General features: G+C 42.3%; 1 protein-coding gene across 1 annotated transcript; it reads left to right on the top strand.

The window, feature by feature from the left end:
• The first annotated feature begins 40496 nt into the window (after positions 1-40496).
• On the top strand, positions 40497-68725 carry ccnd1 (cyclin D1). The gene is made up of 5 exons (XM_063061700.1): positions 40497-40894; positions 42270-42485; positions 44440-44599; positions 52008-52156; positions 65125-68725. Exons 1-5 carry the CDS (start codon positions 40697-40699, stop codon positions 65278-65280), a joined length of 879 nt encoding a protein of 292 aa, XP_062917770.1. The 5' UTR covers positions 40497-40696; the 3' UTR covers positions 65281-68725.
• Positions 68726-72089: the final 3364 nt, after the last annotated feature.

The raw sequence follows: 72089 nt of genomic DNA, 5'->3' as shown, positions 1-72089 counted from the left end.
AGCAAGTCAAGAAGCATCTACAGAGGGGAATAAACAGTTGGCATTTCAGCCTGAGCTCAAGTTTTCCAGCATCTGCTGAATCCCTTGTGCTGATTTTATTTTTTTTCTTTTGAGATAGAGCATGATAAAAGGCCTTTCCACCCAGGGAGCCTGTGTCGCGCCGCCCATTTCTACTCATGTGAACAATTAACCTATTAACCGTACACCTTCACAATGTGGGAGGAAACTGCAGCGCCCAGAGGAATCCCATGGGGAGAACCTGCGAACTGCTTACAGACTGCTTGAACCCAAGTCACGGGTGCTGTAATAGTTATGCCAACTACTCTGCTACCAGGCTGCCCTTGTGACAGGACTGGTAAGCTGTGGGTTGTGAGGCGGTATTCGTTTGTCTGTTGCATGCTGTTCTGCTGCTTAGCAGTCCTGAGTTGTATCCACGACAACTAGTCACAACACCCTACCATCCAGACCACTGGTCTTAACTTCCCCAACTATCTATTCTACCTTCCGAGTATCAACCTTACTCGTGTTTACAACCATGCCAATGTCACAGCTAAGAAAGCTCATAAAAGCCTTTAATTCCTCAGGAGGGTAAAGAAATCTGGTATGCCTCCGCCAATTTCTTATGGATGCATTCTGTGTAAGTGCATAATGACTAGATGTGGTAGCTGCTCTGTCCGAGACCGTAAGAAACTATGGAGAGTTGTGAAAATCGTTCAGCACATCACAAGAACTAGCGTCCTCTCTATAGACTCTGTCTGTACTTCTTACTGCCTCAGTAAAGCCATCAGCATAATCAAATACCCCAACCACCCCTGGCATTCTCTCTTCTCCCCTCTCCTGTCAGGCAGAAGATGCAATCACCTGCAAGCACATACCACCAGGCTCGAGGACAGCTTCTATTGCTGTTATCAGACTCTTGACAGACCTCTTGTACAAAAAGATGGACTCTTGACCTCACAGTCTACCTCGTTATGAGCTTGCATTTTATTGTTCGCCTGCACTGCACTTTCTCTGTAATCTGCATTGTTACTGTTTTACCTCAATGGGCTGATTTGATCTATATGAATAGTAAGCAAGACAAGCTTTTCACTGCTTCTTGATACATGTGACAATAATCATTGGGGTTACCAAATCTATTTCCCAAAGGTACCCAAGACTACCAGAATCATTCACAATTCATGCTACTTCCCAAGTTAACCTCCCCCTAAATTAACATGACTTCCACTGACTTCCTGAGCATCCAGCTTATCCAACATCCAACCCTAGTACCAATTCTGTATTCAAAGTCCAAAGTTTATCATCAAATTACATACAGTATGAATCAGAATCAGGCTTTATATTTCTGGCATATGTCGTGAAAAATTTGTTGTTTATTGGTACCAATATGTAAAAGAACTATAAAGGCTCAATAAACTGATTAGAAAAGTAAGTTCTTGTTCTAGGAGTCAAACTAGATACACTGGAGGCTGTGGTAGAACAAAGGACCCTATGGAAAATCCTGGCAATCCTGGACAATGTTTCTCACCCTCTGCATGCCACCTTAGGTGAATAGAGGAGCACTTTTAGTAATAGGCTAAGACAACAGCACTGCTGCACGGAGCGTTATATGAGGTCATTCTTACCCTCGACTATCAGGCTTTATAATGTCAACTTATAGCCGGGGAAGTGATGACCCCCTCCTGTTCGTGCTAACTTATTTTTTATTCTTTCCACTGCTCTTCTAATATTTATATCTGTGCACTTGTAATACTATAGTGATACTATTGTAATACTTTGGAATCAATAAAGTATCTGCCTATCTATCTATAAATTACAATTGTATATACAGTATATAGTACTGTATATATACATAAAATTACTGCAGTATTGTTCAAGTCTTAGGCATCCTAGCTATATACTGCATATGTACCTAAGACTTTAGTAAAGTACTGTATATAAATTAAATAATTTGTGGGTAAAGAGAGCAAAAAATACTGAGGTACGGCCAGATTTGGGAACAGCTTCTTTCCAACTGTGATAAGACTGCTGAATGGTTCCTGACCCAGATCTGGGCCGTACCCCGCCCCCCCCCCCCGCAAATATCCGGACCTGACTCTTCGCTTTTTTGCACTACCTTACTTCTCCTTTTCTATTTTCTATTTATGATTTATAATTTAAATTTTTAATATTTACTATTGATTTGTACTCCAAGGAGTGCAAAGCACAGAATCAAATATCGCTGTGATGATTATATGCTCTAGTATCAATTGTTTGGCGACAATAAAATAAAGTAAAAATAAAGTAAAGGTAGTGTTCATAGTCCATTCAGAAATATGAAGGTGGAGGGGGAAAACCTGCACCTAAAACGTTGAGTGTGTGTGTCTTCAGCCTCCTGTACCTCCACCCCGATATTAGATATGAGAAAAGGGCACGTCTTGGATGATGGAGGGTCCTTAATGATTGATGCCGCCTTGTTGAGCAATCACTTTTTGAAGATACTGTCGATTCTGGAGACATTCCTATTCCCAATCTTACACCAGAAACTCTCCCCCTCAACCAACCCTGAATTTCACTCCCCTGTGAGATCTCCGAACCTGGAACAGATTTCCACCCAGAATTATCTCATTTCTTTCTTCCCCTCAACAATTTGAGATCAATGAGAGTGCAGGACTTCCAGTGTTTAAAGCCTATTCAGGCACATCTGACCTCCATACATGAGTACAGCCATCGTAGGCCACCCTATAGGTGTCCAACAAATGCGTCTTTAAAGAGACTAATTAATTTCAAAGTAATACTTTGGAAACTAAGGTACCAAAATCTGATCGATTCAATTGAATGGCTACAGCAGGCCTCATAATCCAAAATTTACGGTGATCTATGATTAGGATAAACAGATGGGATTTAGCACAGAAGCCAAATATAGTGACTAATCTTCTGGAATGTGAATATAAAATAGACTTCAAACAACATCAGGTAACTCTATGTTTATTATCAACCAGACAGGCTGTTGTTAAGAACTGATATCTTCCTCTTGGGCACCAACAGTGTCTGGGTCACACCAAGATTTAATCCACCCAGCATTCCACATTGTGAAAAATCCATGTGGAAAAATCTATCCTAAATTCTCTTCTTCAAAAATTAGCAAAGTTCTACCAAGTGCAATGCTTTTCTTCACTTTCATTCCACCGAGATACAGCACAGAGCGTCATAGGAAGTCATTCCTGCCTGTAGCCATCAAACTTTACAACCCCTCCCTTGGAAGGTCAGACACCCTGAGCCAATAGGCCGGTCCTGGACTTATTTCCTGGCATAATTTATATATTACTATTTAATTATTTATGGTTTTATTACTATTTAATTATTTATGGTGTAACTGTAACGAAAACCAATTTCCCCCGGGATCAATAAGGTATGACTATGACTATTTACCGCTTATTGATGGAAGTTCTAAAGCCTTTGATTTGTGAATGTTGTGTTTGTTACTTGGCTGGGAGAACACATTTACCCAGGGAGTATATCTGCATCATTACCTGTCCACAACACAATACACAACCAAGTACTGATAGCATGCGCGTTATTGCTCAATGTTTTATGAAATGCTTAATCCATGATCCAGGGCAGTTCATCGTCTATTTTGGCTTTTTTATTTGGTTTGAGATGCCCTTTCAGTTCAGTGCTTTGCCTTCACTTGCAGTTATTCTGGTAGAAAAAGAGAAAAAGAACTATTGAAGCCAAGCTCCCTCAGCATTCTGTGACCACTTGTGGATAATTTTATAATTCTTCTTAGCTCTTGAATTTTTATTTTTGACTGACAATAGACAACCCCCAGAATTAACTAAAACATTTTATTTCTAATTTTCCTTGCCCCTGTACAATACATCAGCCTTTCAAATTTGTCTTCTCCATCTAATATTATAAACCCTGGGGTGGCGGTAGAGCCAGAGACTTGAGGGACTCAGGAGACATTCAGGTAAGTACGTGAATGTGAGGAAAATGGAAAGATGTGGACATTGTGTAGGCAGAAGGAATTAGTGTAGTTGGCCATTTGATTGCTAATTTAATTGGTCTGGCACAACCTTGTAGGCCGAAGGGTCTGTTCCTGTGCTGTACTGTTCTATGTTCTATGTTCTAATACACACAAAAGGACCAAAGCATGACACACTAACAATACTTTCCACCATTTCATCAAGGTCCCGTCTTCTGCTGTGGCTGTCAATAGCAGACACTGTCAAGCCAAAGCAATGAAGGAACCCCAATGAAATAAAAAAGTTTGCCAGGTCACAATACATCACTGAAATCCTCCTCAGGTGTAGCTTTGGATTGAAGATGACTTCCAACCCAGGTTTGTGGATTCTGAGGAGGCTCATGGGGCCACTGTTGGTACTGCAGACTCTTTCACAGATAGGGTAGGAGGGAGCTGATGGAGTGGGTCCAGGGTAGTTTGTGAAGTGGAGTTTAGATATACAGTGGAAAGCATTCTGACTGGTTGCATCACGAACCCCCAGCATCCTTGTTATGCTCTCTTCTCACCGCTGCCATCGGGCAGGAGACACAGGAGCCCTAGGTCTTATGCCACTAGGCTCAGGAACAGTTATTACCCGTTACAATCAGGATCCGGAACCCACCTCAACTCTGAATACAACCGATGAATTCACATTCAAGGGCTCTTCAACTCAAGTTCTCAATAGTATTTATTTACCTGTTTATTATTTTTATTATTCTCCTTTTTTTTTTCTCAGCTCAAGCTGGTAAAACCTGAGGTACGGGCATAGCCAAGCACGCTCATTTGTCAATTGCTAGGAACTTTCAGACTATTCTAGTGGCCTTCTTAAGATTTACATAGATATTGCTGTGTAGCCCTAATTCTTTAATGCTATTGTGTAGTGCCTTTGGGATGATACCAGTTGTAGATATTACTATCAGGATAATGTATATCCTGTTCATGTTCCAAGGTCTTTCAAATTCCTCTTTTAATTCAGCATATTTCTGAAGTTTTTTTCACTTATTGATTTAGAATGGTCTTTAGAATGGCTATATCTTTTAAATAAGTTGTTCTTGCTTGGTTATCCTGTATTATTATATCTGGATGCTTATTATGGATTATCCTATCTGTAATAACTGATCAATCATAGCATAATTCGAGCTATTCTGATTCTAAAACTGGATCAGGCTTGTATTTATAGTAAGGCGTGATTTCATTTTTGAGTTTGTATTTTAAAGCAATTTTTTGATGAATGCTACCACTTTTTTATGCTTGTGTAAGTAATCAGATTGAGTTAAATTGCTACAGAATCCTGTAATATGTTGGATTGTTTCTGGTTTTATTGTTATTATTATTTGTTTTTTTTGTATTTGCCCAGTTTATCTTCTTTTATACATTGATTGTTAGTCTTTGTTGGCATATAGTTTTACATTGATTCTATTGTATTTCTTTGTTCTACTGCAAGAAAGTTGGTCTCAGGGTAGTATTTGGTGACATTTTCGTACTTTACTTTGAACTTTGAACTCGAACTGGGCGTGGGAACCCCAATGCACAGAAAAGCAAGAGGCAGCAGAGAGTGGTGGGTTCAGCCACTTCCATTAGATGTACAGCTCTCCTCACCACTGAAGAGATGATCGCTCAGGTGGTGTGGTGCAATTGACAGCTGCAACTGCACAAATATAAACCATGCAAGGTTCTCCAAGTCTCTTGCTCTTCCAACAAGGAAGCCCAGATTGAAACACTGAAGGAATAGCCACCAGGAAGCAGCCTGATTTCCTCACTGAGCAGAGAGAAGTCACTGAGAGATTACTGCTCTTGTTGGGCTCAGGACGCCTCACACAGGAGGCATCGGTTCAGGACCAAGCCCTTCTCAAAGACAGAGATGTTTTACGGCAGCAGATATTTCTCATACAGGAGGTGTGCATTGACTAATCCCTTCCCCCTTGACCCAACCCATTCCCCACTTTATCATTAGCCAAGTCCTGCCTAGACTGCACAGAAAACTTAGTCAGAGGAGAAGAGTCCAGACATCTGCGATGTAAAGACTGTCAGCAGGTTCAGTTCCAGCTCCGGATGTGGAGACAATGGACTGAAGGGCACAGCCTCAAAATGCAAGGATGTCCTTTTCAAATAGATTTGAGGAGGAATTTCTTTAGCCAGAGGAATTCATCGCTACAGCCAGCTGTGCAAGGCCAAGTCATGGGATATATTTAAAGCTAAGAATGATAGGTTCTTGATTGGTAAGAGTGTCAAAGGTTACAAGGCGAAGGTAGGAGAATGGGTTGAGAGGGAAAATAAATCAGCCATGATGAAATGATGGAGCAGAGTCGATGGGCCAAATAGCATAATTCTGCTCCTATGTCTTATAGCCTTATGGATTTATGGATGCAGCCTGAATGCTAACAGATACCTATATGACAGAAACTGGTGCATACACTACTGCTACTGAAATGGCCACAGGCACCACCATGAAAATGTGGTGGATATTCTTCACCAGCAAGCTATGTTGATCACCTCTGGGGCACTGGGTCTGACACAGCTCAGATTTCTTCCTGTACTGGCCTGTTAGAATACAACTATAAGTAAAGGGCCTTTTGGACCTTTGCAAACATGGCAGATCTTTGAACAAGCTAACTACTCATCCTTTTCCCAAAGGCATTGGCAGTATTCCAGCCGCCTTTTGAAATTCCCTTTCGGATCTATTTCTATGACCCTTCCAGGCAGCCCTATCCTGAAAGCAAATCACTACGTTAAGAAAAGATATTTCTATCCCCCAGTTGCTTTTATTCCAAGCCTTCAATTCTCTTGGTATGTCACCAAAGACTCTTGCAAATTTCTACAAATATTCATGCCGAGCTTTCTAACATGGTCGTATCGCTGTTTGGTATGGAGGGACCACTGGACAGGAGTGGACTTAGCTGCAGAGGGATATCAACTCAGCCGGCTCCATCGTGGGCACTAGCCTCCCCATCATTGAGGACATCTTCGAAACGCAATGCCTCAAAAAGGCAGCATTCATCATTAAGGATCCCCATCGCCCAGGACATGCCCTCTTCTCAGTTCTACCTTCAGGGAGGAGGCAAAGGAGCCTGAAGACAAACACTCAATGTTTTTTTTAGGAGCAGCTTCTTCCCTTCTGCAGTCAGATTTCTGGACAGGCAATGAACCAATCAATGAATAGGACCTCACTATGTTTTGGCTCTAATTTTGCACTACTTATTGAATTTCATTTCATTCTGTATGCTGTATACAGTGAATTCTGGTTAATTGGGGCAGCCATTTATTTGGGGCAACTCTTAAAGAACAAAAACTAAAATGAGAAAATAGCTGGTATTCCCTTCGTTTATTTGGGACACTGTGCTGCTGAATTGGGGCAGGAGACTGTTGCCGAACAGCTTTTAACTAATGACAGTCACAGGCACTTGGTGGCAGTTAGACACTACATCATGCTTAGAGCGAACTAGTTTTGAAATAGCGTCAGTTGCATGTGGTTGTGTTCAAAAGCAATGAATTTTGTTGCTGTTAGTTGGCGAGAAATAAGCAGTAAGACAATTCAGAACTGTTTTGCTCACCGTGGTTTCATGCATTCAGGCTTGGAGATGCCAGAAACAGCTGGGAGTGAAAATGAAACTATTTCACAACTTCAACAATTTAATCATATTAAATGTTACAATGAAAATGAAGATTTGGAGGATGCAATCATCTAAAGTATTGAATGAAGGCAGTCTATTATCTGCACTAGGAGACTGCACTGATTTTGTTCATTTACAGTCAGACAAAAGAACCTGGCAGATAAATTCCTCCATTGACAACTATTGGGAACTAACACACAGTTCTATACCACTGTAGTGGTAGTGGTATTGGTAGTGTTCTAATTTGTTCTGTATTTCATTTAAATGCATAAATAATTACTCAGTAAGCGGTAGTTTGTCTTTTTTATAGCTTCTGCTAATAAGGGCAGCCAATTAATTGGGCCAAAATATACTGGTCCCGATGTGCCCCTATTAACCAGAATCCACTGTATATAAAATGAAATTAAAATTGTTTTTCTTATTGTAATTTTAGTTTTTTTGTTGTCTATTGCACTGTACCGCTGCTGCAAAACAACAAATTTCACAACATATGTCGGTGATATTAAACTTGATTCAATTCTGAACTGGAGAGTTTAATGCATTATTCAATTGGACATATAGTTACAAATTCCTATCTGCACCTTGGCTGGGTGAAGTAACAACCCATATTTTTTAACAGAAATGGCCCCACGAATTTGATGTTTAACTACATTCAGATGTAAAACAGTGATGTATTCAAATGAAAACAAACGGGAAAGTGTGCAGTCCTTTGCATAATGTGTACTTACTTCTAGCACAAATGATGCCTGTGTCCCTTATGGAGAGAGGTGAGAGGTCACACAAGTGAACGGATTTGCCAATACTGCAGCTTCCTTTTTTGCCCCACATTCTGAAACCTGAAACTCTTAATAGGAAAAAGATTAAGGATGGAAATGGCCAATGCAGTCCACTCTGACTGAAACCTGTTTTTTTGGACCTCGGCTTCAGACGTCGTTGTCTCCATCCTGCCTCAGTCCCAGCCCTGCATCCATTCGCTCTCTCACTAATCAGGAAATTCACTATTTCCTTCTTTAAAGTTTTCACAGATCTTGCATTCATTCCACACACTGGTCCTCGGGTTATTCAATAAATGCGCAATGGTAAATGTGAAAGAGTTGAACTTAAGCCCTCCTCATAGTTTCCAGGTTACAATTATAGGTCCTGCTTATTAGCTCTTGCACCAAAGCAACAAGCATCTCAGTTTCCTCCAGATTAATCACTGTCGCATTAATCACAAACATTAGATTTACCCTTTGTTCGCTCCATCTTCAGATATTATTTCCTCAGCGTTTCCTCACACTCCCTGCTCTCTCCGTGAACTCCTTGTTGGAATGCTAGTCGCAGATGTTCACCCAGCTTTAGTGAAATGTCCAATAATCTTGACAGAGAGGTTACTCAATTGTTTGATACAACAGAGAGAAGTCTGAAGCAGACATCTACATGTATACAGCATTAATGCAGAGTTTTTAGCGTAGTGAAGTAGCCCACGGTGTTTAACTTGAAAGTTATCAAGTAAGGCTGCCCACCAAGCCCACCAGAATCTGATTTATTATCTCTGACTTAAGTTATGTGAAATTTGTTGTTTCGCAGCATTAAGATGTAAAAAATAACTATGAGCTACAAAAGCAAATAAATAATGCCAAGCATAGGCTAGTATTGATGGGGTTACGGATTGTTCAGAAATCCGATGGCGGAGCGGAAGAAACTGTTTCTAAAATGTTAAATGTTGGTCTTCAGACAGGCGACTGGGGCAACACTTCACCTGTGAATCTGCTGGGGTCATCTATTGTGTCTGGTGCTCCAGATGTGGCCTCCTCTACACTGGTGAGACCCAATGTAAATTGGAGGACCTCCGCACCATTCAGCACAAGCGGGACTTCCTGGTGGCCAAATGTTTTAATTCCCAATCCCGTTCCGATGTGTGCCACGATGAGGCCACCCTCAGAGTAGAGAAGCAACACCTCATCTTCCATCCGGATAGCCTCCAAACTGATGGCATGACGATTGATTGATCTGGTGAACAAATTATGTCCCCCTCCTCCAGCCCCCGCTCTGATCACCTGCTTACTACTTCTCCCAGTCCCCTCCTCCTTTCCTTTCTCCTATTGCCCACTTTCCTCGCCTATCAGATTCTTTCTTCTCCTGCCCTTGACCTTTCCCGCCCACCTGGCTTCACCTATCACCTTCCAGCTAGCTTCTTGCCCCTCCACCTACTTTTTTCTTCTGGCATCTTCTCCTTCCTTCTCAGTCCTGAAGAAGGGTCTTGGCCAAAAACGTTGACTCTTTGCTCTCTTCCATAAATGCTGCCTGATCTGCTGAGTTCCTCCAGCGTTCTGTGTGTGCTGCATAGGCTAGTATTGGTGGCTTTATGGACCATTCAGAAAGCTGATGGCGAAGGGGAAGAAGCTGTTTCTATAATGTTGAGTGAGGATCTTCAGGCCACTGTACCTCCTCCCTGATGATAGTAACGAGAAGAAGATAAGCCCCAGATGGCGAGGGTCCTCAGTGATGGATGCCACCTTCATAAGGCACCGTCTTTTAAAGATGTCCTTGATGGTGCCTGCGATAGAGCTAATTGAGTCTACAACCTTCTGCAGCCTCCATACCATGCAACCCGTCTCAATGCTCTCCGCTGGACAGGAATTCAAAGGAGACAAGAACTTCAAAGTTCAAAGTGATTTTATTATCAATGCACATATATGTCACCATATACAACCCTGAGATTCATTTTCTTGTGGGCATACTCAATAAATCAATAACTGAATACTAACCATAACAGAATCAATGAAAGACCACACCAGCTCGAGCTTTCAACCAGTGTGCAAAAGACAACAAACTGAAATAAGAAAAGAAAGAAAGGTTAATAATAAATAAGCAATAAATATCAAGAACATGAAATGAAGTGTGCCTGACAGTGAATCCATAGGTTGTGGGAATAGTTCAATGATGGGGCAAGTGAAATTGAGTGAAGTTATCCCCTTTAGTTCAAGAGCCTGATGACTGAGGGGTAATAACTGCTTCTGAACCTGGTGGTGTGAGTCCTGATGTTCCTGTACCTTCTTTCTAATGGCAGCAACACAAAGACAGCATGACCTGGGTGGTGGGGGTCCCTGATGACGGACGTTGCTTTCCTGCAACAATGCTTTGTAGATATGTGCTCAATAGCGGGGAGGGCTTTATCAGTGATAGACTGGGCCATATCCACTACCTTTTGTAGGGTTTTCCGTTCAAAGGCATTGGTGTTTCCATATCAGGCTGTAATGCAGCCTGTCAATATACTCTCATCCACACATCTATAGAAGTTTGTCAAAGTTTTAGATGTCGTGCCAAGTCTTTGCAAACTCCTGAGAAAGTAGAGGAATTTATAGCAGTCAACTGATAATTTATCAGCCGATTAATTACTTTTGGGGTGATCTTACCATTTTTTCATAAGAAATTCTGCTGCAATGTTGTGCCTAGCAATGTTTCACAATGTCAATAAGCTGACTATCTGTTTCAATAATATAAAGTGAGGGATAAATTTTGATCAGGACACCAAAGATATTTTTGTTGTTATTCCTTCAAACCCTCAAACCAAGAACCTATAACATCAATCTCAACTGTTTTAGCTGCAGCTTCTAGGCTCTAACTCTGCCATGGAGAGTCCCAAGACTGCCTACAAAAGGGGGAGGGTTAGCGACAACAAACTGTAAAAACCCAGAGCTGCAGAATCTCCAAAGACCTCATCCCCGGGAGAGGAAGGATCTCCATCTAGAAGACGTATGAAGTTGTGCAGTGAAAGCAGAAGCAGGGAGAAGCCACAAGGCTGTTTAACCTTTTATCATCCAGCACCACCACCACTGGAACACGGTATGTAAAGACCATGTATGTAAATGGAAAGACAGTGCAAGTGGCAGCTGAAATGAAGAAGGCCTACTCAGCATCAGCAAGACAAGATAGACACTGTCTGGGCAGAGTTGGCTGAAGACAAAGGAACTACTGCTTTATTCAGGGCATGACGAAGATGATGCCCTGCACTCATGTTATCAAAAGTATTACGCAAGGCATTAGCAGCATGGGAAGTCCATGGTCGCTGCATCATCTCGGCATCCTTCAGAACAAAGAAGAAAAAAATTAAGACAAACTTCATACAGTGTTATGTCAGGGATGAAGATACCAAGGACACTCTCTACAACAGACTCCAGAACATCCTAGAAGCGTATCCTGAGAGAAATATTAACAGTCTCATGGGTGACTTTAACGCAAAAATAGAACTGGATAACACTGGCTACAAAGTTATGATGGGAATATATGGACTGGGTATGATGAGCGAGAATACAGTGCGTTTTGCTGACGTGTGCAAATTAAATAACATGGTTGTCGGAGGCAATATCTTTCCCCATATGAATTCAGAAGAACACCTGAATGTCACTTGACCACAGGGCAGAGAAGCAAATAGACCACATCTGTATGTCCCAGAATTTCAGGAGATCACTTCAAGTTGTCAGAGTGAGAGGAGGAGCAGATGCCGCATCTCACCACCAGCTCTTGGTTGCGGAGCCGAAACTCCAACTGAAGGATTGGATGTAATCAGCATCAACGAGCAGAAGTTAAGAGACATGCGGACACACAAAACATTCAAACTGGTTCCCAGCAACAAGTTCCAAGTGCGTCTAGAACTGCACAAGGAAGCGGGTCTACACAACGACTGGCAGAAAGCTAAGGAGACACTAGTCTCAACACGTCAAGAGGTACCAGGTGCCAGAACAAACCATCAGGAAGGATGGATCTCAGCTGAAACGTTACACAAGATCGAGCTGAGGAGGCAGAGGAAAGCAGTCATGAATAGCTGCAGAGCTAGAGAAGGAAAGACAAAAGCACATGAAGAGCATGTAGAGGCTCAGAGGGCAGTGAAGAAGAGTGTTAAAGCATCAAGAGCAGTTATATAGATGGCCTGACAGAAGATGCAATGATGAGGCAATATGAGGAAGCTGTATGACACCACCAAGAAATTGGCCAGCAAGTACAGTATGCCTGAGAGACCAGTCAAGGACAAGAATGGAAAGGACAATAGTGGAAACAGAGCAGCGGCTGATCAGGTGGGCTGAACAATTTGAAGATCTGCTGAACAGACCCATACCTCTAAACACACCTGACATCTCTCCAGCCAATACTGACCTGCCTATGAACTTCGACAAGCCCATCAGAGAGGAGATCAGGAAAGCAATAAAGCTGCTAATGAACGGTAAAGCAGTTGGTCCAGTAGACCTTCCTGGAGAAGCTCACAAGGCAGACTTGGACACTACAGTAGAGGTTCTGTATCCCCTCTTTCTGGGAAGAACAGCAAGCATCAGCAAACTGGAAAGAGGGCTACCTTGTCAAGATTCCAAAGAGTGGAAACGTTAGCGACAACTGCTCCAACTGTAAGGTATCACACCCTTGTCAGTTCCAGGAAGTCTTCTACAGGATAATACTAGAGAGTATGAAGGACGTCTCAGACACTAAACAAAGATATGAGCAATCAGGCTTCCAGAAGAAAAGATCATGTATTGACGAAATAGCCACATATCGTGTGATGGAGATTGCTTGCTAAACGCTGTCCTTAAACATGCGCATTTACACACACACACACACACACACACACACACACACACACACACACCCTTGTCATCCTTCTGTCATGGCATTGAGTGTGTGCACTTGAATGTCTTCCCGTTCCACATGGTAGGCTTATTCAGAAGGTCAGAAGGCATGGGATCCAGGGGAGTTTGGCCAGGTGGATTCAGAATTGTTGCCTGCAGAAGGCAGAGGGTTGTAGTGGAGGGTGGAGGGAGTACATTTGGATTGGAGGGTTGTGACCAGCGGTGTCCCACATGGATCGGTTCTGGGACCTCTACTTTTCGTGATTTTTATTAACGACCTGGATGTGGGGGTAGAAGGGTGGGTTGGCAAGTTTGCAGACGACACAAAGGTTGGTGGTGTTGTGGATAGTGTAGAGGGTTGTCGAAGATTGCAGAGAGACATTGACAGGATGCAGAAGTGGGCTGAGAAGTGGCAGATGGAGTTCAACCTGGAGAAGTGTGAGGTGGTACACGTTGGAAGGACAAACTCCAAGGCAGAGTACAAAGTAAATGGCAGGATACTTGGTAGTGTGGAGAAGCAGAGAGATCTGGGGGTGCATGTCCACAGATCCCTGAAAGTTGCCTCACAGGTAGATAGGGTACCTAAGAAAGCTTATGGGGTGTTAGCTTTCATAAGTCGAGGGATAGAGTTTAAGAGTCACGACGTAATGATGCAGCTCTATAAAACTCTGGTTAGGCCACACGTGGAGTACTGTGTCCAGTTCTGGTCACCTCACTATAGGAGGGATGTGGAAGCATTGGAAAGGGTACAGAGGAGATTTACCAGGATGCTGCCTGGTTTAGAGAGTATGCATTATGATCAGAGATTAAGGGAGCTAGGGCTTTACTCTTTGGAGAGAAGGAGGATGAGAGGAGACATGATAGAGGTATACAAGATATTAAGGAATAGATAGAGTGGATAGCCAGCCCCTCTTCCCCAGGGTACCACTGCTCAATAAAAGGGGACAGGGCTTTAAGGTAAGGGGTGGAAAGTTCAAGGGGGATATTAGAGGATGGGTTTTTACTCAGAGAGTGGTTGGTGTGTGGAATACACTGCCTGAGTCAGGGGTGGAGGCAGGTACACTCGTGAAATTTGAGAGACTACTAGACAGGTATATGGAGGAATTTAAGGTGTGGGGGTTATATGGGAGGCAGGGTTTGAGGGTCAGCACAACAGTGTGGGCCAAAGGGCCTGTACTGTGCTGTACTATTCTATGTTCTTCTATGTTCTATGTTCCCCCAGTATATTCTCATAATAGGTTGGCTTTATGAAGCTTCCCACCATGCACAGTGGAATATTCCATTTCTTTAGTAGTGGAGATGTGTACGTGTGCATATGATGTTTGTAGACTGTATTTAAGGTCGATGCTTCTGTTTATTTTGTAATATGATTGCAACTACCTTGTGGGGTGTATCATTTTCTAGTTTGTGTAAATCTAAGTTAGCTTTGTTAGTAATTAAAGATGGTATGACCTAGTGCCAATTTAAAGGAGCACTTCACTTTCAGTAGTAACAGAGAGATCGGGAAACCTAGAGTTCACACTGAACAAAATATGGAGCTGTTATCGAGTTTTCTGGTAGATATATTTTTTGTAAATATTGGCCGTTTTCTTTTCACTAGTTTTGCTAAGTTTTGTAAGTTTGATTTTTGATACACTTAAAAAAACAGCTTAGCACTTCAGTTGCAAGTGACTCCAGCCATTTTTTTCTTTGGTCATAATTTGAGATCTAACACTCCACATCATAGTTGAGCAATCACTTGAGTTGACTTCACCCCTGAAGACAAAGAGACTCTGTGTGTGGAGAATCCTGCTGCACACGCACTACAGTATCAAGCAAAGCGGTCAGACTGAACAAGAAATCATACAAGGGACTATCTTGCAGAGTCTTGGATAACTCCCCAGTGGCTTTCGGGTGAAGACAGGACTCAGTCAAGGGTGTCTGATGACCCTTTTCCTATTCCTTCTGGTCATTGTCTGGATCATGAAGATATCTACAGTGCAGAAAAGGGATGGGATCCAGTGGACCCCAACAACTATCTGGGCAGCCTGGACTTTGCAGATAATATAGCTCACTTGTCCCATACACACAAGAAGATTCGGGAAGAAACAACAGACCTGGCCGCTACATCAGTGCAACTTGGCCTTAACATCCACAAAGAGAAAACTAAAGTCCGTAAGATCAACTCAAACTGCATCGACTCTGTCACCCTTGAGAGGTATCCACTTGAGGTGGTAGAAGCCTTCTCCTAGCTGGGTAGTGTCATTGACAGACACGGCGGCACTGATGTAGATGCCAAGGTAAGGACTGGCAAAGCTAGGGCAGTCTTCATCTAGCTCAAGAACATCTGAACCTCCAAGGAGCTGCCACTGAACACTAAGATCAGGCTGTTCAACTCCATTGTGACGTCAGTTCTTCTGCATGGCAGAGATATGGAGAACAGTAAAGACTTATCATCAAGAAAGTGTAGGCCTTTATTAATAGCTGTCTGAGAAAAATCGTCTGGATCAGCAACACTGTTCAATGGCAGAGAACACACCAGCTCCCAATGGAATTAAGGAAAAGAAGATGGGGATGGCCAGGACATGCACTGTGTAAGCCCAAGTACCAACATTACCGGGCAAGCACTGATGTGGGATCCCCAGGGAAAGCAGAAGAGAGGCCAGCCAAAGAATACCTGGTAACATGACTTTGAAGCTGACACCAAGAAAATGGGCTACACCAGGGGTCAACTAGAAAGACTGGCCTGCAACAGAAGACTCTGGTGAGCTTCTGTCGGCAGCATATGCTCTAGTAGGATTGATGGGCTTAATTAACTAACTAACTGCTCTTTTACACACCACTGTTGTAACGTGTGGTTATTAGAGTTCCTGTCCATTTGAACCGGTCTGCCGTTCTCCTCTGGCCTCTTTCATTAACAAGGTGTTTTCACCCACAACACTGGATGCTTTTTTAGCTTTTCATACCATTCTCTGTAAACTCTAGAGATTGTTGTGTTTGAAAATCCCAGGATATCAGCAGTTTCTGAGATACTCAAACCACCCAGTCTGGCACCGGCAATCATTCTTCAGTCAAAGTCTCTTAGATCACATTTCTTCTCCATTCTGAACAACAACTGAACCTTCTGACCATGGTCAAAGTCCAAAGTTCAAAGTACATTTATTAACAAAGTAGGTCTACCTTGCACAACCTTGAGATTCATTTTCTTGCAGGCAACGAAAAAAACAAAGAAACAGAATGGAATCCAATAAAAACTCCACACCACAGAAACCATCATGCCTCCAATATGCGAAAAAAGAATAAAACATGCAAACAATACATAAAAGCAAGCAAAAGCACAGACAGTGACCCACAGAATCCCCAAAATTAAATCCATAGTCATGGAGCCAGTCAAGCACTGAGGCGAGTGAAGCCTCGGAGCAGTGAGATGAACACTACTCATCATGTCCTCAGCATTGACATGTTAATCTGGCTCGGTGTTTAAGAAGACTAAACATCGGTTTATTTTTCGCTCCCGGGCCCGGACTTTTATGCATGTTTTTAATGCATTGAGTTGCTGCCACATGATTGGCTGATTACATAGATAATGAGCTGGTGTATAGGCTTACCTAATAAAGTGGCCAATGAGTGTATTTCTTATTGTAACCAATAGTAACTTTTTATGCATTGCACTGTACTGCTCCTGCAAAATAACAAATTTCATGACATACAGTACATCAGAGACAAAAAGCCTGATTCTTAAAATACCTCAAAAATACACAGGAGAGCAATACATTTACCACCAACATTATCTTTATAAAATCTTCCAAATTAACCAGCAACATAAATGTCCTCTTCTCCAGCCCCACATGCCTACTACTGAGGATCTAATTATACTCAGACAGTTCCAATGGACAACCAGATTGTGTGTAAAGCTGACACCAGAATCCCAAAGCAGGTATTCAACACCCAGCTCCATTAGAATAAGAGATTACATGGAGGAGAAAAGAAATGCTTAATGATGTACTCAAAGCATTGTTGAGAAAATGTAAATCTATAAAGGATTCTTTTTGACACTGTCAGACAGCAAGATCTTCTGGAAATGCTTCAAGATCTTGACATAGATGGGAAAGATATACGTTTCTTAAGAAACTTGTACTAGGACCAGACAGCATCCCTCAGAATAGAAGGAGAAGTGAGTGAGTATGTGAATATCATGAGAGGAGTCAGGCAAGGTTGTGTCTTTTCGCCAGACTTATTCAACCTGTAGAGTGAAAATATCTTGAGAAGTATCAAAGACATCAAAGGATTCACAATTGGAGGCCATAATATAAATAACATCAGATATGCTGATGACATCGTACTAATAGATGACTCAGAAACAAAACTTCAAGAACTACTCACTATAGTGGCAGCAGAAAATAATCACAGAGGCCTCTCAATCAACACCAAGAAGACAGAAAGCATGGTCATCTCCAGAAAGACAAACATCCCACAATGTGTGATCAAGACCGGAAATACAAAACATCAAACAAGTCAACAAATTCAAATATCTTGGCAGCCTAATAACAAGTAATGGCAGGTGCGACACAGATATCAAATACAGAATAGCAATGGCGAAAGAAGCTTTCCAAAAAGTGAAGACCATACTAACAGACAGAAAGATGAGCATGTACACTAAAAACAGAATACTGCAGTGCTACATTTATTCTGTCCTGACTTATGGAAGTGAATGCTGGACCATTTCTCCAGCAATGGAAAAGAGACTAGAAGCAGCTGGATTATAGTCCTACAGGAGAATGTTAAAAATATCATGGACCACACACACATCAAATGAAGAAGTTCTCAGAAGAGCCCAAGCAGTTCGATCACTCATACCAAAAATAAGAGAAAGGCAACTCAGAGTCCTAGGACACATCATGCGGAAAGATGAACTAGAAAAACTCATACTCTCTGGAAAGATTGAGGGGAGTAAACCTAGAGGAAGACCTCGACTTATGTACGTCAAAAGCATAGCCAGGTGGCTACACATCGAGGAAATGGAAGTCATCCAAAAAACAAAGGATACCATGGTCACCAAAGTCTGCATTGGATATGGTACCTAGACAGACAGACATAAAGGATTCTAGCTACTTCCCACCTCCTTTCTAGTCCTAATGAAGGGTCTCGCCCTGAAATGTTGACTCTTTATTTCCTTAGATAGATGCTGCCTGACCTGCTAAGTTTCTCCAGCATTTTGTGTGTGTAAATCTATAAATTCATCTGTAAATGTGCCAAAAGGCACCGCTATTGCTGGCAGAATCTGAGATGGTTGCAAGGAGGAGCACTGGAGCAAGATAGATCAGCTGGTTGAGTGGTGTTGAGCTGATCGCACTCAACATCAGTAAGACCAAGAAAATGGTCGTGGATTTCAGGAAGGAGATGTCAGGGGAACACATACCCTTTATTAAGGGGTCAGCGATGGAAAGAGTGAGCAGCTTCAAGATCCTGGGCATCAGCATCTCAAAGAATCTATGCAGGGGCCCAACACATTGATACAATCAAGAAGAAAGCATGCCAGCGGCTCAGTAGAGAAGTAACATCATGGAGGACCCCACCTGCTCATGGACTGTTTGTCCCACTCCCATCTGGGAGAAGGTTACGTAGCATCTAGACCAGGACAACCAAAGTCAAAAACAGTTACTCTCCCCAAGCAGTGAGGCTGATCAACATCTCCAACCATTAACTCCACCAATGCTTTATTATTTCCTGTCAGTCACCTTATGTACAGACTTATGGACATACAATTAATATATTTATATAAGCTATCTTATGTACTTATATTCATGTATATATATGCTTATTGTGTTTTTTATATTAATGTATTCTTTATCTTTTGTTTTCTTTCAGTTTTGTGCTGCTTCAGGTCCAGAGATACAAATATTTCATTCTCATTTATGCTTGAACTTGAACTTCATTAGGAGATTGAGAAGATTTGAAGCATCAGCAAATTTCTACAGACTTATGACAGAGAGTATTCTGACTGTTTGCATCACAGCCTGGAGTGTGTGTATATGTCCATTGCGAGTGATGAGGACCACTGACATCCTTGAGTGGGTCTGTTCGTTATTTGTGTGCCCGGAGGTGACTGATGAGTCCAATCCAGTCTTAGAAAATACCTCCCACAGTCGGGGCAAGTGTGTGATGGCTTACCACCGAGTATACGGGGTCCAATGTCCAGGATTGAAAGAGGCTGTAGAGCAGGGGTTCCCAATCTGGGGACCACAGACCCCATGGCTAGATAGTACTGGTCCATGGCATAAAAAGGTCGGAAAACCCCGCTGTAGAGGATCGTAAACTCTGCCGACTTCACCATGACCCCAATTCTACTCAGTATGGAGGACATCTTCAAAAGACAGTGCCTCAGGAAGGCAGCATCCATCATTACGGACCCTCATCATCCATTCTTCTCACTGCTACCTTCAGGGAAGAGATACAAGAGCCTGATAACCCACACTCGATGGTTTAGGACCAGCTTCTTGCCCTCTGCTATGGCTTTTCTGTGCTGTCCATGAACCCATAAACACTACCTCACGACGATCTCTATACCTCTTTTGCACTAATTGTTTAATTATTGTAACTTAAAGTAATTTTATGTCTTGCACTATATTGCTGCACAAACAACAATTTTCGGGACATATGTCGGTGATAATAATCCTGATTCTGATTCTGATATCCAGACCAACTCAGAGAATGACTGGTTTGTGCATGTTCAAAATTCAAGAGTATCCTAGAATCTTGCATCTTGTTTGTTAGGTGCTGACAGAAACCCAGAGAAAATAATAGGAGTTCATTATCACTTCCTCTCCAACCTGGATCAATTCATTCACCTGTTTAATTTGCGCACTTTTACCACTGCTAACCTTCCTGAGAACAGACAAAAGATCTGCCGTCCCTTCCAGAAAAACGATGAGACCAAGTTGAACATACAAACAAGAGAAAATCTGCAGATGCTGGAAATCCGAGCAACACGCACAAAATGCTGGAGGATCTCAGCAGGCCAGGCAGCATCTATGGAAAAGAGTGCAATCAACATCTCGGGCCGAGACTCTTCAGTAGGACGGCCATTGAAATCATTAAGGCTGTTTTTCCTATTGTTTAATAGTCCAAACCATTAAACTGTGCCATCTTTGTCTTTGTTCTTCATTTCTCCCTTTATTTTTACCCAGGCAAACTAAACAGAAGGCACACATTCCCACTGTGCAGCCATGAATATTTAATACCACAAAGTCTGAAGGTCATATGTTCAAGCCTCACTCCAGGCAACATTTCACTGCAGCACTGAGGGAAGGATTGTCAGAGGTATTATCTTCCAGAGGTGATGTAGAAGGTCAGCTTCTCAATGCTAAATGCAAGCAGGCCAGTGCACTTTTGTTACTCAGTCGCAGGATGTTTCTGCTGCTGACATCTATTTGCCCTTGAGAAGGAGGTAGAGAGTCTCTTTCTCAAACAGTTATTCTAGTGGAGGTCCCGGCTGGGAGCGAATTTCTGGATGTAGACCCAGAAACAATCTGGAAGGGCAATAATTTCCAAATCAGAATGGTGTTACTTGGAGGGGGTCCTTCCCTGTCAGCCATCTTATGCCCAGACACTCCTGTGCCTAGAATCACATTATGTATATAAATCAATCTGTAAGCTATCTTATGTATGCATATTGATTGTGTTTTTATTATTATTGTGTTCTTTATCTTGTGTTATTTTTGTGCGACATCAGACTCAAAGTAACAATTAAGTTCAAAGTAAATTTATTATCTAAGAACATACATGTCACCATATACAAACACTGAGATTCACTTTCTTGCAAGCATGCTCAGTAAATACATAATAGAGTAATAACCACATTAGAATCCTTGAAAGACCACATCAACTTGGGCATTCAACAACTGTGCAAAAGACAACAAACTGTGAAAAGGAAAAGAAGAAATAATAATAATAAATAAATAAGCAATAAATATTGAGATTAAGAGTCCTTAAAGGTGAGTCCATAGGCTGTGGGAACATTTCAATGATGGGGCAAGTGAAATTAAGTGAAGTTATTCCCTTTGGTTTAAGAGCCTGACGGTTGAGTGGTAATAACTGTTCCTGAACCTGAGAGTGTGAGTCCTGAGGCTCCTGTACCTTCTCCCTGATGGCAGCAGCGAGAGGAGAGCAAGTCCTGTTCTCCTTTAAACTTGAGTGCTGGAAATGACATTAACCAATCTTGAATCCTAAATCAGCTGCAGTGATTGGCTTTGGAACTTCATTTCTGAATGCTACTTGCTTACTTTTATTGTTTGCACGATTTGCATTTCTCTCTGCGCTTTGGGTGTTTGATGGTCTTTTGTTTTAATGGGTTCTATTGGGTTTGTTTGTTTTGTGGCTGCCTGCAGAGGGACAAATTTCAAGATTGTATAAAATATACATATATTGGTAATTAAATATACTTTCAACTTTGAATCCGTGTTTTCTCCCCTTCTCTATCTAGGACATAGTTTTGGGAGATGCTGTTTGATTAACAGATTAGCAACAGTGCAGTTCTAGAGGGTACACTCAAGAGCAAGAGGCTGGGTATATAGGTTTGCAAGGTGAGGTGATGGGTTCTGTGGGACCACTTGAATAGTTAGGTTAGTGGAAGAGGTGCTAGACAACTGGACCTCTTTCACCTGTATGGTGCCAACCCTCTTGAGCGTTGCTGGAGCTATTTTTATCCAAATGAGTGGAGAATATTCCATCACACACTTGACTTGTTCCCAGTAATTGGCAGAAAATTCTTGGGGTGCTGAATCACTCCCTGTAGGAGACCCTGACCCATTTTGAGAGCTGTAGCATTAATAGGTCTGCACGGACACTACCTCATTTTTCATCTTTTGCGCTATTTATTTATTCTATTGTTGTCACTTATAGTAAATTGTTGATGTCTAGCCTGTTCAACATCAAGGACATCTTCAAAAGATGTCTCAAGAAGGTAGCATCCATCATTGGAGACCTCCACCACCAAGAACATACCCTCTTCTCATTACTATCATCAGGGAGGAGGTATAGGAGCCTGAAGGCACACACTCAACTTTTTAGGAAGTTCTTCTTCCCCTCTGCCATCAGATTTCTGAACAGACAATGAACCAACCCATGAACACCACCTCACTATTTTTGCTGGGTTTTTTTGCAGTATTTACTTATATATTTTGCATATATTTTCTGAATTATATTTAATATCACTGGCATATGTTGTGAAATTTGTTTGGCAGTAACAGTACAGTGCAAGACATAAAAAAAACTATAAGTGACATTCGGAAATATATATCAATGAGGCAAAAAATAGTGAGGTAGTGTACATGGATTCATTGTCCATTCAGAAATCCAATGGCAGAGAGGAAGAAACTGTTCCTAAAGCATTGAATGGGTGTTTTCAGGCTCCTGTACATCCTCCTTGATGGTAGCAATGAGAAGAGGACATGTCCTGGGTGATGGGCGTTCTTAATAATGGAGGCCACCTTTTTGAGGCATCGTGCTTTGAAGTTGTCCTCCATGCTGGGGAGGCTAGTATCCACGATGGAGCTGGTTGAGTTTACAATTTTTTGCAGCTTTTTCCAATTCTGTGCAGTGGCCCCTCCATAAATAAACTGTCTATAGTTTTTCAAAGTTCAAAATTCAAAGCAAATTTATCATTAAAGTATGTATATGTCACCATATACTATCTTGAGATTCATTTTCTTATAGGCATTTACAGAAAAATAAAGATATACTATAGCATTTATGAAAAACTATACATAACAAAGGCTGACAAACAACTAATGTGCAAAAGAAGAAAAATCATGCAAATAATTAAAAATGTTAATATATAATGCTGAGAACATGAATTGCAGGAACTCAGGCAGGAAGGGCAGCTCGGTAGCATAGAGGTTAGCACAACGCTTTACAGTACAGGAGACCCGGGTTCAATTCCTGCCACCTGCCTGTAAGGAGTTTTCCTCAGGGTGCTCTGGTAACCATAGTCCAAACACCTACTGGTTGGTAGATTAATTGGTCACTGTAATTTGTCCCACGATTAGGCCAGGGTTAAATTGGCGGTTGCTGATAGCGCGGCTTGAAGTGCTGGAAGGGCTTATTCTGCGCTATATAATAAATCAATCAATCAATAAATAAAATACCAGGCAGTGATGCAGACAGTTAGAATGCTCTCCATGGTACGTCTGTAGAAATTCGAGACTGTCTTTGATGACATATTAAACCTCGACAAACTCCGAATGAACCATATGCTGCTGTTGTGCATATTGTATACCTTCAGAGATGTTGACACCCTGGAATTTGAATCTGCTCACCCTTTCCACTGCTGATCCCTCAATAAGGACTGGTGTGTGTTCGCTTCTGAATTCCACCATCAATTCCTCGGTTTTACTGACATTGAATGTTCCTCAGTACTTGCAGGTATATTCAAACAGGAGGGCTGGAGGAATACAAAATGATATAGGTGAGTGAAGTTAACCACCTCATTCAATTAACACTGAACTGACTCCACAACCTACAGACTCACTTTCAAGGACACTGCAACTCATATTCTGAGTACTATTTATTTACAGATTTTTTAATTATTTGCACGATTTGTCTTTTTTTGTACATTAGTTGTTTGTCAATCTTTGTTATATATAAGATTGCCTTTCTTAAATTCTATGCTATTTCTTTACTTTCCTGTAAATGCCTATAAGAAAGTGCATGTCAAGGTAGTATATGGTGACACATACATGCTTCAATTACAAATTTGCTTTGAACTTTGAAGACACAGGTTTATTTTAATGGATGAGGTTGCTTTCAGATACCTTGATCATATGAAGGGGAATTTATGTATCTGCAGCTAACTAATGTTGTTATTTTTTTAAATCTAATGTACTGAGAAGCTTTATTGCATTTCTTTTCAATGTACTTTATAACATATCTGCCCAGAGTCCAACGCTCTGTGTATCATTTCAGTTTATCAAATCAGTTGGAATGTTTTCAAAATTAGATTACGTTCATAAAATGCATGCACTGCGGCTGTTGATGACACTAAGAATGACATAGTGATCTTAAGGAGCCATTTGTTCATCAGCATCAGATACATGTACAGAAGTTCCCAGTGAAAGTTACTTCACCACAGCACGATGTTCAAGAAGATACCTCAATGCCACAACCATATCAGGGCAAGTAGCAACAGCCCATGAATGTTAAGCTTGCCGGCTACATCCGTAACTTGCAAATAAATAGAACAAGTCTACTTGGTCCAGCCTGTGCAATTACGAAATTCATCTGGACTGTCCTTTGAACTTCAGTGTCAACAAAATTTTATTTTGAAAAATGTAGGCTTGGTTAAGAGAGCCTTCACTTTCATTTCTGTCAGAAATAAATCAGATCAAAAATAAAATAACACTCCACACATCCTTTTATTTTTATTCCCCTTCCTCTCCGAGACAAAGCAAACCATTGAACAGAACATCACAGGAACAGGCCCTTTGGCCCACAATGTTATGTCAAACTACTTTGGTTAGTTACATCTAAATAAGTTCATCCCTCCTGCCTCCACATGGTCTATATCCCTCCTTTGCAATATTCATGTGCCAATCTAAAAGTCTCTTAAACAAGACTGTCATGTCTTCCCCCACAACCACCCATGGCAACTCTTTCCATACATCCAGTATTCAATTTGTAAAGAACATGCCTCTCTTTTGAAATCTTCCCTTCTCATCCTATATGCATGCCCTCCGGTATTAGAGATTTTAACCCTGGGAGAAAGATACTGGCTGTCTACCTTATAAATTTCTATTAGGTGAATATGTGGGGATGTGATGTCTTGTGACAATAAATGTGGTCTTTTTTGGTACACCCCTGTAACATAGGTTTGACAGGTCCATTTGGAAGTTCTCCTGGTGTCATGGCCAAGAAAGCTGTCCCATGATACTGCCCTTCATTATTTAACACCATCCCAAGTCAAAAGGATATTCTGAATGGATACTTCATTTTCATTAATTCCTAGGAATTGTAATGACTTGTTTTCACTCCAGCTATGAGCTTTCTGGGTTGGGTGGTGAAGCCAAAGGATGGATTCCACCACAGGTGGAGAGGAGTTACATGGGCAGATAATAGGGAGATGGGTTTCTGCACGCTCCTAACAAAGAGACTCAAGGTTCCAAGTGTCATCCTGGATGCCCTTTTGTCTATTTTAGGTAGTTGGTAGACAGCAATCTCCACAAGCCAGTGGGAATGTTAAGTCGAAGTTGTATAAGACATTGGTGAGGCCTAATTTGGAGTATTGTGTGCAGTTTTTGTCACCTACCTACAGGAAAGATGAAAATAACATGGAAAAACTTGCATTATTAATATTGAATAGATTAGGACTTTATTCCTTAAAATGTAGAAGATTGAGAGGAGATTTGGTAAAGGTATACAAAATTATGAGGGGTATAGGGGTAAAAGGACCCTGATGGCAGTTATATACAGGCCTACTAACAGCTGCAGTGATGTGGACTACAAATTACAACAGGAAATAGAAACGGCTTGTCAGAAGGGCAGTGTTATGATAAATGTGGGGGATTTTAACATGTGACTGAATTGGGAAAATCAGGTCGGCACTGGATCTCAAGAGAGAGAATTTGTAGAATGTCTACGAGTTGGCTTTTTAGAACAGCTTGTTGTTGAGCCCACTAGGGGATCGACTGTACCAGATTGGGTATTGTGTAATGAACCAGAGGTGATTAGAGAGATTGAGGTGAAGGAACCCTTAGGAGGCAGTGATCATAACATGATGGAGTTCACTGTGAAATTTGAGAAAAAGAAGCTGAAATCTGATGTGTCAGTATTTCAGTGGAGTAAAGGAAATCACAGTGGCATGAGAGAGGAACTGGCCAAAGTTGACTGGAAAGGGACACTAGCGGAAAGGACGGTAGAGCAGCAGTGGCTGGAGTTTATGCGAGAAGTGAGGAAGGTGCAAGACAGATATATTCCAAAAAAGAAGAAATTTTCTAATGGAAAAAGGATGCAACCATGGTTGACAAGAGAAGTCAAAGCCAAAGTTCAAGCAAAGGAGAGGGCATACAAGGAAGCAAAAACTAGTGGGAAGACAGAGGATTGGGAAGTTTTTAAAAGCTTACAAAAGGAAACTAAGAAGGTCATTAAGAGTGAAAAGATGAACTATGAAAGGAAGCTAGCAAATAATATCAAAGGGATACTAAAAACTTTTTCAAGTATATAAAAAGTAAAAGACAGGTGAGAGTAGATATAGGACCGATAGAAAATGATGCAGGAGAAATTGTAATGGGAGATAAGGAGATGGCAGAGGAACTGAACGAGTATTTTGTATTAGTCTTCACTGAGGAAGACATCAGCAGTATACCGGACACTCAAGGGTGGCAGGGAAGAGAAGTGTGCGCAGTCACAATTCCAACAGAGAAAGTACTCAAGAAGCTGAATAGGCTAAAGGTCGATAAATCTCCTGGACCAGATGGAATTCACCCTCGTGTTCTGAAGGAAGTAGCTGTGGAGATTGCGGAGGCATTAGCAATGATCTTTCAAAAGTCAATAGATTCTGGCATGGTTCCGGAGGACTGGAAGATTGCAAATGTCACTCCGCTATTTAAGAAGGGGGCAAGGAAGCAAAAAGGAAATTATAGACCTGTTAGCTTGACATCGTTGTTGGGAAGTTGTTGAAGTCGATTGTCAAGGATGAAGTTATGGAGTACCTGGAGGCACATGACAAGATAGGCAGAACTCAGCATGGATTCCTTAAAGGAAAGTCCTGCCTGACAAACCTATTGCAATTTTTTTGAGGAAATTACAAGTAGGCTAGACAAGAGAAATGCAGTGGATGTTGTGTATTTCGATTTTCAGAAGGCCTTTGACAAGGTGCCACACATGAGGCTGCTAAACAAGATAAGAGCCCATGGAATTACAGGAAAGTTACATACGTGGATAGAGCGTTGGCTGATTGGCAGGAAACAGAGAGTGGGAATAAAGGGATCCTATTCTGGTTGGCTGCCGGTTACCATCGGTATTCTACAGGGGTCCATGTTGAGGCCGTTTCTTTTTAAATTGTACATCAACGATTTGTATTATGGAATGAAAGGTAAAAAACTTAAGGTGAACATGAGGGAAAATTTCTTCACCCAGAGGTTTGTGAGAGTGTGGAACGAGTTGCCAGCACAACTGGTGCATGTGAGCTCGATTTCAACATTTAAGAGAAGTTTGGATAGGCACGTGGATAGTAGGGGTATGAAGAGGTACGGTCCTAGTGCAGGTCAGTAGGTGTAAATGGTTTCAGCATAGACTAGATGGGCTGAAGGGCCTGGCTCTGCGCTGTACTTTGACTCTATGACTCCATGACTTTGCAAGGAGGCTTTGAAGACGCCCTCTTACTCTTAATCTTCTTCACTCAGGGAGTGATGCAATTGTGGAATGAGCTGCCAGCAGAAGAGATGGCTGCAGGTTCGATTTCAGAAGTTAAGAGAAATTTGGATAAAAGCATGGATGGCAGAGGTATGGAGGGATAAGGTCCAGCTGCAGGTCGATGGGATTAAGCAAAATATAGGTTCAATATAAACTCCATCGGCTAAAGGTCCATCGTGTTCTATGACTCTATGTTTCGAGCACTCTCTTTACATAATACAGCTCGGAGCAGAGTGCCTGATTTGTAATTCTCGGTGCACAAATGGGAGTGCATGGAATGTAACCAGGGCCTTATTTCTGGGGAGTCTGGCCCAAAGACAGAGCTGATGATGCTCTGCTTACCTCTGCCACTGAACGGAAAAGCCGATGTCTATCAGCTTCAGAGACGTGTTATATCCTGACCTCCAGACTTATCTGTGGAGTTTGAATGTTCTCCCTGTCACCCCATGAACTTTCTCCCTGGATGTTCTGTTTCTGGCCAACATCCCCAAGATTTGCAGGTGGGCAGTTTAATTGACAGCGGTAGACTGCTGTTAGTGCAGATCAATGGAGAAAGGTAAAATCTACGAGAGGCTGATGAGAATTGGGTGGGGGGGGAGAGTAAAAATTGGGAGGGATGCAAGATTAGTGCAAACGGGTGGTAGATGGTTGGTGCTAATTCAATGGGCTGAAGGGCCTCTTTCCACATTGCAGCTCTCTGTGATTAATGAATTTGGGGAGATTTTGATGGTACCTCCCCAGTGCTTTGAGGTGTCTACTCTCGGTAATCTCTGCCTCAGAAACACTGAGAAGATTAAGGATCACTGCTGTCCTGTAGACTACTTTGTTGAGTCTCAATCTTCAGAGTTCGAAGTTCGAAGTAAATTTATTATCAAACTAAGTATATATAGCCAGATACTACCTTGAAATTTATTTTCTTGCAGGCAATCAAAGAAAAACCAAGTACAATAGAATTTATGAATAAAAAAGCTATACATAAAGACTAAAATATTCAAAAAGATGACAAATTGTGCAAATAAAAATTAATACTAAGAACATGAATTTTACAGGGTCTGTGAGAGTGAGTCATGGAATAGTTCAGAGTAGAGGTAATTGAAGTTATCCACACTGGTTCATGAGCCTGATGGTTGTAGGGTAATACTTGTTCCTTAACCTGTGGTGTAAGACCTAAGGTTCCTGTACCTGCTGCCTGATGATAGTAGTGAGAAGAGGATATAGCCTAGACGGTAGATAGGGGCTCCCAACCTTTTTTGTGTCATGAATCCTTACCACTAACCGAGCGGTCCCTGAGTCACTGATGGAGGGTCTCATTGATGATTGATGCTGTTTTCATTTTGTCATGGATGCTGTACTCCATGTAAATGTATTCAACAGTGAGGAGGACTTCGCCTGTGATGGACTGGGCTGTGTCTACCACAGTCTGTAGCCTGGTTATTGGTGTCTCTATATCAGGCCAGAATGCAAAGATAGTCTCCACTGTACTTATATAGACGTTTGTCAAAGATTTTGGTGACTTGCTGAATCTATGCAGACTTCTAACAAAAGTAGAGGTGCTGCTGTGGTGACAATTATGTACCAGTCCCCTGATGTGATAACGCCAAGGAGTTCAAAGCTACCGATTTTCATCTCTCATCTCCTAATGAGGACTGCCTCATGGACCTCTAGCTCCCTCCTTCCTGCTGTAGTCGATAATCAGCTCTTTCGTCTCCCTCCTCTATCTTCAAACAGGCTTTTCCTCAGCTGCCCAAGGCTGTGTTGGCACACCTAAATTTCATCCCATTTGAAGGGTCATCCAGACTGAACGAGGATCCTGGACTAACAGTGAAGCAGAGACACAAGTGATTCTGCAGATGTTGGAAACCTTGAACAACACGCACACTCCGGAGGATCTCGGCAAGTCAGGCAGCACCTATGGAAGGGAATGAACAGCCGATGTTTCTGGTCGGGACCCTTATTCAGGACTGGAAGAGAAGGGGGCAGAAGTCAGAATAAAAACAGTAGGGGGAAGAGGAGGAGCACGAGCTGACAGCTGATAAGTGAGCAACACACATCAAAGTTGCTGGTGAACACAGCAGGCCCGGCAGCATCTCTAGGAAGAGGTACAGTCGAAGTTTCAGACCGAGACCCTTCGTCAGGACTAACTGGAGGAAGAGTTAGTAAGAGTTTTGAAAGTGGGAGGGGGAGGGGGAGATGCAAAATGATAGGAGAAGACAGGAGGGGGAGGGATGGAGCCAAGAGCTGGACAGGTGATTGGCAAAGGGGATATGAGAGGATCATGGGACAGCAGGCCCAGGGAGAAGGAAAAGTGGGGGGGGGGGAACCCAGACGATGGGCAGAGGGTATAGTCAGAGGGACAGAGGGAGAAAGAGGAGAGTGAGAGAAAGAATGTGCGTATAAAAATAAATAACGGATGGGGTACGAGGGGAAGGTGGGGCATTAGCGGAAGTTAGAGAAGTCAATGTTCATGCCATCGGGTTGGAGGCTACCCAGACGGAATATAAGGTGTTGTTCCTCCAACCTGAGTGTGGCTTCATCTTTACAGTAGAGGAGGCCGTGGATAGACATGTCAGAATGGGAATGGGTTGTGGAATTAAAATGTGTAATTAAAATTAAAATGTGATAAGTGAATATAGGTTATCTATTTCCTTCCAGCTTGTACTCTACCCCTCTGCCTACCTTTTCCTGCATTTCTGCAATTCATATCTTCTTTAAACTTTGAAATGATGCCGATATATTCCAGTCTGGATCTATGCCAAATATCAAGAATTGCAATGGCTTCAATATCGACCCCTAGGGGACACCACAGAACATTTCCCTCTTGCATGAAAACTCTCCACTATATTCTCTTTCATGTTCACACAGACCTTGTCCCTGAGCCAATTATGTTCACACAAACCCAGACCCTTCACCCACAGGCTACAATTTTGCTAATACTTAGTTTGTAATTCTTTATGAAATGCCTATTGAAAATCCTTATAAATAATCGATAAAGGTCTTCAAAGAAAAGAAAAATAAATCACATTTTACAAGCTGGTGCCATAATTTTCCTCTTGGGTTGTTTGCAGGAATGTTGTCGAGATTAATCTTTAATTTTTTGGAAGCTCATAAGCTTGGCAAACAAATATTACCCGGAGTATTCGAGTTAAGTCACATCAACATTTTCTTTAGTGTCTGACAGCCATGGAGGGGTAAGCTGGAGATGGTGGGAGACAGTACGTGGGTGATGGAGTTCCGGACAGACCGCGATTAACAAAACGTGAAGTTTGATAGGCCGAGTGCTTGAGTTCTCCGATAACGAAACCATGGTTTTACACCCTCAGTATTGGAGGGAGCAAGGTGAGGGAAGGAAGATAATGGTATGGACAGGGAATATAAAGTACGAGTTCGTGCTACCCCTCCTTCCCCCCCCCCCCCCCCACCGATTCAACATGATACCAAAGTCACTATCAGGTTAAATCTGAATGAGCAGCAGGAGGAGAGGATGAAATAAAGAGCAAGGTAAGATTTACTTAAGATCACATGAGATAGGGTTGGCTTTGGAGACACTTATGAAGAAGGAAATACTGATTTGTTCTCCCCTCCACTGAGCCACAATAAAGCAGTATCCATCTTCAAGGACCTCCACTATCCAGGCCATGTTCTCTTCTTAATGCTGCCGTGGGGTCCCACACCACCATATTCAGGAAAAGGTAAATTCCCCTCAATCATCAGGCCCCGAAACAAGCACAGATAACTTCATTCACCTCAACTCCGGCTCCTCAACCTATGGACCCCTTTTCAAGGACTTTACTAATGTTCTTAGTATTATTTATTTACTTATGTATTTTATATTTGCAGTTTGTCTTCTTTTGCACATTGTTTGTTTGTCAGGCTTTGTAGTTTTTTTTATTAATTATACTGTAATTCTTCATTTTACTGTGAATGCCTGAAAGAAAATGAATTTTAAGGTAACATATGGTGACATATACTTACAGTACTTTCAAAATAAATGTACTTAGAATTTTGAATTAGTGTATCATGATCCTCATTTTTTTCATCTTTGGTATCTGTCATATAGGTAGATGCATTTGACATTTTACGAAGTCTTTATTAAGTTGATGAGATCCAAAACTTGTCTCTTCATGTCCTGACCTGTGCCAAGTTCCATATACCTACCACACCTGTTTGTACAAATGTACACTATCTACAACACGATGCAATGATCCTTGTCAAGGTTTGGCCTGAACACAGAATTCTGTGCTCCACTGGCTGTTCCCAGGCACACACAGGTATCGACATTTGCTGGGAAAGCACAAACTCAGTGAAAGACAAAACCTGTTGGTCTTCTAATGCAAGGAGATGTCCACGAACAAATGCCACTGACTGACATTAGCAGAAGCACATCCTGAGGGACAGGCAGAAGCTCGCTGCAACCACTGAAGTGACTTAGTGGGGAAGGACCACAGTCTTGGGTTCTGCCACCCATAGACACCCATAGACTGAGTCCTGTGTAAGAGCATCTCAGCAATTCATTGCTCAGGAGTAAACACGTGTATTGCTGATGCACTGCAAGCAAATATGTTGAATTTTTGATAAAACAAATGGAGATAAAGATATCTGGGGCATTTATAGTTTCTGTATGAATTAAGACTAAAGTAAATTTTGGGAAATAAAAGAATTACCTTATTTAAAAATTCCCAATGTTGTTAGCTAACATAGTATTTTATAATCAGCTCCATCACAATAATCTCATCTGAACCAAAAATGCTCAAACCAACCCATATACAAAATGATGGAGGAATTCAACAGGTCAGGCAGCGTCTCTGGAAGAGAATATACTGTCAACTTTTTGGGTCAAGACCCTTCATCAGGACACATTTTTTCTGGTTTCCTCCAATGAAAGCCTCTGTGTACCCATGAGTGTAATCACATTACTGGTTATGCCTTCAACTAACAAGAACTTCAGTGCTAGAAACCCTTCCACAAATATGTGTACTGTACTCTGCAATACCTAATTTATGCTCTTTACTTTGTTTATCTATGTGTAATTCATTTGAAGATTTAATTCTTAGTTTCCTAAGTTATATGTGTGTTACGTGTACCATTGTGCTTTACACCCTGGTTTGAAGAGTTGTCTCATTTGGCGAATGACTATAAACTTGACTTGACTCATTTCTTGTGCTTGTCTCTTCAATGAGTGGAGAGAAGAATGCTTTTCAGAAACCAGACAACAGCTTGCATTTCCTTAAATTGTCCATGTGGTCTACAAATTTCATTTCATTCACCGGATTGACTGGGTCTCAGCTGAAAGAGTGAAACTTATCAGTATAACAATAAGCTGGTAGTATTTCTGTGCAAAACACATTATTTAGAGCTCATAGTTCGTATGGAGTAAAGAGTGCTACCAATTGAACCAAGCTCTACATTATTCCATTCTGAAGCTGCTGAATCACAGTGAGTTCTTGGCCCATTGACAACCAGAACCTGACACAAAAACATAAGGCATGTATGCAGGAGGCTGCATTCCCATGTACTTGCTCTCCCATTCAATAAGATCACAACTAACCCAACCTTTCAGCTCAACACATTTTTGCCTGATCATTATAACCTCTGATTCCAAAATGCATCTACTACAGCCTCAGTATCAGGTCAGCATCGTAGATCTCTGAGGTGGGAAACCCCAAAGATTCACAGCTCCCAGAGTAAAAGTCCCTCCTCACACTACCTGGTGTCTTATTCTGAGATTTTGATCTCTGGCTTACACTGTAGCATCAAGGGATAACAAATCTTTTACGGTCCCCCTGGAGTGGTATATTACTGTATCAATTGAGCTTTCTTACCCAGCCCCTTCTTCTCCCATAGTGGAAGAACCCTGTGCTGTGGTCTTTCCTTGTGGCTGCATCAAGAGACCATAAAGGAGAAGGAAATGAACTACACTGAGCAGCTCAGCTATGATTGTATTGAATTGACACATCCAATCAGATGGCAAGTACCTCATTGTCCAATGAAGATGCAAGGTTCATCATAATCCAATCAAGTAGCAAGAACCTCATTGTCCAATCAAGAAGTAAGGTTCATCACAATCCAACAGGTAGCAAGTACCTCATGGCCCTATCAGGCAGCAGGTTTTATCACAATCCAATTAGGTGTCAAGTATTTCATTGTCCAATCAAGCGGCAAGGTTCATCAGAATCCAATCAGTTAGCAAGGTTTATCACAAACCATTCAGGAAGCAAGGTTAGCAAGTACCTCATCGTCCAATCAAGATGCAAGGTTCATCACGATCCAATCAAATGGCAAGTACCTCACTGTCCAATCAAGATGAAAAGTTCATCACAATCCAATCAGGTAGGAAGTACAGGCAGCAGTTCTACTCTGTCTATCCATGCAGCCATACCTAACACATAAAGACGTGGTGCAGACATTTTCCAGTATAAAAAACAAGAGAAAATCTTCCTGATGAACTGCTTGACGTGCTGAGGTCCTCCAGCATTTTGTGTGTGTTGCTATTTTCCAATATACCCTGTTTATGAATACAGTACTGTGGTGCAAACTTGTTCCTCAAAATTTTACTAGAATATGATCATATTGAAGCCTCTGAATTGTCCACTGTAACTCATTATGGTTTTCAATGAACAATTCTGGATGAAGATCAGAAGACAAAAATATTTGCTACTTTGCTGAATCCATTGATCACTTTAACCATGTCAATTAGATTCTAATTGACTGCTGTATATTCTGTACAGGAGAGATTCTGTGAATTCTACGGGAACAAAATAGAAATACATTTCTATTACACCTTTCCTGGCCTCACGTATCCCCTGTTTTAGAGCAAGATTACCAGTTAACTCAGGAATGTTAACTGTAGTGATAATAAAGATGTGAAAACCTTGGGTGGTTTTACAACATTAAGAATGCAATATAATGAAAATTGTTATTGTCGAAGATAAAACTTTAAAGAGTTGCGCTGTTTAGAGGGGTTATCTTTAGGGTAAAATATCAAAACGTCTTTGCCTTCTGGATTTATTAGCACTATTTTGAAGAACGATAGGGGAATTCTCAAGTATCCCGATAAATATTGTCCCTGAATCAACATTATTAACAGCAGATTATCTATTCATTATCACACTGTAATTTTTTTTTAGGGTTTTCTGCACAAACTTATTATTGCTCTGACTACGTTTCTAAAGTGCATCATTGGCCAAACTGAGCCTCCCGAGGCCAGGAAAGGTGCTACCGATCTTTGTTTCCATAGGACTCACAGAATCTTTCCAATATAGAACATTCAGCAATCTGTAAGGCATGTAAACACATCACAGCGCCAGTGGTCAGCGATCAGAATTCATTTCCTGTAAGGAATTTGTGCCTTCTCCCCGTGACCACATGGGTCTCTTCTGGGTGCTCCGATTTCCTCCCACGTTCCAACAATGCACGAGTCAGTGCTAGTAAGCTGTAGGCATGCCATTTAGACTCTGGAAGCAATGCAACAGTTGCAGGCTGCCCCCAACGTATCCTTGGACTGTGCTGTTTGCTTTTGCAAGTGACGCATTACACTCCAGGTTCTGATGTACATGTGACAAATAAAGCGATACTTCGTTCTGTCTAATCTGAGTTACAGTGGCAAAAGTGATAAATAGATTAAAAGAGAGTTGGAAAAATAAAATCCAGAATAAAACATGGTTTTAAAGTAGGGAAGGTTTCTGTTAGAAGTAAATAAGAAAGCCTTGCTTCAGACAAAGAGAAATGGGAATCCAGTGTTCACTCTCTATAGAACCGTAGTCTGGGCTTTGAGAACAGATTGACAGATGTGTACAAGATCACTGTTGCTTTAGAAAGGATAAATACAGGAACACTGTTCCTAATAGCAGATAGTTCAAGGCCCAAAAGACACCGATTTAATTTTGGGGGGGGGGGGGATGAGAGCAATTATGTAGACACTCTTTGTGTGTCATTTTTCATTGATTCTCTAGTACTTCTTTGTTCTACTGTGAATGCCTGCAAGAAAATGTATCTCAGAGTCGTATGGGTGACATATACAAACTTTGATAATGAATTTGCTTTAAACTTTGATCATAATATGATTCATTCATCGGCCAGTGGAATGGTGTTAGGGTATGATTTGTTCATAGTGTTTGTAAAATAGTTTAGAATTAGTGCATGCAGTTAAAACTTTCTGACTCCTCTAAAGTGTGAAATAAGAGAGTGATGAAATGTGAAGCACATAATGGGGAAGTGGTGTGGGAGGTGGGGAGAGTCAATATGTTTGCACCACTCCCCACACCTCTTTTATTAAATATTTCTGTCTGGTCAGGAAGGGACAACGGAACGCAAGAGTAATTGGCCCTTCATGATTAACATTGCAGATGCCAGATCTTTGGAAGAACTGAAGAATAGCAACCAAACTGGGTCATACAGCCCCTCGCAATCACGACTGTCAATCTATGCTGTGTAAGAATGTGTACGCTTATATCGAAATGCGGGATAGTGGGAAACTCGTCGTCCACTTGAAAACATGAAGAAAGTTTAAATTATTACTGTGATCACTTGAGTCAAGTATTACATGCCCCAACATTGACATATTCGCACAACCAATGATCTCCTTATCTCATGTTCTGGTTACTTATTGCTATTTATTTATTTATTGCTATCTATTTAATTAATCCTATGTACCAGCTTTTGTAGTATCCAAGACACCTTCAAGGAATGGTGCCTTAGGAAGGTGCTGTCCTTCATTAAGGACCCCCACCACCCAGGACATGCCCTCTTTTCATTGTTACCATCAGGAAGGAGATATAGAAGCCTGAAGGAACACACTCAGCGATTCAGGAACAGCTTCTTCCGTGCAGCCATCTGATTTCTAAATGGACATTGAACCCATGAACATTACCTCGCTATTTTTTTATTTCTGTTATTTTGCAGTATTTATTTTAGCTTACCTATTTAATAGACACATATAGTAATGTAACATTTTTCTCTATATTTATCACGTACTGCTGCCATAAAGTTAACAAATTTCATGACATATGCCAGTGATATTAAATCTGATTCTGATTCTGATTTATCTCTGCATTTGCACAATTTGTTGTCTTCTGCCCTCTAGTTGATCTTTCGTTGATCCTGTTATAGGTATGCTGCATATGCCCACAGGAAAATTAATCTCTGGGTTGTATACGGTGACATACTATATGTACTTTGATAATAAAATTTATTTCGTACTTTGATGTCCTCTTAAGGGTTTGTCTGTTGGTAGGGTCCTCAGGGTAGGTGCAGAGGGTGAACTGGGATCTGCATACTCTAGTGCAGTGCGGTCTACGGTTATTGCTTGGGTCTTTTGGAGGACTATCCCAAAAGTCAATGCCAGTTCCACATACACAAAAGAAATAAAGTCATTGTTGTAAACTGAGAGCAACAAATAAAGCACTGGAGGGGTGAGGCAGCCCAGATGAAGGGCCTCAATCGGAAGGCCAATTATCCATTCTCCTTCATAGTTGCTGCCCGACCCGCAGTGTACCCCGGCAGTTTGTCGTCCAGATTTCCAGCAACTCCAATCGCTTGTGTCTCCATTGTGTAAGCCTAGGATAAGCTTGTGGAAACCACCCGCAATCTCTTTGGTTGAATATTATTAAGGATATATAAAGCAATGAACAGCGAGAAAGGTGGCAGCATGGCAGTGTTGCAGTTAGCACAACGCTTTACAGTACCAGCGACCCAGGTTCAATTCCCACTTGCTGCCTCCCTCTAAGGAGTTCGTACGTTCTCCCATGACCACATGAGTTTCCTCCGGGTGCTCCGATTTTTTCTCACGGTCCAAAGACGTACTAGTGGATAGGTTAATTATAAATTATAAATTATCTCGTGATAAGGCTAGGATTAATTTGGGGGATCGCAGCTCACAGAGCTGGGAGGGCCCGTTCCACACTGTATCTCAATAAATAAACGGAGATTGGACTATTATGATCGACTAACAGCCTCATTGACTTGGCTTCCAGCTTCTCCTACAGTGTTCACTGTATAGAGTTTGTACATTTTCCCTCAGGCAGGGTCGCTTTCCCCTGGCTGCTCAAGGTCCCACCTCCATCCCAAAAGTGTGCTCAGGAAAGATTAAAGATTAGCTTTGTTTGTCACATAGACATCAAAACTTGCAGTGAAATGTGTCATTTGCATCAAATCAGGTTATTTGTATTTGCCGGGTTAATTGGTTACTATACCAAGTGGGAATGGGATGATTAGGAGTGATGGGAATGTGAGATAGAACAGGTTACAAGGAAACAGGTTAGGAATGTGACTGATGAGGTTGCCCAGTGGGCGAGTATTGACTTGACAGGATAAATGACCCCTGCTAGAAATATAAGAGAAAAAGTCCTTAAATTGCAATTGAAATAACAGTTGTATATTTTCAAGTTAATCACTATATTGGACTTGAATTATTCATGACTTATTATAATTTTTTTTACAAAAATCTATAATTTCCATTGAAGTAGCTGATAAAAAAATGAAAGGACTGTTCCAGTAATAGGAAAGGCCGCAGCAGATCAAAGTATGTTTTATTCCAGTAATATTTGCTATATTGAATTTTTTGGTTAGATTCCTGAGCCTAAATATCCAAATGAATCTTTCATCTTCCAATAAATGTCTCCAAATGACTCTTGGAGCCGCTTCAGTTATTTTCCATTCACCTGGAGCGATGTCTGCCTACCTGTCCGTCAAACACACCCAGTACCGTATTATCCCGAGTATCCGGCGAAGACCCTCCTCTGCCCGCTGCCACTTTACCGTATTACACGTTGTACACCGCCAGTCCCCCGGGAGAGAGAAAAATCGCACTGCCCAAGCAGTCTTTTTCGCGTTTAAGCACAAAGGTAGATAATGCATTAAAAAAGTAATTAAAACAATATAATCGGTGAATTGCAAGCAGAATTGGAGACGCATTTTAAGTGCTCGCGCGCCAACATTTTCTTATTCCGATGTTTATAATGGCGATTCTTTTTTTTGGGATTCATTTCCTGTAATAATTGGGTCACCAAACCAAAAAAAAAGTGTTGAATCCTAAACTGGACTGCTGCTCAGATGTAAACAAAACTGAATAAATCTGCAATAACTAAGCCATCCCAGCCAAGTTACCAGTTAGTTACTTGCTTAATCGCCCAGCCCGCTGCACTAAAGAATAGCCGGGGTGTAATTCACAACATCGCGGCTGTAAAAGGAAAGTTAAAGCTGTTTTCCTATTTTTCTCGCGGGAATGTCTGCATCAGACCCCAGGAGGAGGGGGCTGAACCCCAGTGAAATTCACTGACTCCCTCCCATTCCGCCTCCTAATCGACTGTGTCCATAAATACGCCGAAGTTCCGTCCCAAAGTCCGAATAATCGGTTTATTTAATTTGAAACGTTTGCTAATAATTATTCACATACAAAGGAATGCTAGGGTCAAAGCAGGACTGGCTGTCGGAATCCGAAGGCACTGGCTCCGTTTGTGTGCGTGTTAAGTAAAATACATAGATTCTTCCTCACATCCGCTTTGACAGATATCTGGGTGGCTTGGCAAGAGCCGGGTTTCTTGGGGAACAATAGCTTAGCTGTATTACGGTAATTAGATGCAAGCGGACCATGTGGACTCGTTAATGTGGGCGGCGCAGACTGGAATGTGAGGAATTTTCCGGCTCACATTAATGATCATGCGACAAGATTCACAGAGAAGGGGGAAAAATTACTTAAGACCCAAGGAGCAACTGGGGGAAAAATATCTTCTTTGCAAAATAACATATAACGGAGCAGGCACACAGTCAAAGAAAAACCCTGCCTTATTTTTTTTATTTCGTGAAAGTGCAATCACTTACAAAAGCAAACCGGTTTATAAATAAGTCCCAGGCTTAGCGTCGCTATAATAAAAAAAACTGTGCTTCTATAAGAAGGCCAAAAAAAAGGTGATCCCTCTTTCCGATTGCTTCGCCCCTCAAAATAAAAGCATTAAAGTGCTTTCACATTCCAAAGAACAAAAGGGATGAATTTAGATGCCTGAGTGATCGATGAGAATCCACAGTGAGGGCTCCCTGATCTGCCTAGTAACAATCTTTCCCGTCATTGGTTATGCTAATACCTTAGCCTCTTATTTCTACCGGCATAAGGAGTTCCTCTGACAGATCGAGGAAATTTTGCCAATTTAACTTTCTTTCCTGCCCCTTCCCCTCCCCGCGAGTGAGAGAGAGAGAGAGAGAGCGAGAGCGAGAGAGAGAGAGAGAGAGCGAAACTTTCCACTTAACGTCTTAGTTTTATATATGGATTTGTACCACAGGCGGGCTAAAATGTTTCAGGAAGCCTCGGATAAACTGAGATGACCTCTTGTGAAAAGCGGCTGCAAACGGGGAACTATAGCAAAAGCAAACACGAATATAATTTCACTGCGCGGATCTTTTCGATTCGCGTGAAAATTACAGTCTGCAATAAAGAGTATTTTTAACCCTATGGCAGAAAATTTTAAGTTTATAAATGTGTGTGTGTGTGTGTTGGGGAGGAGGCGGTAAGCAGAGAACCACAGGTTTTATATATACAGTATGTGGATTAAATTAACTTTGTTCCCGTTGTATCTCAAAGCTTCCACTTTCTTGCACTGTGAGTGATTACTGAGCTGTCAATCAACGCACTGTTGATTGACAACTGACTACAAGTTCCCACTGTATTAGAATAAGGGCCCTTTTGTAAAATGGAATAATCAATTCACTTTTTAAATATAAAATTTTAAGAAGTCATTTCGTAGTCCCTATATTATTGGTTCGTACTGAAGAAAGCTATCGGCATAAACTTTTTTTTCGCATCTCTGCAATCAATATAGTTGCATTTACATCGATAAAGCCTGCCTCTTTCCATGCGATTGGGGCTGGTTTATAGACTCTGCCCCTGTACTGGCCTCTCCCATTTCTCCTTTGATCTCCCAGTCCAGCTGCTCTGCATAACAACAACGAAGAGGTAATTGCGTCACTGGTGGGCACGTTATAGTTAAGTTTTTTTCTTCCCCTGAACTATAGCCTCCAGAGGCAGTAGCATCCTCCGTTTTAGTCAATGCAATAAGGAGAGAGAGAGAGAGAGAGAGAGAGAGAGAGTGAGAAAGAGAACGAGGGAGAGAGAAAAAGAGAAATCCATAGCAATGGAATATCAGCTATTATGCTGTGAAGAAGACACCATCAGAAGAGCGTATAAGGATCCCAACTTAATCAATGATCGCGTCCTGCATAATATGCTTAAAAGCGAAGAAAACTCTCTTCCCTCTATTAGCTACTTCAAATGCGTCCAAAAAGAAATTGTGCCTTCCATGAGAAAGATTGTTGCGACTTGGATGCTGGAGGTTTGTGCAGAGAATTATAATAATAATCTATATATATATATATATATATATATTGTGTACATATATACATTTTGCACGTTGGCGGAGTTTACATCTACCAAGGGGGCTTTAATCATTTTTGCCAGATTTGGGCAGACACTGTGCAGTCTGACAGCAAACAGAGGCGGGGGAGGGAATGTCACGCTTCCCCTTGCTCGTTCCCCCCTCCCCCGGTTTCGCTCATCTTTATCCATTTCTGTTGAATTTTCCCCCCGCTTTCAATGTGAAATTCTTGCCCGACACTTCCGCTAATGCCCCGAGCGTGCAAGTCTTGCAAATACCCTTCTTTATCTTGCTGAGACAGAAGGTGGTGTTGCATCTTGAAGGCCGGGGTTCGGAGGACTGAGAGAAGGCGGACGCTGAATTCCCCCTACCTTTTTTTGTTATTGCTAAAGTTTCCCGCAGTTTCTGGGGCTGAGAAATTAATTTTAAAACCTTAAATAACCTTGTACACGTATGCAGTTCGATGCGTGCCAGTATTATACGCCATCTTTGTTCCGTATTGCTTCACTAACTTTTAAGTTAAAACAAAGTCATTGAAATCCTAGGGACTATAACCTCTCTGATAGACTCGGCAGCGCCAGATTATAGGGGGGACGGTTGATCAATTTCAAGGCATTTTTCATTGGAACTGGCAGAAATTGATATAAATCTTTGTTGAAACTGACGGGAGCACCCACGTTCTCGTTTCAGTAGAACTTACCAGGAACGATGGTCTGGGGGAAAAATAAAGCTGAGGGGAAAACCGCGGGGCCAGTTGCTTGCAAATAGGACAGGGCGCAAGCCTGAGAGGTTTTGGCATATTTTCGTGCCCTTTTCACCCGGCTTTGCGGCTGGTTTCTATTTTTAATCATTTTTTGAAGTTGCGCATAGACCAGCCTTGGTATGATTGTCGGTGCAAACCCGCACTGTAGAATCGCCAGCACCTAAAGCAACCCCTGACACCCCAGGCACCGAAATTGAGTTCTTTTGAGGGGGTTCCTGGGTTTGAAACGCCTCGCGACAAATTGCAATCGAAAAAGGATCGCACGGGGAGGGTTTTCGAATTATTTCGATCGCCCGGGCTAATTTTTAAATATTTTTAAATATTTTTTGAAAATATGACGACGTGAAAATTGAACTGCAACTCGGCTGGGGAGCGCGGCTGAGCAGAGAGAGAGGGGGAATATCTTGCGAGTGTGACACTCGCTCATTTAGAATTCGTTGCTTTGGAAATGGTTTAAAATTAATAAACTAACACCAACGCTCCAAAATATTTATCTCCAATAGATTGTGTTAAGGGAGTCTTTTAGCGGTCTAACCTCGTACATCCTCCCACCTAACCTTCTTTTACTAGGTATGCGAGGAACAGAGATGTGAAGAGGAGGTTTTCCCAATCGCCATGAACTATTTGGACCGATATTTGTCGATTGAACTAACGAAAAAGACCCACTTGCAATTGCTGGGAGCGACCTGCATGTTTCTGGCATCGAAAATGAAAGAGACCATTCCATTAACAGCGGAAAAACTCTGCATTTATACCGATAACTCCATCCGACCCGAGGAATTACTGGTAAATGGCAAATTTTCCTCCCCCCCAAGTCAATCAGGTTATCGCTGCCCTCTCCCCACTTTACTTCACATTGTCCGACAGAATGGGTACTCTTCGCTTCCCTGATCTGAGCAATCGGTAGTTGCCGAATTTTACCCCTTCTCAGCCTTCGCTCCTCTCACCAACTCTCGCGGCGAAGACCCGATATGTACACATTTTTGGAAAATTTTAGGTCATTTCTGTGGCCACCGCCTCCTTGAAGATCGTGTTATCCACGCTGCAAGCCCATACAGCTACATCTAATATTGCTTAATCAGCGTTTTTTTTCCCCCTGTTATTATTGTGGGAATGTGCTAAGTGCCATATCGAGATCCGATTCCCACCCGCAAACCCGTCAGGGTGATTTTTGTTTGGGGTCCAGTGTTTTATTCACCTTTGCGCTTGACCTTTCACACTCCAACAGGCAAGCACAAATATCCTCCAGACCCCCAGCCCACCCCCCCCAAAAAAAGTGCAAATTAAAAAATATCCTGAATATTTACCATTTTCAATAATTTTTAGAAAGGTGAATTTTATGTTTTAATAGCCTCTGTATAATATTTGTTCGGTGTGGACGTTGAATGGTTCTGGGGCTTTGTATTGGAAACGAAAAATTTGCAAACTTAAAGGCTGCAAATGTACCTTTCTCGATATTTGACATTTTCCCCCAATGCCTTGTTAACATTTTCAAGGGGACTCTTCCATCTGCGGGTATTTGGCGCCCTCTGCTGGCATGTGTACCAGTAGGCAGTGACCCCCCCCCCCCCCATATTGAGATTTCTTCTCAACCAATCTATACAGCGCGGTGCCTGTCATTTTGCATGATCAATGGTGGGCATAATTTCTGCAAAGAGCTATATTCTGCAAGTCTCTGGATTCAAAAACCACAATAAAATAACTTGTATTTTAATTACAATGTAGGGATTTTTTTTTATTTTGTGCAAGATTTATTGCTAGGAATTAAAATTAATCTTCCAAAAAAAACCAGCACAACTTCTTTCAGTCAATTTCTATTGACAGCCCCATGTCAGCTAATGAATTAGGGATGGAGTTGGTTCCATGTCCAAGGCTCATTGCAAAATTATAGAGCAAACAAAGGCCATTGACTCAAGAGAGAGAGAAAAAAGAAAATATTTATTTAAAGAGCAGAGGAAATGAAGCTAATGATAGAAACAGCAGTAATGTCTCCCAGTGAGTGGGGCAGTTTTTCCATAAAGAACGCATTGACCGGAGGTCAGTAAGGTGCTACTTGTAATCCTGGTCACAGAGAGAAATGAGCTTCAGTTTTGATAGGCAGTGCATTTAACTAATCACCACCATTCAAGTTGTCACAGTTTGCAAACTTTGATCATTTGTATGAATGATAATTTATCACCTGCATTATCGGACTTCACACAGTCTGCCATACACAAATAACATAGAACACGACAGCACAGTACAAGCCCTTTGCCCACAACATTGTGCCAACCTTATAATCTACTCTAAGATCAATCTAATCCTTCCCTCCTACATGGCCCTCCAGTTTTCTGTCGCCCCAGTGCATATCTAAGATTCTCTTAATGACCCTGATGTATCTACTTCTACCACATTCTATGCAACCACCACTCTCTGTGTAGAAAGGTACTCCCCCTATACTTTCCTCCAATCAGCTAAAATTAACATTGTGTTAAAAGATTTCTGCCCTGGCCATCTACGCTATCTACGTCTCTTATTGTACACCTCCATCAAGTCCCCTCTCATCCTTCAAAGAAAAGCCCTAGCTCACTCGTTCTATCCTCTCTAATCCAGGTAGCATCCTGGCAAATCTCCTCTGCACCCTCTGCAAAGTTTCCACATTCTTCCTGTAATGAGGCAGCCAGAACTGAACACAGTACTCCCAAGTGTGAGCTAACCAGGGTTTTACAGAGCTGCAATGTATTTATATGTTTTGTTTCAGCAAATGGAGCTACTTGTGCTCAACAAACTGAAGTGGGATCTAGCCTCTGTGACTCCTCACGACTTTATTGATCACTTCCTCAACAAGCTCCCCATCCCCAAGGACAACAAACAGATCATCCGCAAACACGCCCAGACTTTTGTGGCTCTGTGCGCTACAGGTATGGTGCCTCTGCTTGATCAGGCTTAGGAGACGGGGACGGAGGGGTGGTGGTGTGGGCTTGATGCCTGGGTAATATGCCTTGAAACTGGATGCCACACACTCATTTGGTCTCCCTTCAGCTACAGCTTTGCTTTTGTGTTAACATAAATAATTTAAAATTGAATGCAAAACTACACTCTGTGGCCACTTTATTAGGTACCCTGATGGGGTCTTCAGCTGCTGTAGCCCATCCACCTGGAGGTCTGATCTGGATGCATTCAGAGATGCTCTTCTGCAGTCCACTGTTGTATTGCATGGTTATTTGAATTACTGTCACCTTCCTGTCAGCTTGAATCAGTCTGGCCTTTCTGCACTGGCCTCTGTCGTTAACAAGGCATTTTCGTCCACAGAACAAGAGAGAGGGGCGGGGACTAGGGCGGAGGAAAGGGAAAAAGGGTCAGTCGAATGGCGGAGCAGACTTGATGGGCCAGATAGCCTAGTTCTGCTCCTATGACTTATGGTCGAACTGCTGCTCACTGGATTTTCTTCGTTTTTTCACACCATCCTTGGTAAACTCTCAAGATGGATGTGTGTGTGAAAATCCCAGGGGATCAGCAGTTTCTGAGATACTCAAACCACCCCATCTGGCACCAGCAGTCATTCAATGGTCGAAGTCACTTAGAACGCATTTCTTCCCCATTCCGATGTTTGGTCTCCATTGAATCTCTTGACCATGTCTGCATGCTTTAATGCATCGAGTTGCTGCCATATGATTGATGATTAGATATTTGCATTGAGGTGTACCTAATAAAGTGGCCACTGAGTGGATGTGTGGGAACTAACAGGAATGAAGCGTTGAGATCCCCATTACTGATTAAATGGATTACACTGTGCACAGCAAATACAATGCATTAATTTGTAGCCAAAACGGTGGATTGTAAAGGAGTTGGCAGCCTGTTGAATGTGGCTTAATGGGTTACTGTTTCAGCGCCTCATTCCTGCAGGTTATTGTGTATACAGCTGACAAACAGATGAAATTTGATAGCTCTTATCCTTTGGTTTTGAGAAGATTCTGGTCAAGTCTGCCTTGTGCTCTTTGAAGACATCTGTCTTTGCCAGCGATGGTGACAGGAACTGTTAATGATACCAACACTTTGAACAGCTAGGTTCCAATTTCCCCAGTGACTGTAGGCTTCCTTTGAGTGGGCAAGTAGCTGCAAGGTCTGCCTATTCTATGACATCAACTTTGGTGTGAAACGTAGCAGGGATCGTGACGTGGTGACGAGTGGCATCGTGCCCTCGGCAGGTCAGAGTTGGTTTTGAGGAATGCAAATGCTCGAGAGGCCACATGGTCTCCGCATTCTGCTCTGCCGCTCGAGTTTAAGGCTGATGGTCCCTGCATTCCTTTCGTTGTAATCCGTGCTAGTCTTCAAATTTGGGCAAGGCACGGCAGTATTCAAGTGATTGTTACCAAAACTACCGTTGAAATCCTGCCCAAGGATTCTCTCCTGCACGTCCATGTGCCGACTCCTGAGTGGAAGCTCATCTTAGTGAAATGTGGTACCAACAATATGTGAAGTGTGTCCCCTCCCACCTAATTTCTGCTGTTTTTCTGGTCTAGATTTACATTGTCAATTCTCAATATTTGGCCTGAAGTCATTTGAAATATAGAACAGAATTGTATCTGCACTCCATCCCATTTCTCTCCCCAGTGCTGTGTGTGTACTTACTTACTAAGCCTGCTACACTGCTGGCATATGGGCAGCAATGAAAGTCCTCCATCTGTGGCAGTATTCAGGGCTTCCTTCGTCATATCCGTAGCTTCCTTTCGGATTTCAGTGCTGCCGGTCATGCAAGTCCCGGGTGGAGATCCAGGAATATTATCACACTCAGATGTAGAAGGATTCTTAATTTGCTGTTTCCATGACAAGTTTATTTTTTCAGTCAGGGTTGTTAGCCCCGAGCTGAACCTCCGTGACCTGCTTGGCGTAGGTGATCCTACCAAGAGCCAAAGCATAAAGCCCTGACTCAGGCCAACATCGCTCTCTGGGAGTCATCAGGGCAGGCAAACCTCCAAACCTGACGACAAGGTTGTGGTCCTCTTGGAGGCAATGCTGCTGTAATTCAGTATACAGCTGAATTCTTGAATAATGGCACAATCTCGCCAATCTCCCTTCAGACTGGTTTGCAGACTTGGCAGACGCACCAATAATAAAAAGGAGGCAATTCATCCACAAGATGCTCTCTCCACCGAGGTGTCCACACGTGGATGTGCTGGAGAGGACCCTTGGGCAGGATTTAAGAGGGGTATTTTTGGCAACAATAATGCTCGCCAGGCCTCAGAGGTATTCTGGGACTGAACTCTGAACCTTGCTGAGAGGAAAGTGAGGTAACCCCAGGGGTTCTGAGGGAGCAGCAGGCTGAACGTAGAACATAGCGTAGTCCAGGCCCTGCGGCCCACAATGTTGTGCCATTGTTTTAACCTACTCCAAGAGCAATCTAATGCTTCTGTCCCACATAACTCTCCATTTTTCTTTCATCCTTCTGCATATCTAGAACCTCCGGAATGTCCCTCATGTATCTGCTATGAGCACCCTTGGCAGCACGCTCCACTTTCTGTTTAAAAAAAAAATTACTCTGACATCCCCCTAATCACCTTAAAATTCCCCTGCCCCTCCTCTCTTCTTCTTTTCCTCAGTCTGGCCTCTTCCCTCTCCTCACCAGCCTATCACTTGCCCCTGGATCTCCTCCTCCTTCCCCATCTCTTGTCAGAATCCTTCCTCTGGGTACCTCTCCTGCACAGCTAGCTTCACCTATCACCTTTTAGCTATCATCTCCCCCCGCCACCTTTTTATTCTGGCATCTTCCCCCTTCCTTTCCAGTCCAGAAGAAAGGTCTCGGCCCATGATGTCGTACCTGTATTCATTTCCATAGACGCTACCCGACCTGCTGAGTTCCTCCAACGTTTTGTGTGTGTTGCTTTGGATCTCCAGCACTGGCAGAATTTCCTTGTGTTTACCTTGAAATTATTGCCCTCGCGTATCAGCCATTTCTGCCCTGGGAAAAGGCTGTCCATTCTATCTACATCTCTTGTATACCTCTATCTTCCTCCTTCACTCTGAAGGCAGAAAGCCCCAGCTCGCTCGACATGCTTTGTAAATCCAGCCAGCGTCCTGGTAAACCTGCTTTGCTGAGAATTCAGCTCGTCCTCCCAGGGAGGCCCACACCTCAGGTAAAACTTGCCTTGTGCTGGGGAAGCTCGCCCCCTGGAGGAGTGTTTGCGTAAATGAAGGCAGAAAGCCGGCAGAAAGTTTTTAAATCTTGGCCCGTGCGTACCTTGCGGAAGTTCTGCTCCCTGGCTCCACCTGACCACACTTAAACCTGAGGGAGGCACTCTTGGGGAGTGCAACCCGTGTGCAATCAGAGAGAGGGAGAGAGGCATCAAAGCCAGGGATGGGGTTTGGCACTTCGCATGTTGCCTCCCGTCTGCTGCAACCTTTGGCTTAGTCCCCTCAGTTCTACCGGCACAGGGGCTGCGACTTGGGTACGTATCATGTCTTGGCCTTGGCAGACCGTTGGGTTGACTGGGGAACGATGCAGGCAAAACACAGTCCAGAGAGTGGGATATTAAAAACGTGTTCTGACCATGTGTGCAAGAGGCAGTGCAGATGCCGGAAACCCAGAGTAACACAGAAAATGCTGGCAGAAGTCAGCAGATCAGACAGTCAGACAGCATCTATGGGGAGGAATCAGCAGTCGATGTTTCAGGCCGAGGCCTTTCATCCGTGCCTGCTGTCTGACTACAAGTACGTTCAGCCTGTTGAGGTTGGCTGTGGGGAGCTGCTGCCTTTTTATATCACTGAGGGGAAAGTATTTCCTTTGGGTTAGTGCATCACCATGTAGCAATGTCCCTCAAGCTGTAATAAAAATAACTAGAGCGTTACTCACTGCACGTTAAGTTGAGGCTCTTTGCGTCTTTTCAAACCTGGATTTCATTTCCCTGTGTGCTTGTGCAGACTAGTGTGTCGGGACGAGTCGCAGTTTAGGAATCATACCCAGGAGCTATAGAATGCAAAGATGACAGAGTCCCTTTGGCCCATCTAGTGCATGCTGATCTGTTATTGTGCCTCATTCTGTCAACCTGCACCTGGGCCATAGCCCTCCATAACCCTCCCATCCGTGTACCTATCCAAGCAGTTAAGTATTGAAGGCAAACCTGCATTCCCCGCTTCAGCTGGCAGCTCATTCCGCACTCTCACCACCCTCTGAGTGAAGAAGTTTCCCCCTCATGTTAACCTTTCACCTTTAACCCTTTACTTCTAATTCTGGTCTCAGTGGAAAAGAGCCTGCTTGCCTTATCTATTACCCTCATAATTTTGCACACCTCAATCAAATCTCCCCTCATTCTCCTGTGCTGCAGTCCTAAACTATTCAAACTTTCCCTATAAGCTCAGGTCCTCAGGGGCCGGAAACATCCTTACAAATTGTCTCTGTGCTCTTTCAGTTTTATTGATACCTTTCCTGTAGGTAGGTGACAAGAACTGCACACATTACTCCAAGTTAGGCTTCACCAATGTTTTACATAACCTTAGCATAACATCCCCACTCCTATACTTAATACTTTGATCTATGAAGACAAATATGCCAAAAGCTTTCTTTATAACCCACTCCTCAGAACCCTACCACTCACAGAGCAAGTCCTACTTTAGTTTGTCTTTCCAAAGTCAAACCCCCCACTCTTGTCTGTGTTAAATTCCATCTGCCATTTTTCCAGTTGGTCCTAATCCCACTGCAAGCCATGATAGTCTTCCTCACTGCCCACTACAACTCCAATTTTGGTGTCGTCCTCAAACTTGCTGGTCCAGTTAACCACATTGCCATCCTGATCGTTCACATAGATGGCAAACAATGGCGAACCCAGCACCCGATCCCTGTGGCACACCACCGGTCACAGAAAGGAAGTGTACAATCTCCCCGCGGGCAGTGTCTGTAATAGCTCCGCTACTGATGAAGGGCCTCGTCCTGAAACGTCGACTGTGTATTCTTTTCCATGGACGCTGCCTGACCTGCTGAGTTCCTCCAGCATGTTGTGTTAGCGAATGCTAATGTGCTCTGTTGTTTTACTTGCTTGAACCCTGTTTTGCTGTGCTAGCACTCCCAGTGCTGGACGGAACAGGACAGATCAAAGGTTGGGGATTGCTGACATTCCAGAGTCTTGATCAATGGTTCCCGTTACTTTTTTGTGTGGGGGGTAGGTGGGGAAAGAATAGGCGAGGCTAATTCCTGAAACACAACATTTAGCTTCCCAGCCCTGAACAGAATGCATAAATACAGCATTGAAGTAATTACCCTTTACAAAAGATTCAAGGAGAAGTGTGAAGCGGGGTGGGTTGGGGGGGGGGAAGGAGATGTTGGGTGTGTGGTGGTGAGGGGGGGAGGGATGATTTAAAAGACTTTTAATGGAAGGGATTACATTCAAGGTGATGTTAAGCAGAAATCCTTTTATGCAACCTCCGAATTGTCTACTTAATAGGGCTGGATTTTGCTAAAGATCTTTTGTACTGTGGTAGAGCAAAAAATCCTTATTAGCGTTGTTTGAAGTTAGCACATAATTGCCAGCTATGAATAGCTCCTGGCGTGGACAGCTCACTGAGGGGTTCTTAAAAGAAATCTTCCATTTACAAGGAGATAGAATGGTGTTTGGGATAACAGGAAAAATCTGTAACCAGGCCAATGCAGGCTTATAATGAATTATCTCTAATAATTACATAGTTGGAAAATTTTTGACTTATTAATGATGCAAACTTGAAATCAGTTCTGTGTCGTTTCAAGAATACAGCTTGTCGAGGCCTGTCATACCTGCACGATTTTGTGAGCAGTTTTGATTTGGGTAAATTTAAGGCCCCACACAGTTCCTTTTCTGCAGGCAAGAGTGACTTATAGTGCTAGATTAAATCCACCCCCTAAACCCTGGGCTGATCTGAAGTGCTTAGGGAAGCTTCCGCCCTGGGGGTGGCAGGGTTTGCTCCTGTAGTTCAGGAGCACAGAGTATTAGGATAGCTGAGGAGGGACACTGGATTGAATTGATTTGGACGAGTAGTGGGGAAGGAAGAGGGGTGGGCAGCGTTCCCCACACCGACATTTTCTGCCCACCCCTCTACCGCCCAGAAAACCTGCCCTTTCTTGTCAGCGCGTCAGATGCACTAGCCCCTGCTGTGTGAAACTGTACACGTCACAGGGCAACACCAGGTTGTCAGCGATGCTGTATTCTTCACTCCGGGGCACCCAATTATAGCACGAAGGCAAACCTCCCCCCCGCCCCACCATCCCTCCCATCGCCCCTCGTTAAAATGCTGAAACCAGTGACCTCCTGTACAAATCATTCCTTGTTTCCGACACAAAAGGGCAGAACTGTGCTGCCTGCATGGAACACCCGCGAGCATAGAAGTGGACGGGGAAACGTGTCTTTTTAAGTTTCCGTGGTGCAGTTCCGGCCCCAGTGTCGTTGGCCAAGGGGACGTACTGCCAAGGCTCACTCGCCTCGCTCTGCAGGCCCACCAACTCCTCCTCCCCGCCCGCCTTCCCCTGCTCACTGCAGAGATGGTTTCTTGCCATTGTTCAGAATATGACTGCAAAGGACAGTAAAATGATTGTTAATCCGGATCCGATCTGAGCATTAAAAAAACTAAGAATGCAGTAAAAGAATAGTGAAAGTCACAATAAAGATAAATATGAAAGCAATCCTACAGAACATAACGTACAGGTAGCTGTTACTGATCGTGTGTACGTAGGGTGATCTGCATGTAGTGGTGATGGGGTGTGTTAATGAGTGGAAGTGTTGATCACCCTGATGGCTTGGGAGAAGTAACCATTTTTGAGTCTGGTGGTCCAGGCATCGATGCTACATAGCCTCTTCCCTGGTGGGATTGGGACAAAGCAGGGTGGGTGGGATCCTTCAGGTTATCGCTGGCCTTTTTTTTACTGCAGCCATGAGGCCCGCGGAGGAGATGGAGGGAGTGGTCTCGAGCGCAGACCTACAGCAGAGGTGTCGCTTGCCTGTCAGGAGATGGCCCTCACTTGGGCAGAGTGCTTCTGTCCAGACAGTGCGACATTAGACTCTTGAAGCCTCTGCCCTCTGGCGTTCAGACACTGCGGCTGGGTGGGGGGGAATCGTGGGGGGAGGTGGCGTACAGTTTGTCATGAGGCCTCACTTACTTGAGCAGAGCACTGGCCTCCAAGCTTTACGGCCTCCCTCATTTGAGTGCTCTCCCTGCTGGTGTCTGGATACTGCGACGCTGGGGGTTGGGAGTTGAGGGGGGAGCTGTTTGCAGCGGCGAGGGAGGACGGTAAGGTGCGTTTGCTACACTCTGCTCCTTTTGTCCGCGCTCACTGATAAAAAAAACCCTCGACACTTTCTCTGTCTGCAGACGTCAAGTTTATCTCGAACCCGCCCTCCATGATTGCCGCCGGGAGTGTGGCCGCCGCGGTTCACGGCCTCCACCTGGGGAACAGCAACAGCTTCCTTTCCTACCAGTCCCTCACAGAATTCCTATCACAGATCATCAAGTGTGACCCGGTAAGTGCCTCTCTACGCCTCCCCACGCCACCAAAATGGGGAATCAATTTATTTATCTTAGAAGTGAAAGCAAGCGTGAAAAATGGATGAACTTTTGTACAGGTGGAAGGGGGGGGTGCGTCCCAGGCTTCTTTTGTACTAGTTTGGGTGTTCGCTCAAAAGAGCCAGCACAGGGGAGACAGGCAGAGTGGCCACCTCTGTGTCATCCTTGGTAAATTCCGCTAGTTCTGCTTCCCCTTGCCACGCCTTCTACCACAGCCCACGCTGCCTGTATTGCTGCTACATGTTATTTTGGTGGTTTTCTGGAATTCTGATGGGTTGTTTGATTAATTCACAGCACACTAGAACATAGAACAGTACTGGGCCTTTGGCCCACGATGTTGCACCAAACCTATAACCTACTCCAAATCAATCTAACCCTTCCCTCCTACATAGATCTCCATTTTGCTCTCATCCATTTGCCCATCCAGGAGACTCTTAAATAATCTCTAACATATCTGTCTCTTACACCACCCCTGACAGTGCGTTCCACACACTCATCAGTCTGTGTGTGAAGAAAGTACTATCTCTGATCCTTTCCTCTAATCACCTTAAAATGATACATTATATTAGCCATTGCCCTGGGAATAAATCACTGGTTGCCCACTCTATCTACTCCCCTTATCGCCTCATGCGCGGTATTACTGCTGTTTGTAATTATCAGGCAAGTACTTTATGGTACCACGAGGGCATTGCTCGTTGTTTGATTGTTCTGAATGGTTGGGGAAAATGGAACTGTAGTGATGGTGTCTGATGTATCTTTAAAAGACTTGCTTCCCTCCTGATATCCCGTAACTATTGTTTAGAATCAGAATCGGGTTTCTTATCGCTGACATGTCGTGAAATTTGTTGCTTTGTGGTAGCATTGCGGAGCAGGACAAAAATACTCTATAAGTCACAAATAAAATAAATATATTTGATTTACACATGGGGAGGTAATGTTCAGGGACCGTTCAGAAAGCTGACGGCAGAGTTGAGCGTGAGTCTGCCCTGTAGCTCCTGTCTGATGGCGGTAATAAGAGGACGGACGCCCCTTGAGGATGTGCTCGATGATGGGGAGGGTTGTGCCCACAATGGAACTGGCTGAGACTACTTCCTGCGATCTTGCACGTTGGAGGGGCTCCGTACCGGGCAGAGATGTGACCAGAATGCTCTCCGCGGTACAGCTGGGGAAACTTGCTGAAGTCTTTGCAAATCATAGCTCAGCTCCTGAACCTGCTCATGAAGTACGGCATTGGCGTGCCTCCTTCGTGGCTGCATCAATATTGTTGGTCCCTGGGTCGATCCTTTGAGATGTTGACATCCGGGAAGTTGAAGCAGCTCACGGCCAGCATCTGAAAACAGGCAGCCTAACTAGTGATGCTGGAGTTCAGCTGTGTCAAGGGGTGCAGTTCTCACAGGAGGGGGACTTCCTGTCTGTCACAGCTAGACTGCTGCAAAACAGCAAATCACACATCCAAGTCAGTGATAAAAGTCTGATTCTGGCGAAGGTTCAGGCATTTGGGAACAAGGGGAAGAATATTGTCTTCTATCACTTGTTACTCTTTAAGAAATCAGCTGAGGTTGTTTGCTGCTCCTTCCCGTGGCACCATAGCGTAGCAGCTGGTTTAGAATTTTACAGATCATGGTTTAGTTTCCACTGCTGTTCGTAAGGAGTTTGCACGCTCTCCCCGGCGTGGGTTTGCTCCAGGTGCTCCAGTTTCCTCCCACATTCCAAAGGTTTGTAACTTGTGCGGATGCTAAATTGGCGCTGGAAGCACGGTGACACTTTTGGCCTGGCCCCGGCAATCTCAGGTGATGTTGGTCATTGACCCAAACAAAGCATTTCACTGCATACTTGGATGTACCTGTGACAAATTATGTCCATGTTTGTAAAGGTGGGAGTCTAGGAACAGAGGACACAGACTCAGAATAGAGGGTTGTGTCTTTTTAGAATGGAAATGAGGAGGGATTTCTTTAGCCAGGGAGTGGTGAATCTGTGGAATTCATTGCCACAGGTGGTTCTGGAGGCCAAGTCATTGAGTATATTTAAGGCAGAGGTTGATAGATTATTGATTAGTCAGGGCATGAAGGGATACAGGGAGAAGATAAGAGATTGGGGTTGAGAGGGAAAATGGATCAGCCATGATGAAATGGCAGAGCAGACTCGATGGGCCGAATGGCCTAATTCTGCTTCTATGTCATATGGTCTTATGGACCAGTAAAGCTAATCTTTTTCTTTTGTGAGCTGCTTGGGAGGGCTCACCCTCTTATCCACCGGTCTCTTCCCAGCACAGTGGACGTGAGTCTGATAAAACAATAGGTTTGACGTACAAATTGTGTTTGGTCACAGCTCCAGTTAAACGCTACAAAATCATAAATTACTTTTATATGTACTGCAGTGGTAGTGTCACTGCTTGAAAACTTGCATCAAAAACTGGGAATCGTTATGAAATGCTCTGGTGGAGAGGCCCGAAATGAAAGGGATTTTGGTAGTTCAGTAATAAGAGCCATGTTATGTACTTCAACATTCAATGGAACAATAGATGTCTGATCCTTTACTGGCTGGCTGTCCAGCAATTAATAGTGTATCAGTAGAGACGAGCAGAGGGTTTAGCTTAAAAGGAGAGGAGGAAATAGCTCATAAGAAATGTGATAAATGGACCTCATGGTGTCTGTGACCTTTATATTCGGCCTGTAACCCAAGGCCTCTTAATGTCAAGTGGTGCCACTGTCTTTTATTCAAGACCTCCCAATGATCTCAGCCCAATTTTTATTGCACCTTGCAACTGTGCTGTGAATGTCGTTGGCTGAGCGGCATTATCTCATTGTTAAAGCGGAGGCTTCGCCTGATTTACGCCACTTCGTTCTTCAGCCTCGCTGGATGGCAGAAGATGTGCCTCAGTAGGGAACGGAGCAATAAAGTAGTCAGGGATCAATTGGAGGATGAAAGAGGGGGAGGAGGCTTCCTTTAACAAGAGGAAGCTAAATGTAAATGCGCAGCAAAGCTATACATGGTCTCTGATGCAGAGATGGGCTTTTGTTTCTGCCACAATGGTGGGACAAACATTGTGTTAGGTCAAGAGTTCTACGCCCAAATTAACTTCAGCACCACTTGAAGGACCACCAGTACAGAAGGAAAAGCAAAGATAGCCTTTCTAGTGTAAATGGAGCACTGTAAACAAAGATGTCATTGTCTCAAGTTTACAGATGAGGTGATAATTAAGACTGATTTTTAGATTTACTTGACCATACCAGAGCTGAATTTCCCTGCTTCCCTTTCTGTGATTTAGTCCTACCTAATCCAAAACAGCAAAGAATGATGATATTTATAGCTCTTGATTCTTGTGTTTGTTTTCTGATGGCATTAGCTGGAGATGCAATGCCACCTGGTGCTTGGCAGATGAGATAGATAAATTGGTGTAATTCACTTTTCATGAGTTAAGAGTGCTACTTTCGTCAGTCCTGGTTCTTGCAGAATGCGGGATTGGAAGAGCGACAATAATCCAGAGAGATGTTGGATTTTTGCTTTCCCCTCTCGTAGATGTGTTCACATGCTGAAGCAGCAGATTCACAAACCTTTGTATGCCCTTCCAATCATCCAAAGTACAAAGTAAATTTATTATCAAAGTACATAAATGTTACCGTGTAGAACCCTGAGATTCGTTTTCACGTGGGTTTATTTAATAAATCCATAACAGAAAATAACCATAATAGAATCATTGTAAGACTGCACCAACTCGGGGGTTCAAAACTCGGGGGGGCAAAAGACCACAAACTGTGCAAGTACAAAAAGAAAGAAATTATAAAAATAAACAGATAAAGCCATAAATATCGAGAGCATGAGATGAAGAATCCCTGAAAGTGAATCCATAGGTTGTGGGAACATCTCTAAGTGATGGGCAAGTGAAGTGAAGATGGGAACCTGGTGGTGTGAGTCTTGGGTGCATCCGATTTGCTGTTGTAAACGACTGGAAGTTAACACAAGCTTCAAGATTATTTAATGTCATTTCCAGTACACAAGTGTAAAGGAGACAACGATTTTTACCTCAGGTCCGATGCAGCTCAAAATAAATGCACAATAAGATAAAGAACCCAATAGTAAAAAAAAGTAAATACATAAAATAGCTTATTTTTAAGTCCATAAAGTGACACAAAGGCACAGGTGTGTCTGCACATAAAGTGACTGCCAGGAAATGATAAAGTAGTGGTGGTGGGGTGGGTTAGTGGGGCTTGACCAGCCTTACTTCATGTGGAAAGTAACTGTTCTTGTGTTAATGGATGCTAGGTACCTGTGAGCCAATCTCATTTTCTCACCAAGGGGCTAAAGTTGAAATTTGCCTCCACCCTTGCCCTCCTCTGCATTTTGTGGGGGTGGGGGCGGGTGAGAAGAGACGGAGGTGGGGAATAAAGATGCAAAAGATCTTAAATTGCAACTAGTAAAAGATTTAAAGGAAATTGATACTTAAAGGTGTTGGGGGGGGGTGGGAGTGAAGAGAAACAATTTGGTCTCCACATTAATTCTCTGTTCTCAAAATCCTGAACTACAGATTGAATTCAGGCAACTTAACAAAGATGAAATAAAACCTTCTGATTATACTAAGAAATTTGTTTGCCCATTTTCATTGAAATTTTTAAGTCTTGAGTGTGTATGGAACCTTTAGTTCCAGATCAGTCAGTTCTGGCATTGAGTTTAACTTCCTGTTTTCACTTTGATCACTGGTAATTAGAACTCAAATTAAGCATAATTGAGACCCTTGGGAAGCCGCCTGCTTTTCAAAAGGTCCTCTCTCATTGTGTGAATTTGTTAGGTGTGATCATGTTTCTAATTGTCTTTAGCTTAATCTTTCGCCTGCCCACACACCTTACATTGGGATTCTGTTTTTCTCAGGGGATTGTAGATGTGAGCACACTAAAGAGCAAACATGACCCTCCGATGATGAGCACCTCACACCTCTCTGCAAAACACTTGTGCTGTCGTGTGAAGAAAGTTGAGGGGAAGAGAGTTGGATTGATTGGAAAGATTGGTAGTTTTATAGGCCCTTTTACATCTTTTTTCCCGCCTATAAAAAAAAACACTTTGCAGCCACAGAGGTATCAGAATCAGGTTTATCATCAGTGGTACATGTTGTGAAATTTATTTTGCAGCAGCAGTAAATTGCAATACATAATAAAAGCTAAGAAACCTATAAGTTAAAATAATAATTATATATATAGTTATGTATGTTATATATTGTTATATATTATTATAAATACATAAATTAAAGAGCACTAAAATAGTGAGGTAGTGTTCATGAATTCATTGTCTGTTCAATTGATAGTAGCATTGAGAAGAGGACATGTCCTGGCTGATGATGGTCCTTAATGGCAGATGCTGCCATTTTGAGCCATTGCTTTTTGAAGGTCTCCTTGTTGCTGGGGAGACTAGTGCCTGTGATGGGGCTGGCTGAGGTTTTCCTGGAGCTCGGCCATCTGTAGGAATTATGACAGCAAACGCTCTCAAATCAGAATCAGATTTCATGGCATATCAGACATATGCCATGAAATCTGCAGTTTTGCAGTGGCAGTACAGTGTAAGACATAAAGCTACAGAAGTTACTATTAGCTACAAAATTAAATGGTGCAAAAGACAAATAAGAAGGTTGTGATCATGAACTGTTTAGAAATCTAATGGCAAAGGGGAAAAAGCCGTCCTTAAGACAATGAGTGTGGGTCTTCAGGCTCCTGTACCTCCTTCCTGATGGTAGTATTGTGAAGAGAAGAGAACTTGTCCTGGGTGGTGAGGGTCTTTAATGATGAGATAACTAATCTTTGAAATATTGAGATAGGAGAGAAGTCTTCCCTAGATTACTGGTGACATCACCTCTGTTCTTCATGAAGTCAGAGAGGGGCTGTGGGCTCTGGTTGAAAATCTCATCTGGACAAAATATATCCTCAAACAGTGCAATGTTCCTGCATTGGAGATTCTGCCTGTGGCCTTCTAAGTCTTTTAATGGCTTTTAAGTAAAAGATTACTTAAAAGCTTCTTGAGAAACTTGAAAGATTATTTGAAAATCTCCCAGGCTTTTAAGTAAAGATTACTTGAGATTAATCTCTGTCAACACTGAACCCTTCTGTCCAGTCTATCATTTGGAGATGATCCTCAATTTATATAGAACAGGGGTTCCCAACCTGGGGTCTATGGACCCCTGGGGTAATAGTATTGCTCCATAACGTAAAAAAGGTTGGGAACCCCTGAATGGAGTCTTAGAGACATAGAGCACTACAGCACAGAAACAGGCCCTTTGGCCCATCTAGTCCATGCCGCATGTTGGATTTGGGGAGAAAGTTAAGTTTTAAAGGGGCCTGGAAACAAAATGAAATATCCCGAGAAGGAGCTGGAAGTCCGAGGTCCAGGAATGGCAGAAAGTTCTGGTTCTCCAGTGATACTCTAGCAATGGAGGCCAGAACAGGACTCTGCAATGACAATGGAGCTTGAGACCAGGCATTCCCCTTTCACCAGTCCCTATTCTTGTGCCCCCCCCCACCCACACTTTAAAAAATTTTTTTTTTGAGTTATTCTGTGGTGTGATAGAACAGTACAGGTCCTTCGGCCCAACATGTTGTGTGAAACTCTTAACCCTTCCTTCCCACATAATCCATTATTCTTTCATCTATACTCCTATCTAAGAGTCCCTTAATTGTCCCTCATGTATCTGTCTCTGTCGCCATCCCTGGCAGTGCACCCCACACACCCACCACTCCCCATGCAAGAAAACTACCTATGGCACAAATTTAGTTTGTTGTAACATACAGAAAGTGCTGGAGGAACTCCGCAAGTTAGGCAGCATCTAAAGAGAAAAGTAAAGAGCTGAGTTTTCCGGCTGAGACCTAATTAAATTAATTTGACCATTGAGGAAGGATCAAGAATAAATAGACAAAATGCCAAAGATTCTTTGTTTAATGATGCATATTTGTTTTTGGAGAGGGATCTAGTGGCCTGACAATCTGATGTGATTTGACCACTTACTGATATTTGCAAAATTTCTTCCCATGAAATCTATGTTCAATCTTTCAATTCCAATTGATATTAGAATAGAATAGATCTTTATTGTCATTGTTCAAGACAACGAGATTGTGGTGCTACTCCAGTCCGTGCAATACATATTTACAATACATGTGGTATGGCTTAATTTTAAAAACTCCCATATTTGCATGCAAAAAGTAACTTTGCTGTTCTGTGACACTCAAAGGCCATTGGCGAGCCGGATGTAGCTGCACAACAGCCCTCGGGAAGAAGCTGTTTTTCAGTCTTACTACCTTGGCTAAGATATTTCTGTATCTCCAACCAGATAGCAGGAGGTTGAACAGTTTCCGGGATGGGATGGGTCTCTAATGATGTAACAAGCACATTGTAGGCACATTGTAGCGTTGTAGATCGTCTCCAGGTCTGGTAGTAGATGTGCTGAGCCATCCTAGTCATCCACTGGAGTGCTATGAAATCTGTCTTGTTGAGCTAGAGTACCACACTGAAATTCCATATGTCAATATGCTCTCTATCACACATCGATAAAAGTTCGCCAGCAATTTTGGGGGCAGGTTAGCTCTCCTGTTGGGTCAGTTTTAAGATTACAATGTTCTACCCTTAACCAGTGTTCGCAGAAATACTTTGCAACCTCTCCATTTTGTAGGATTACGCTGGCTGTTGTATTTCCAAATGTTTCAGAAACAATTCACTGAGAAATGCTTTTGAGTTGTGAATGGAAAAACAATTCAATGGCCAAGGTTAACGTTTTCCTTTTTCTGGCTTTTGCTTGTCCTTTGCAGTAAATATTATTTTTCTGTAAGTAGCTGTTGTTTTTAATTGCCATTATTCTTTCCCAATCATGCATTATTGTTTAAATAGAATTGGAAGTTGCTTGGGGTGAATTTGTTGCAAATCTCATAGATCCTAGGTGGATTACCTTCTGCTTCGCTGCTGGTTGGTATAGGACACAAGGTCACTTTGTGTGTAAATCGTTAAGTGATATCATCAATGATGTTTGGGGAAATGGTGAGGAAGTTAATTGACAGGCATTCTTTTGTCACTCTGACTAACTAAGCCCTGGGAAAGGTTTAGAGGAATAACTGTGAGGTGACCTCTGTCCTTTTGCAGTCCTGTAGACCTTGACAAATTGTGATTGATGGCCGTGATTCTGGTGCTGCACTGACTCTCCAAAGTCAGAACTTCACTGAAAATGGATCAGATTAATATTGCTGCATAGCCTGGAGTATCTTTATCTCAAGGAAGCATTAGGCCTGGAATCTGAATCAGGTTTAATTTCACTGACATATGTCATGAAATTTGTTGTTTTGCAGCAGCAGTACGGTGCAATACACACAAAAAAAACTAAGTTACAATAAGAAATATAAATATATTTAAATAAGTAGTGCAAAACACGAACAAAAAGTTGTGAGGTATTGTTCATGGGTTGGTTCATTGTCCATTCAGAAATCCAATAGCACAAGGGAAGAAGCTGGTGCTAATATGTTGAGTGTATGTCTTCAGGCTCGTGTACCTCCTCACTGATGGTAGCAACGTGAAGAGGGTGTGTCAAGGGTGATGGGGTCCTTAATGATGGACATCACCTTTTGAAGATGCCCTCCATGCCTGGGGAGGCTAGTGCGCATGATGGAACTGGCTGTGTTTGCAACCGTCTGCAGCTATTTTCGATTCTATGCAGTAACCCCCCCCCCCCGCTATACCAGACAGTGATGCAGCAAGTTAAAATGTTCTCCACTGAATTAATAGTAAATGTGTTAAGATAAGTCATTGACTTTATTCACTGCTTCCACTGTGTACCTGAGTTGGCATTTGATGTCACAGTTCCAAAGTTGGCCATTTCCTCTTCCCAGAGTTAACTGCAGCACTGCGTAAAATAAAGAGACAATTGTTCTGACTAGTTGTAGAGTTAGCTGAGAATGATACTGAGGGGGCAGAATAATACTTTCTTCCTAAAAGATACCATTTGTTCCCAGTCATGTAGATGATAACAGAAGGGGCAAATTCAGCATTTGATCCTGACTGCAAGGATTGATGTTCCCTGGGGCGGGGGCAGAGGGAAAGGTCACATGTGCCTTTTAAAATAAAAAATAAACATAAAATGGATTGATCTGAGTTTCTAAAATGAGAGTTCTGAAAGCTTTATTCCCTGGAGTGTAGGAGAATGATGAAAAATTTGATAGAGGTATACAAAATTATGCAGGGTATATATAGGGTAAACACAAGCAGGTTTTTTCCACTGAGTTTGGGTGAGATTAGGACTAGAGGTCATGGATTAAGGGTGGAAGATGAAATGTTTAAGGTAAACAGTTATGTTTTGTAATTTCAAAACATTAAGCTAATTCAAAGGATGACATGGGAGTCTGAAACGTGAGTCTAACTTTGTGTTTTAATTTAAGTGAGGCGCGGACGTATCATGACATATGCAATTCACATATTTTTATAATCGTAATGAATTATATAAACAACAAAAAATGCTTAATTAAACAATATATTTACAAGATTACTGAAATACACAACAGGAACGTGAGGAGAAACTTCGTCAATCAGAGGGTGGTGTAAGTGCGTCAAAAGCTTCCAGCAGAAGTGGTGGATGCAGGTTCCGTTTCAACATTTAAGAGAAATTTGGATAGGTACAGGGATGGGAGGGGTATGGAGGTCTATAGTGTAGGTGTAGGTCAATAGGAGATTTGGATAGGTACAGGGATGGGAGGGGTATGGAGGTCTATGGTGTAGGTGTAGGTCAATAGGAGATTTGGATAGGTACAGGGATGGGAGGGGTATGGTCTCAGTGGAGGTCAATGGAGGTAGGCAGCATAATTACTTGGCATTGACTGGATAGGCCGAAGAGCCTGTTTTTGTGCTGTTGTGCTCCATGCCCCCAGTTGCAGAATTTTTTTTTGTTGAATCCAGTCGTCACTTCTCAAAGTGATGTTTGTTGGCACCAACTGCATACCAGGCACAGTCCTGGAATGTTGCATACCGCAGGACAATATAATGAAAATTCAGCTTCCAGTAGAGTGGGTGGGAGGGGAATATCTGGAGGCTTCCTGTCGTGGATGTTGGGCCTATCCTGTTTGTTTCGCTGCTGGAGGGTTACCAATTCCTGTTAATGCTTCGTTTGACTTTAAGGACATGACATGCCTCCGGCATTTGGATGGCTGCAAGGATTTTGTCAAATTCCACCATGTAGCAGGTGGAAAATAGTTTAACACACTTGTAATGATGGAAGAATTCAGCAACTATTGAGAGGAATAAACAGTCGACGTTTCGGGCTTCGACCCCTCAATTAGAAAATTGTTCTTCCTGGTCGATAGAAACTTAGAATTGAGCTCCCCAGTTATAATTGTTTCTGAAACTTTGCTCATATAACCAGACTTCTTTGTCTTTTATAAGTGTGGCTGCTTTTTAACCGCTAGGCAGTTGACCAAAGTGATCTGTAGAGAGCTCAAGTAGGCTTTCAGTGTGACTCCTGATTGTGGGCGAGTAATTTGTTGAAGTGAACAGTTGTTTCGAATGGGATTAATCTTGGCTATGCTGGGTCTCATGTTGTGAATATCCTGCTCCCCACTAGCCCTTATTGTACTTGCCTCTGCATGTTCTCGGCTGTTATATCTTGCATAGGTTTACTTAGCACTGACAACTGGAGGAAAATTACTTGAGCTCTTTATTGCAAACCTCTCTGGTGTTCAATACACCAGAACCACAGGTGATAATTGAAATTAGTATTTGTAATCTTGACTCCAGACCTACAACTGAGATCTCCTGGCTTCCTCCTTGCCTGCCTCCTTGCACTTCCATCATTATGGGGACTAAATCTTCATCTGCCCACACTCTAAAAGTTCATTTTCCCTAAACCACACCCTCTATGGCTATGACAACAGTAGTAGTTTCTTGACTGTCAGCCAGAGACCTGGATTAAGATGTACTGAGTTTAATTTTTGCCATGGGAACTAGGGAATTTATATCTGAGGAACTAAAATCTTGGATTAAATTTTTAAAATTGTAGCACGGTAATTTTTTTTTTAATGTGAATGCCATGGTAGCATAGGGATTAGTGTAACAGTATTACAGTGCAAGGTACCATAGTCTTAGTCATACTTTATTGATCCCGAGGGAAATTGGTTTTCGTTACAGTTGCACCATAAATAATTAAATAGTAATAAAACCATAAATAGTTAAATAGTAATATGTAAATTATGCCGGGAAATAAGTCCAGGACCAGCCTATTGGCTCAGGGTGTCTGACCCTCCAAGGGAGGAGTTGTAAAGTTTGATGGCCACAGGCAGGAATGGCTTCCTATGACGCTCTGTGTTGCATCTCGGTGGAATGAGTCTCTGGCTGAATGTACCCCTGTGCCCACCCAGTACATTATGTAGTGGATGGGAGACATTGTCCAAGGTGGCATGTAACTTGGACAGCATCCTCTTTTCAGACACCACCGTCAGAGAGTCCAGTTCCATCCCCACAACATCACTGGCCTTACGAATGAGTTTGTTGGTTCTGTTGGTGTCTGCTACCCTCAGCCTGCTGCCCCAGCACACAACAGCAAACATGATTGCACTGGCCACCACAGACTCGTAGAAAATCCTCAGCATCGTCCAGCAGATGCTAAAGGATCTCAGTCTCCTCAGGAAATAGAGACGGCTCTGACCCTTCTTGGAGACAGCCTCAGTGTACCCTAGGGGTTAGTGTAACAGTATTACAGCGCAAGGTACCCGGGTTCCATACCATCGCTGTCTGTAAGGAGTTTTTATGTTCTCCTTGTGACGGTGTGAGTTTCCTCTGGGGGCTCCACTTTCTTCCCACATTTCAAAGAAGCATGGACAAGGGGTTGGTAAGCCATCGACATGCTGTGTTGGTGCCCCAAGCAAGGTGTCACCTGCCGGCTGCCCCATCTTACCCTCGGACTGTGCTCATCGTTGACGGAAATGGCGCATTTCACTATGTTTTGATATACACATGATAAAGTTAATCTTTCATCTTTAATTTTTACAAAAATCTCCCCGTTAACTGAAATCCTAAACACAAGGGGTTCTGCAGATGCTAGAAATCCAGAGTAACACGCACAAAATGCTGGGGGAACTCAGCAGGTCAGGCAGCATCTGTGGGGAGAAATAGACAATCCCAAAGAAGGGCCTTGGGTCTGAGATGACAACTATTTATTCCACTCCATAGATGCTGCCTGACCTGTTGAGTTTCTTCAGCAATTTGTGTGTGTTAACTGATATCCTTCAGGGAATAAAAGTGGCTGCCTTTTGTCTGGCTTGGCCTGCACGTACATGAACTCCTTAGCCAAGCCTTCAATGTGATTCTCTCAGCTTGGGGAGGATTTAGTAATGATCATCTTAACTGCTGCCATAGGATGTGCTGACATTGGCTCTGTATTCACTTGGATTCAGATGAACGAGGGGGTGACCTCATTGAAACCTCTATCAAATGTTGAAAGGCGTCGATAGAGTGGATATGGAGAGAATGTTTCCTCTGCTGGGCGAGTCTAAGACCAGAGGACACAGCCTCAGAATAGAGGGGTGTCCTTCTAGAAGAGATGAGGAAGAATTTCTTTAGCCAGAGAGCAGTGAATCAGTGAAATTCGTTGCCACAGGTGGCTGTGGAGGCCAAGTCATTGGGTATATTTAAGGTGGAGGTTGATAGATTCTTGATTGGTCAAGGCATGAAGGGGAGAAGGTAGGAGAGATTGGGGCTGAGAGAGTAAATGGATCAGCCATGATGAAATGATGGAGCAGACTCAATGGGTCAAATGGCCTAATTCTGTTCCTAAATCTAATGGGCTTACAGCCAGTGAGATCCACATCCTTGAAGTTAACATGAGAAGGAAAAAAAAAAATCACAAGCTATATTTTCTGACCCTTGGGCCACTATTTTGAATTTTAACAGTTACCTTTCCCTTTTGGTTGCCTTTCCACAGGATTGTTTACGGGCCTGTCAGGAACAGATAGAGTCTCTTCTGGAGTCGAGCCTGCGCCAGGTACAAAACACCAGCATATCCCCGGAAACAAAAACTATTGAGGATGAACTGGACCTCTCCTGCACACCGACCGACGTGCGGGATGTGAACCTATGATGATTAACACCAGATCACATGCAACTTGCAAGGAAATGCTCGCTATATATATTATATAAAAAAACATCATGACCTCCCCTCCAAAACCTCCAGCACATTGTAAAAAGAAGGGAACTGCTTCCTTTTTTTGCTTTCAGTGCTCATGTCCCTTCACCATGCATTTATGTATGACATAGTCTGAAACTGATAAAAGGCAAAGAAGGCATTTGCGATGCTGAACACGTGATATGCCACAAAACACATGCAGATTATATAAGACATTAATGAAATAGTGTTTTTTATATACAAAAAAAATAAAATCAAGTGTTTATGCTTTTGCATTTTATAATAATAGGTAATAGGAAATGTCATTAGGGGAGCTATTAGATTTGATTTTTTTTGAGTGTGAATGAACCATTTTTAATGTAGAAGAGGGTTTTAGGTAGTAACAATTTAATCATTTTTTTCTTTTTTTTTAAAAAAAGAGAAATAAAATGTCAGGAAACGATGTATAGCTTTTACAGCAGTCTAGGCTTTTCTATACCTGCTTGCATATGTGTCTAGTCACTTTATAATCAGTTTGTCCCAATGTTAATTTGATTTCTTTGTGCTTATCCTCTTCACCTTATAAATGGTTGATGTAATCCATTAGTGTATTTTAGTTATCAGCATTATTATATGTATTTGGAGTCTGTGGATTGCCTGTACACGTGGCTTGCAGGATACCAGCTTATTATTATTATTCGTACAGGTCCATTTTACTACCCGTGGCTAAGTACCTAATTATACACACACTTACTAATGCTATAATACCTTTTTAAAGTCTTTGTCTTTTAATTTTATTTTTTTTTTGACAGAAGAAACGTATGTAAATAGAGTGCTAGCTGGAGTTGGCCCTTTCTGGCCAACTAACGACAGGTTTAATCCATGGTCTTTCTTTCTCAAACCATTCCATTTCAAAGCACTTTCAGTCAGTAGATTTTTTTTTTAAAGTCCTTTTTTGTGTGGAAATTTAAAAATAAAAAATGGAATGGTTTAGAAATATTAAATGCTTGTGTTTTTGCAAAGCAAGTTAAGTTGACTATGGTGTTTGAGAGGGAAATTAAACTTGGATTGTGACATTCCAATGAACGATGATTACATTCCAAAAACTGCTGGCATCGCTGACCTTTAATGTTAAAAATAATAGAAAGAACAGTGTTTAGAAATCTTTCATGTGCCAACTAATTTAGAAATGGGGGCTGTGTAGATGAGTACTTCAGGGTTTATCAGCACGCATAGAATGTAACCATAATTGTTCTGGAAGCTATTTACTTAATTATCCACAATGAAAGGAACTTCATGTAATTTATTTATAAGGTAACATAGATCTATTTATTGTAAGACTGAAGTAGAGGAAGCTTCCAGTGGAGAGACGTCAAAGTTCAAGGCTTGTGGCGCAGTTGTAGGATCTTAGTCCTTAAGCAAAAGTGACTTCATCCACACCATGAATTAAGTTTTCAACAAAGAAATTCAAGTGCCACAAGGCATTCTGCTTTTCTTTTTTTAAAAAAAATGAAGATTCTCAGAACAGGGATTTCTAAGTGGTTGAGGAGCATTTATCGTTGTGACTGACCCCCACCCCACCCCCATGCAGATTTAGGTTTCTGCACCTGTATGCAATGGAAAACTCTGTTCCTCACCAGATACACAACCTCGCAAAACTCACAAAGGAGGGTGAGGGGACAGGCTTGAGCCTGAACTCTCAAAATGAGCTATGGTTAACCGGCAAGTTGGGGGAAATTTTAACCTGTTTTTATTTTAAATGGCATTGCAAGTGTTTGTTGAGGTTGGGAGAATATATAGGTAGTGATGACTGCTCTGTCCCCGTCCCCATCACCCTCTCCACCACCATTGACAATAGCTTGGTGCTGTTATTTTTTTTCAGCCAAAGTGAAATTGTCACTTGTTCAGAAGCTACAGCTTGGCCAGATCATTGGCATTTTCACTTAACGGGACTAATTTTCCAAAGCAAGTTTTGGCTTATTCTTCTGTGCTGCACCCGATGCTCTTGATAGTTCCTCAATTTGAAACCGGCTGGGAAGGAAACTTTGAGCTGCCCTTTTTGGAGATGCAAGCCACAGTCTCTCAAGGCCAGGTTCTCTATTCTCTCTTGTTCAGTTCAGTGTCCTGATGGATGCATGAGGCAATATTGGTGCTTCTAGAGGGCTAGGGCCCAGACAAGTGTGAAGAGGCAGGAAACCTGGATAAAGCTGCTGCTATTATACGCCCCATATTAAGAGTGCTGGTGGATTGGATTCATTGTCATATGTTCTTTTTGTTTAAATCTTCAGGCCCCATTTAAGCATCGATCTTTTCCCTGTTGCGACCGCAAACGAGAAACACCATAGTTTTTGTTTTTTGTAGAATCGGTCTTGGAGAAGAAAGAAATATTGTTGTTCCAGTGTCTTGCACCCCAGCTTCTAGATATTGATAGAAAATTTGCACATCTTGGTATGTACTGATGCTAGAAAGTAGTAGAGGGGAGGAGGAGAAACTAAACTCAGTTTGATGATGCGGTGTGAGGAGTATGTGATGGAGATATGTTTGTGTGATACTGCCATTTATGGTGTTGATTGTAAGCAATGGAGTGGATACTCCTTTTGAGCTGCTACAGAAAAGTTCCCAGCTTGGTTTGAAATTAACATTTTTTTTTGCTTTTTCCTCTTTTTAAAAATTAAAAATCCTTTTTGTCATTGTGTTTTGCTGCTATTTTTGGATCAGTTTTTATTAATGCCATATACTGCCATGTTATAGGTTTTAATTTTCACATAGAAAATTATGTTATTAACATCAGTTTTTGTAGATTTTTTTTGTTAATGTGATCAGTTCTACTTAATGTGATTACTGCTCTATTCCAAAAAGAAAGGTTCCTGTTCACATTACCTCAAACTACAGTTAACCAGACCTTTATACACCGGGGTTTTTGTTTCACATTTTGCCTCATAGTCCTGTTTTACTGAAAACTGAAATACGTTGTACATTTATCTGAAAGGGTTCTGACTGAAAGAAAATGCATTCGGGATCCAAGATAGTTCTGATGTATGATGTCTGAATATCAGGAACATTTGCTTACCTCAAATCATTTCTGTATTTGGCATCTCTGTTCTGAACCTTCCAGTTTATAACCATAATGCTGCACAGACAACGGATGTTGGTTGTACAAGGTTGTGTACCGAAAAGGCAGTGTACTGTATTTTTATATTAAAGAAGATAATCTGTACTGAAAGGCCAAAGGCTGAATAGGGGTTTCACGTACCGACAATTATGTCTGTTTTTAAAAAACAATGTTTCACATATTTTCAGATGGTCACAATCTATATAAAGCATTCAATTACAGATTTGTACTTTTATATTTTACAAAATGTCACTGTTCATGGTCTGAAATGCACATTTTCACAAACAGACCTGTACTAGACAAGTTTCCAACAGAATAGAAATAAAAAAAATGTTTTGAAAAATTCTTTGTGCTTTTGTTTTTCATTTTTATTTTGGTTGGTTGGAGTGTGGCATGCAAGAACCAGAGTAGCATGGGATGTAGAATGCAAGTATTGTATATATAGTGGATATAGTCAAAACTTATTCCCGAGTCCGGTTCTGGATGACCACATCAATGTTGTAATGTGAACTAAGTCACAGGACAGACACAGCTGGTAGATATAAAATAGTCTTTTATTGAACAAAATGAGACGCTCTCTGGAGGAAGAGGCCTGTTCAACCCAATATTATATGACATTTTATATGCTAAAACTGAAAGGGCAATTCTATATTTACAACATATCTACAATGTTTCCATTGAATTACATTTAATTGTCACACCTTCGCACCCACACTTCCAGACACCCAAAATGAATGTTAGTCCGCATTGCCTGGTTTTCAATTAATTGGCATCCACAGCCTGAGGGATCTTTTGTCCAGGGCTGCATTTTAAATTTAATCTACAATCCACATTCAGGTCTGAAGATTGCTTGCTGAAGTTAATATTTTGCTATACCTTGTAACTCCAGAATACACTCTGTAATAATGAGTTCCAAGACGCCCTCACAAGGAATTCTGCAGATGCTGGAAATCCAAGCAACACACATCAAAGTTGCTGGTGAACGCAGCAGGCCAGGCAGCATCTCCCTGGCCTGCTGCGTTCACCAGCAACTTTGATGTGTGTTCCAAGACGCCATCCCCCTTTTGTAGGCCAGAAATTCACATTCACAAAGTTTGCGATTAACAGTCTTATCACCAGCTGTAAAGAATCTCTTCATTCATAATTCAGGATGTAGGTACTAATGGCAAAGTTACACTCGTGGCTCCTTCATTACAAATAAAGTGGCCGCTGAGTGTGTGTTCATGATCTTCAGCTGCTGTAGTCCATCCACTTCAAGCTTTGACATTTTGTGCATTCAGAGGTGATCTCCCGCACACCACTGTTGTACACATGGTTATTTGAGTTACTGTTGCCTGCCTATCAAGTTGAACCACTTTGGCCATTCTCTTCTGACCTTTCCCATTATCAGGCTATTTTTGCCAACAGAACTGCTGCTCACTGGATGTTTGTCTTTCGCACCATCCTCTGCCAACTCTAGTGTGACAATTCCAGGAGATCATTTTCTGACATCTCAAACCATCCCATCTGGCACCAACAATCATTCCATGGTCAAAGTCACAGATCACATTTCTTCCTTTTCAGTTGGTCTGAATAATAATTGAATCTCTTGACCATGTCTGCATGCTTTTATGCATTGAGTTGCTGCCACATCATTGGCTGATTAGATATTTGCATAAACGAGCAGGTGTACAGGTGTTCCTAATAAAGTATCCATGAGTATATGTGTATATTTAGGTGAGCAGCTACCTCTTTAATCAACTGTAACCTGGGTGCTGAAGGTATTTACAGTTCTCTTTAAATTGGGTGTGTCAGGGTTTCAAACCAAATGATAAATTAGGAATAATGTTTTTCCAAGCCAGCATGAATTGCTGTGCTGTGGAGAGCTTGCCCTCTGCCTCCAGGACGGTTTGTTGGGGAGCTGCTTTCAAAGCCTTGATGAAATACCGCAGATTGTTTTTGTTGTTGATGGTGCACTGGTGGTGAATCCAGTGACGTGGGTTACATTGCTCTTTATTAACTGAAAATTCTTGAGTGTTCACAGAATGCTTATTGCAGAGGTGGTGGCCATTTAACCCACTGAGGCTTAGAAAACTATGCCAGATCCACCTGGACTTGTTCTACTTCCCTACAGTCCTGCAAGTTCCTTCTTAGCCAGAATTGTTTTTAGAGCCCTTAGTAATGTCCATTCTATTTCTCCCATTTTTTACGCTCAACTAGATCCCCAATCTCAGCATCAGGATAGGATTACAGATGCAAACTGCTGGAGGAACTCATCAGGTTGGGCAGCATCTATGGAAATGAATAAATAGTTGACGAGTCACGGCCCAAAATGTTGACTGTTAATTCCTTTCCATTGATGCTGCCTGACCTGCCAAGTTCCTCCCTCATTTTGTGTGTGTTTTTCTGAATTTCCAGCATCTGCAGAATCTTTTAAATTTATGAACAGGATAAGGTTACTTGTGTCCTTTGACATCCTACCCACATTCATGTTGCCAATACCACCAATGCCTCTTACCCTCACCCATCTAAAAGGGATCTCTTCTTTCCTCATCTATGTCCACCAGTAGCTATTTCCTTTCTCATGAAAACTTCCTTTGCAGCTGCAGGAGATTAACTATCTGCCCTTCTATCTTCGTTCTTCCAGCTATATAGAGGACAAGACTTTTTTGTGTTATTGATTTTTTTTGTGATTGATTTTTTTTGCTATTGAGCTATAGCATGGAATAGACCCTTCAAGCCACACCAACCAGCAATCCCCCTATTTACTCCTAGCCTAATCATGGGACAATTTACGATGACCAATTAGCCTACCAGCCAGTACATTTTTGGATTATGGGAGGAAACCGGGGAGAACACCCTTACAGGCAGCGGTGGGAATTGAACCCAGGTCACCTGTATTATTAAGCATTGTGCGAATCACTACGCTACCACGTCAGGTGAAGCACTGTATCATTTCTTTAAATTTAGTGTAATCTGTTTGCTGCGCATGATATTTTGTCTATATTGGGAACCAGATGGAAGTTGGCTGACAACTTTGTAGAGCACCATTGTTCATTCCACAAGGGTCACCTCAGCTTCTAGTTGTCTGTCATTTTAACTCCCTGTCCCACTCCCATTCTAATCTTCCTCTCTTTGGTCTCCCATGAGGAACAGCACCTCATCTTCCAACCAGGTTAAACGTAGCCCTTTCAGAATCAGTATCACTGACATATGCCATGAAGTTGGCTGTCCTGTGGCAGAAGTACAGTGCAATACATGAAAAATATTACAAGTTATGATAATCAGCATCAGGTTTATTATTGCTGACATAGTTTGTAAAATCGGAATCAGATTTAATGTCACTGGCGTATGTCATGAAATTTGTTAGCTTTATTGCAGCAGTACAATGAAATACATGATAAATAATATAGAGCTAAAAAAAGCTGAGTAACGTTAACTATATATATTATTTAGTAAGTAGTTACTTAAAATAAGTAGTGCAAATTACAGAAATAAAAAAAAGTAGTGAGGCTGTGTTTATGGGTTCAATGTCCACGTAGAAATCGAATGGCAGAGGGGAAGAAATTGTTCCTGAATCACTGAGTGTGTGTCTTCAGGCCTCTGTATCTCGTTTCTGATGGCAACAGAGTGAAGAGCCCATGTCTGGGTGGTGGGGATCCTTAATGAAGGACGCTGCCTTCCTAAGGCACAG

This window comes from Mobula hypostoma, chromosome 11 (assembly GCF_963921235.1).
Source record: "Mobula hypostoma chromosome 11, sMobHyp1.1, whole genome shotgun sequence".
Lineage (NCBI taxonomy): Eukaryota > Metazoa > Chordata > Chondrichthyes > Myliobatiformes > Myliobatidae > Mobula > Mobula hypostoma.
The sequence above is the reverse complement of the archived record's forward strand: the minus strand, read 5'-3'. Positions and strand labels throughout refer to the sequence as shown.

Coding starts and splice junctions, on each gene's coding strand:
- ccnd1 (XM_063061700.1), top strand. CDS start 40,697: ATGGAATATCAGCTATTATGCTGTGAAGAAGACACCATCAGAAGAGCG. Junction 40,895..42,269: donor TTGCGACTTGGATGCTGGAG/GTTTGTGCAGAG, acceptor TTCTTTTACTAG/GTATGCGAGGAACAGAGATG. Junction 42,486..44,439: donor TCCGACCCGAGGAATTACTG/GTAAATGGCAAA, acceptor GTTTTGTTTCAG/CAAATGGAGCTACTTGTGCT.